The sequence below is a fragment of the Gopherus evgoodei genome, unplaced genomic scaffold (genome assembly GCF_007399415.2).
Source record: "Gopherus evgoodei ecotype Sinaloan lineage unplaced genomic scaffold, rGopEvg1_v1.p scaffold_68_arrow_ctg1, whole genome shotgun sequence".
Lineage (NCBI taxonomy): Eukaryota > Metazoa > Chordata > Testudines > Testudinidae > Gopherus > Gopherus evgoodei.
In genome coordinates, this window is record NW_022060089.1 from 514569 (window position 1) to 586657 (window position 72089).

At 45.6% G+C, this 72089-nt stretch overlaps 4 protein-coding genes across 4 annotated transcripts; 2 read left to right on the plus strand and 2 right to left on the minus strand.

Moving 5' to 3' along the window:
- The first annotated feature begins 2736 nt into the window (after positions 1-2736).
- On the plus strand, positions 2737-3675 carry LOC115643718 (olfactory receptor 52E2-like). Its single transcript, XM_030547718.1, has one exon. The coding sequence runs from the start codon at positions 2737-2739 to the stop codon at positions 3673-3675; it is 939 nt and encodes a 312-aa protein (XP_030403578.1).
- A 19706-nt stretch (positions 3676-23381) lies between these two features.
- LOC115643732 (olfactory receptor 52N4-like) lies at positions 23382-24167 on the plus strand. Its single transcript, XM_030547729.1, has one exon. The coding sequence runs from the start codon at positions 23382-23384 to the stop codon at positions 24165-24167; it is 786 nt and encodes a 261-aa protein (XP_030403589.1).
- A 6341-nt stretch (positions 24168-30508) lies between these two features.
- LOC115643719 (olfactory receptor 52N2-like) lies at positions 30509-31447 on the minus strand. Its single transcript, XM_030547719.1, has one exon. The coding sequence runs from the start codon at positions 31445-31447 to the stop codon at positions 30509-30511; it is 939 nt and encodes a 312-aa protein (XP_030403579.1).
- A 37578-nt stretch (positions 31448-69025) lies between these two features.
- Positions 69026-69964, minus strand: LOC115643701 (olfactory receptor 52N4-like). Its single transcript, XM_030547708.1, has one exon. The coding sequence runs from the start codon at positions 69962-69964 to the stop codon at positions 69026-69028; it is 939 nt and encodes a 312-aa protein (XP_030403568.1).
- Between the last annotated feature and the right edge of the window lie 2125 nt (positions 69965-72089).

Here is a 72089-nt window from a genome sequence, read left to right on the forward strand (position 1 = left end):
CAAGACCTCTGCAGTGGGTATCTGTGTTATCAATTTTGCACAAGAAGAATGTGATATTACACAGGATTCTCATAGTGGAAAGATTCTGCTCTCACATTCTGACCTCGTTGAGTCACTCCAGATTTACACTGATCTCCCTGAGAACAAAATCTGGGCCCCTGTATGTTTTGGAATCCCCATCTTTAATGCCTTGTCTCAGAACACCATATAAATTGGGGGTTTCCTTCAGACTTTTTCAGCACCATAGAGAATAGAGCTCTCTGTAGCAGGATGTGAAGCTGGGCGTGATTTTCAAAGCTGGGGGCTGAAATTAAACACTAAGGATGAAATATTGGACCATTGAGTTCAATGGCAGAACTCTCAGCATTGCCCAAGTTCGCCCTAAATCCCCAAGCAAGGACTTAAATGAATGTCCTGATTCACACCGGCCACGAACCTCCAGTGAGTTCAACTGGAGTTGTCCTGTCTCTGCTAAAGATTGGGTGAGCTCATTTGAACCAAAAAGGAGCTGACAGGAGAGTTGCTGAAATCCTTAGAAGTTCATAGAATCACAGAAGATTAGGGTTGGAAGAGACCTCAGGAGGTATCTAGTCCAACCCCCTGCTCAAGCAGGACCAACCTCACTAGAACAACCCAGCAAGGGCTCTGTCAAGCCAAGCCTTAAAACTCTAAGGATGGAGATTCCACCACCTCCCTAGGTAACCCATTCCAGTTCTTCACCACCCTCCTAGTGAAATAGCGTTAGGCGCCCTGGTCCCCTAATCATTTTCGTAACTGAACAATTAGGATAACATTTTTTTTCCAGGGAGAAAGGGAGGGTCTGCTTTCTCTGTGGCCCTGGGTCTCCGCATCTAGACAGGATGAGAAGCATCAAAAGACAGTAAAAAATAAAAGCGTGTTTCTGGCTTACAGGAAACCAGAGGTGTTGGAAAACTCACTGTAGGAAGCTCAGGGATGCACAATGTTAATGTGTGTTGGGGTGGAGGGGAGAAGGAGCGTGCAGTATGTACATCACAGTGAAACAGGGTCCTGAAACTGGACAAAACAGGGACTGGACATCCTGCCTAATGCACAGAGCAAAGAGGCATAAAGAGAATCCCTAGGATAGAGGGTGTCTCAGACTGTAACGGAATGTGGACCACACTACAGCAGATTGTTTCTGACCAATCTCCCAGCTGGACCATCCCTCCTCCCGTGAGCAGCCCCACTACAGTCTTGTGGGAACGTCAGCAACTACCAACATGGAATAGCTGCCTCACGAAGGGGTGTCTGGGTTTCTAGCAGGCTGCAATACATTAAAGCTTTGTGTCATTTTGAGAAAAAGTTACTTACACTCCGACATGCATCTGACGATGTGGATATTCCCCCATGAAAACTCATGCTCCAATACATCTGCTAGTCTATAAGGTGCCACAGGACTCTTTGCTGCTTTTACTCACACTGTCTCCTTTTAGTCTCCATGTCCTCTCTCCCTCCCACCGCATCTGTCTCTCTTTCTTCCCTGTACAGCCTGAGCTGCTGCTGCGGTTCCCTTCATTGGAATAGGTCCCTTCACTGAATAGGTTCCTTTTCCCGGATGCAGGCAGACACTGTGCTTAACCTAGTCTGAGGAGAAATTTCTATGAGCTGCCTCTCTCGGATCTGGCACTTAATTATGGTCCCGGCTGAGGGGTATCATTGTGTGGCAGGACTGGAAGTTATGGGGTGGAGAACATACATTGACAAGTGGCCAGCACTGGAGGTTTTGTGGCAGGGGACTGGGATATATACTGAGGTGGGCAGTACTGAGTGTAATGGAGGTGAGGAGAAGAATATAGATGGACAAGCAGGCAGTGCTGAGGGTTGTGGGGGTAGGTAGGGAGATCTATACAGAGAAGCAGGCAGCACTGTGGTTTGTTGGGAGAGGCTGAAGGTGTAAAGTTTCACTATCCATGTACATGTCCAAACCCTTCCTCATCCTTGCTTAGCTCATGGCCTCAAATACATCTTGTGGCAAGGAGTTCCTCAGTCTATTTAGGCATTGAGGGAAGAAAACATTCTATTTTTATCAGTTTTGAATTTACCACATTTCAGTTTAGTTGAATGTCCTCTTGATCTTGTGTTATGAGGCAGGGAGAATATATTCTCCATCTACTCTACCTGTGGGTATTTTCTCATATTTCCTCTTATTCATCTCCTCTGTAACATAACAATCCCAGTCTTTTCAACCTCTCTCTGTATGAGAGTTTCCCCAGGCCCTTGATCATTCTCCTTGCCCTGGACATAACCCCTCTAGTCTGCAATATCCTGTGTGAGAAGGGTGCACAATACTACACCGAGGAGACCAGATACGATGAAACATTGAATGATTGATCTCATGGCATTGTATTTTCTGTATGATTTCCCATCCCACTTCTCCTGGATCCCAATGTTTTGCTTAGTTTCTTTCTGCTTGCTCTATGAAAAGGGGTTCACAGAGCTGTGTACCATGACACCCAGGTCCTTGTCCTGAGTTCATATAGTTAAATCAGAACCTCGCTCTTTCAGTTCCCTTAGAAGACTTCTCTGGACTTGACCCTGAGCTAAATAATATGGTGCCACCTGTAAATGTTGGCACTGCACTGATCACTTCCAGTTCTAGATTGTTAACTATACAATATTTATCATACTATTTTCTATAACCGCTCTTCGCTATGCTTCTCTCCCTTCATAGGCACCTGGAGCATTTCTGAGCCCAATCGATGCATTGACCACCTCATGGCAGCTTTCAACATCACCTCTTCCCACCCTTCAACATTCATCCTAATAGGCATCCCAGGCCTGGAAGTTGCCCACGTCTGGATTTCCATCCCTTTCTCTACATTCTACATTATCAGCCTGTTGGGAAATTTCACAGTTCTGTTTGTTGTATACAAAGAGCAGACTCTCCGCAATCCAATGTACCTGCCGCTCTGCATGCTCGCACTCACAGACATTGCCACACCTACCTTCATTATGCCAAAGATATTGTGTATATTTTGGTTCAATTTGAAAGGCATTACTGTGGGGGGCTGCCTCACTCAGATGTTCTTCCTTCATGCTGTTTCTCTTATGCACTCTGCCGTGCTAGTGACAATGGCCTTTGATCGTTATGTTGCCATTTGCAAGCCTCTGAGATACACTATCATCCTCACTAACACAAAAATAGCTAAGCTAGGGCTAGTAGGTTTGATAAGAGCTGTTCTCTTCATTATGCCCCTGCCTCTGCTCCTGAGCCGGCAGCTATTCTGTGCCAATCGCATTATCCCCCACACGCAATGTGAGCACATGGCTGTGGTGAAGATGTCGTGTGGGGATATTACAGTGAACAGGACATACGGCTTGGTGCTATTCTTCGTAGTCATCACGTCAGACTTGACGCTCATTGCCCTGTCCTATGGTCTGATAATCAAGGCTGTTCTCAGACTTTCCTCCAAGAAAGCCCACCAAAAAGCCCTCAACACCTGCACAGTCCACATCTGTGTGATGCTAACGTATTATACTCCTGGCCTCTTTTCCAACCTGACAAGCCGGCTTGGTCAGGGCTTCGCTCCCTACATTCACATCATCTTGGCTGACCTGTATCTCCTTATCCCTCCCCTGCTCAACCCTATCATTTATGGAGTCAGAACCAAAGAGCTTCGTGACAAAGTGGGCAAATACATCTCCAGAAAGTGATCACAGGAGGTCACTGATTGAAACCTGTGTGACAAGAAGGAGAAAGTATATCCCCTCTTTAATCAAGGGTGCTTTTCCGAGTTTGGTTGAGCTCAGTGTTGTGGGAAAATTTACCTGATTTTTCTATGTCCAATACTTCAGGAATAAACCAAAGACTAACAGTAACAAACTAATTCAATACAAAATGTGGACATTGACTTGCACCATGGAATGCAATTAGAAATAATTAATATGATAATATTACTGTTTTCTCAGCATGTAAATTTGGGAATAATTTGGGGCTATATTTAATGCCTCCATTGTCATTTTTTTTGCATGAAACATCTGCAGCACTCAATCAGGATTCAAGTATCTGTACTGGTGTTTGATTTGGAATTTGATTGTCACTTTAGAGGTGTGTTGCTAATGTGGATAAACTCCTGATAGGGCTTGTAGGTTTTCCGTTTTTTTTTAAGTATAAAATCTGTACTAGGTATCTAATGAAAGCTTTCATTTGTTATTTTATGTGTAGGCCAACGTGTGAATAAAAAAAGTTTCAGGAAATAGATTGGGCTACCTTTATGTTAGTTTTTAAGTGATTTGGAGCTATTAATGCAATTCTCAGGACCTCAAGCTGGGCCAGAGGCAGTGCAACAGTGCTGAGGCGAGTCATGGATCTGGAGCTGGATCCGACCAGAGCCAGGAGATGGGGCAGCACAAACCATCTGTGACAATGGGGAGCCAAGGCTGAGATACAGTGGGGTGTTGCAGGGACATAGCCAGGACAGTGGATGCCAGCCATGCCACAAGTAACAATCAGCTAAGTGTGATGCACAACCGTGGAGAGTAAGGTGCAATCGCCATGCAGGAAACATCACCTGATCAAAGACACTTGAAGATCAGACTCAGTGGGGGGACATGGATCCAATGGGAGGGTAGATGCTGGGAAGAAGGGTTTTGCCACTAGGCTGTGGGTTCTCTTGTCCCTCTGTAGCAGTTGGTTGCCACTCCCAGTATCTTGTGAGTATTCTTCCACTGTAACTAAACAACAAGGAAACGAAGAGGCAAAAGGCATCTTTTAAAAAACGGAAAGTTAAATTCAATTGAGGAAAATAGAAAAGAGCATGAACTCTGGCAAACAAAGTGTAAAAATAGAGTTAGGAAAGCCAAAAAAGAATTTGAAGAACAGCTGGCCAAAGAGTCCAAAAGTAACAGCAAGTATTGTTTCAAGTATATCCGAAGCAGGAAACCTGCTAAACAGCAAGTGAAGCCACTGCATGATTGAGATGGTAAAGGAGCACTTAAAGACAATGACTTCATGGGCAGAGAAACTAAATTAATTCTGTGCATCAGTCTTCATGGCTGAGGATAAGAGGGAGATTCCCAAATCTGAGCCATTCTTTTTAGGTGAAAAGCTCAGGAACTGTCTCAGATTAGGGGTCATTAGAAGAGATTTTGGAGCAAATGCATAAATTAAAAAGTAATACAGTGCCAAGACCAGTTAGTGAGCTAGGAAGGATACTATTCAACATATTCATAAATGATCAAGACAAAGGGGAAACTGTGAGATGGCAAAGTTTGGAGATGATACAAAACTACTCAAGATAGTTAAGTCCAAAGCAAACTGCAAAGATTTACAAAGGGATCCCATAAAATTGAGTGACAGGGCAATAAAGTGGCAGATGAAATTCAGTGTTGAGAAATGCAAAGTAATGCACATTTGAAAACATAACCTCAACTCTACATATAACATGATAGGGTCTAAATATGGTGTTAAAACTCAAGAAAGAGATTTTGGAGTCACTGTAGATAGTTCTGTGAAAACATCCACTCAATGTGCAGCAGCAGTCATAAAAGTGAATAGTATGTTGTGAATCATTAAGAAAGGGATAAATAATGAACAGAAAATATCATATTTACTCTATGTAAACCCATCGTATGCCCATGCCTTGAATATTGCGTGCAGATCCAGTCATTCATGTCCAAATAGATATATTGGAATTGGAAAAGGTTCAGAAAAGGGCAATAAATGATTTGGGGTGTGGAACAGCTGCCATATAAGGAGAGATTGATAAGATTGGGACTTTTCACTTTGGAAAAGAGACGACTAAAGGGAAATATGACAGAGGTCTATAAAATCATGCTAGTGTGAAGAAAGTAAATAAGGAAGTGTTATTTATGCCCTCTCATAGCACAAGAACTAGGGGGGTCACCAAATGAGATTAATGAGCAGCAGTTTAAAACAAACAAAAGGAAGTATTTCTTCCCACAATGCACAGTCAACCTGTGGAAAACCCATCTCCATTTCTTTCAATCTCTATGCCCATTTGAGGAGGTCTATACTCCCCCTCAGGCTTTCTGTTTGTAACAGTTTCTGTTTCCACCACTTGTACTTAACTTAACTGACACTGCTGGGGCAAGGCCTTGGCAATCCTGTGGGACAAGTGTGCACGTCTGTATTGCATCAAAAAGGAGGGAAACTTTTATTTTACACCTATCTCTGATTTAATCCCATATCCTGCAACCTCCTTGTCTTCTGGAAGTCTCTGGGGTTCCTGCTGTTAGTGTGAGGACAATGTGTGAGTGTGACTTACAGGTTTCAGGCCCTTAAACTGGGAGGTAACTGTAGTGAGGATAGGCTCTGCCCTTTCCATCCTCCCCCACTCCCAATGCTCTAGTGGCCTATAAATAGGCTTGGAGAATTCAGTTTTTATAATTGATGGGTAATATCGAGGGTTTATCTTTTAGCTTTTTTGTATTTGTATAATTTTTAATGTTCACAGTTGTGGGAAGTATTGGGGGAGGGCAGATTATTTTCTTTAATGACAGTAGAATTTGAGATTCAAAGAGTTCAAGCTTTCAAGCTGTTAAAATACAAACATGTGACAAATGTCTTGCAACTTAGTGGTTTTTCAGATGCTTTTGATATTTCAGGAAACTTGGAAGGAAATAAAATATCACCAGTATCTAGATGTCATTTGTGCTAAACAGGAAACGAAAAGCTGAGGTAATGATTACAATCAAGAAAGATGCAGATACAATGAAAAAAACTATTTGTAGACTGTGAATGGCAACCCATGCAGTGGTAACGAGATGGTGACTGTAGAGACATCAGAGCAGAAATGCATAGGTGAGCGCTATTCAATATTCAATAAACATTGTGTGCCTCTCCCCCACCACCAAGCTAGCACTGTGGTTCTGGGGCCTGGAGCGGGGTGCACATGGGCAGACGTGGAGCACTGAGGGTTATGTGAGCAGGGAGGGACCTTCCTTGGCGCAGAGTGTGTTTGGGGGGCCAGGGGTGTCAGATTCAATTTGTCCTGCCAAACCACAGAACTGCAGTGTCGGTGTCACAACCTTTACTCAGTTGTATTTCCAGTGGTGGTTGTTGTGAATATTAATAATGTAAATTCGCCAGTAAATACTTGATCTTTGCTCATCAGTTGATTCAATTCCCCATTGGCTGCCCTGATTCCAACAGCACACTGGTGTCCAGTGTCTTCTCCATGGTCCCCCATCATCCCTGGCTCGCAAACCTCCAAGCCTCCTCGCACTCCCCACAGCTCTTCCTCTGCAGGGGTGAGGTGCCTCCCATCACACCTGCTCCCTTGGCTGGGGGGTAATCGGTGACTGTGTCTCATGGGTGAGAAATCTCACGAGTGGTAAATGCCAAGGCAGGCACCTGGGCAGCTTCTCTGTGACACACATACACTCTGCAGGGTTGCTCAAGAACTGCTACACAGGAACAACTTGGAAGCTGCAAGGCTTACACATTATATAACAAGAGCAGCAACTCTGGGAAATATGGGATCTAGAGAAGTTACAGCTGCCATGTGCAGGAATCCCTGGTAGCAGACTGAAGGAGCGCGCCACTGGGACAGAGGCGGTAAAGAACAGATGCTCTGGTACCATTTGCCAGCCAGCTCTGTCACTCAATAATGGCAAAGATTGTACACTTATTCCTCAATGCAAAAATTTGATGGCTCAAGTCATTATTTTTTTTCACCTAAAACATTCATCCATGCAGTGCCTCACAGGACCCTCAGACTTGTGAAACACACACGTAGTGTAATGCTTCAAAGGCACCATAGTCGCATGAGAATTTCTCCCTTTCAGCCTAAATTCAAAATGGTCACGAATAGAAAAAAAAAATGCCTCCAGCTGACTCCTGGAGATATGTCTGGAGATTTCAGGGCCAGAAGGGACCGTTGTGATTCTTTTGTCTGTATAACACAGGCTTGTAGAACATACCCGCAAAGTTATTCCTAAGGCAGATCTTTTATGGAAACATCCAACCTTGATTTGAACTTTCTCAATAATGAAGAATCCTCCAAGACCCTTGGTAAATTGTTCCAATGATTAATTACTCTCACTATTTAAAAACGTATACTTTATTTCGAGTCAGAATTTCTTTAACTTCAGCTTCCAGACATTGGATCATGTTACACCTCTGTATGTTAGGCTGAAAGGACTGTTAAATATTTGTTCCCCATGCAGGTACTTACAGACTGTTATCAAGTCACCATTTGACAATCTTTGTTACACTAAATAGATTGAGATCTTTGAGTCTATCACTGTAAGGCAGGTTTGTTAATCTCTTACGCATTCTTCTGATTCTTCCCTGAATTCTCGTCAGTGTATCAACATCCGTCTTTAAACCTGGACACCAGAACTGGATACAGGATTCCAGCAGCAGTTGCACCAGTGCCAAATACAGAGGTAAAATAACTGTGTTGCCTCTCCTTGAGATTCTCCTGGTTAGCATCCCAGGATCTCATTGGCTGTTTAGGCCTCAGGGTTGCATTGGGAGCTCACGTTTAGATTATTATCCCTTCAGAATCACTATGCTTCCCACAATAGTCCCCCATCAAGTAAGGATCACCTACACTCTTTGTTCCTAGTTGTATAGCTGGTCATAGTAGAACATGTATTTTTTTACTTTGACCAGTTACAAAACAGTTCAGATTTCTCTGAATCAGTGACCATCATTATTTACGATTCCCCATTTTTTTCTGTCATCAGCAAACTTCATCGATATTCAGGCATGAGAAGGGTTAGCAGCTGAATGTCTCTTCTCAATTAACCACTTGTAACTTATGTCTCAGACCAAGCTGGGTGCCTGCAAGAAATTGTCTCACCAAAAGACACAGGAAAAGTAACAGAGGTGCAGGCCTGTAGCCCTAAAAACAAAAACCCTTGTAACCCTCATGTGCCTTCCTCTGAGCACAAAGTCATAGCCCAGAACAATAACTGATTCCCTCTAGTTCTGCAGTATCCTGTGACAGGGGTACCCAGTACTACCCAGAAGAGTTTAGAGGATGGAGAAGAAACATTGACTCAGTGACCTCATGGCATTGTATTTTCTGAGGATTCTCCATCCCACTCCTCCTGTCTGTGCTTGCACTTTGAGTAGGGTTTCACAGCACTGTGTACCATGATGCCCAATTCTCTGTCCTGAGTTCTTAGTTTAATTACAACTTTTTAATATGTCTGAGGAGTAAATGTTGCATGTCACTGCTCACTCCACCTTCTGGATTTTAAATAACTATAAGATATTACTGTACCCTATTTGTTACAAAGTGTGTAATCCCCCTTGTCAAGGTTTTTTCTCCGCTTTGAACTTTAGAGTAAAAATGTGGGGGACCTGCATGGACCCTTCTAAGCTGAATTCCTAGCTTAGATTTGGTAACACTGCCACCAGCCAGAAGTCTGTGTCTGGCACACTTCTGTTCCCTCAAAACCTTCCCTGGGGTGCCCAAGACCCAAACCCCTTGGGTCTTAACAAGGACAATTTAACCATCCCCTCCTTTTCCCCCCAGATTCTCCCCTCCTTGGGTTGCCTTGGGAAGCTTCACAGATCCAAACTCCTTGGATCTTAAAACAAAGAGGAATTAACCCTCTCCCTTCCTTTTCCCCCCACCAGTCCCTGGTGAGTTTAGACTCAAGCCTTGGATTCTAAACAAGGAAAAAATCAATCAGATCTTAAAAGAAAGCTTTTAATTAAAGAAAGAAAAGGTAAAAATTATCTCTCTAAATCAGGATGGAAAATGCTTTACAGGATACTCAGATTCATATAGACTAGAGGGACTCCCCGCCCCCTAGCCTGAGATTCAAAGTTACAGCAAACAGAGGTAAAAATCCTTCCAGCAAAAGACACATTTACCAGTTGAGAAAACAACATAAGACTAATCCACCTTGCCTGGCTATACTTACAATTTTGAAACATGAAAGACTGATTCAGAAAGATTGGGAACACTGGGGTGTACGTTATGGTCCCTCTTAGCACCAAGACGCGAACAATGAACAAAACAAACAGTTCCGTCCACCAAGATTTGAAAGTATCTTGTCCCCCCATTGGTTTCTTTGGTCAGGTGTCAGCCGGATTCACTGAGCTTCTTAACCCTTTACAGGTAAAAGAGACATAACCCTAACCATCTGTTTATGACACCCCTCTCTGTGTTTCTCTCCCTTCATAGGCACCTTGAGCATTTCTGATTCCTATGAACCATCGACCATGTCATGGCAGCTTTCAATCTCTCCCCCTTTGACCCTTCAACATTCTTCCTAACAGGCATCCCTGGCCTGGAAGCTGCCCATGTCCTGATTTCCATTCTTTTCTCTATGTTCTACATTATCAGCCTATTGGGAAATTTCATGGTTCTGTTTGTTGTAGGCAAAGATCAGACCCTGCACAAGCCGATGTATCTGCTGCTCTGCATGCTGGCGCTTACAGACGTCGACATGTCGACCTCCGTTGTGCCAAAGACACTGTGTATATTTTGGTTTCAATTTGACCAGAATTACTGTGGGTGGCTGCCTACCCAGATGTTCTTCTACAACGGTTTTTGCTATACAGTCAGCCCTCCTCGTGACAATGGCCTTCGATCGCTACGTTGCCATATGTAACCCTCTGAGATACACCACCATCCTCACCAACACATGGATAGCTCAGCTAGGTTTAGTGGGTTTGGTAAGAGCTGTTCTCATTGTTCTGCCCCTGCCTCTGCTCCTGAGCAGGCAGCCATTCTGTGCCAACCACAATATCCCAAACAGGTACTGCAATCACATACCTGTTGCAACGATTTCTTGTGGGGACACCACAGTAAACAGGATGTATGTCTTAATGGTAGTGCTTGTATGAACTGGGTTAGACCTGACACTCATTGCACTGTCCTATGTCTTGATAATCAGGGCCCTCTTCAGAATATCCTCAAAGAAAACCCACCAGAAAGCCCTCAACACCTGCACAGCCCACATTTTTGTGATGTTGATATTTTATCTTCCCTTTGTCTTCTCCTCTCTGACACATTGTTATGGTCAGGGCATTGCTCCCCACATTCACATCCTGTTGGCCAACCTCTATTTGTTGCCCCCCCATGCTCACCCTATCATTTATGGGGCCAACACCAAAGAACTTCATGACAAAGTGGGAAAATACAGCTGCAGAAGGTGATTGCCTGGGGCCACTGACTTTAAACATGTATGAGAAAAGGGGGGAAAGACTACGTCCCAGTTAATCAAGGGTACTCTGTCCCAGCTTGGCTCAGCTTAGCATTGTGGAAGTTGAAAGTATGAGAAGCTCCTTAAGTCTAACATCTTATCACTCCATCACCAAGCACAGCTCTCTCTGCTGCTCACTTTCCTCTCTCGGACCATCACCTGTTCTCTTGGAGTCACCATTGCTTTGACTTCTAGACTATCAGAAGATATTGCAACTTTCTGAAACAAGGTGGCATTTGATTAGAGCCTGTGTGAACAGGGTTCTTAATGAGTTTGATGAATTGAAGCTTTGTTTTCTGATAGCCAAAGACAAAGAACACAAGTACAATGGTAAACTTTTAAATCATATGTACAGTGATCTGGTGAACAAAATGTACCTGATATTTCTACATCCAATCCATCAGAAAGCCGGGAGGATAAACCAAATGTTTCTAATGGAAGTGCTCATACAAGAAGACTGCTGCAGGAATTGAGGACATTCTACTAGAGATTATGCTGAAAGTGTGAAATTGTGTTTTTGAGAACTGGAATGTATACTCTGGATTTGAGGGTGTTTACCCCACATTGAGATGAAGCCAATTGCAACGAGGGTATGCACTCAACCACTATGAGTTAACATAGTAGAACACCACATAGTTTAGGGTTAATTGGAAAGCAGGCAGGCTTTTAGATGCAAGGTTAAAATCTTGCTGGCAGTTTCTGCTCCTCAGAATGGGGGGAGTGGACAGACAAGTAAATAAATGAGAATTGAAGAATACAAATATAAAAACCTTGAGATGTTAGATGCCTGTGATGTTAGAAGTTTATTGTAAGTTAGGAATAGTGATGGTCCAGTGGGGTCACTATGGGTTTTGTAAAAGTTATAAAAGATTAGCTAATACAGTGCACTTTGGAGCAGTCCTTTGAAGCCATCTGAGAGACCTTTTCCCTCACACCCTTTTGCCCCAGCAGCTGAGCAACTGGCCATTGCAAATCTGCTATTAATTACTCAGTACAGTTCCAGACTGTTCTAAACCAATTGCTTATGTCTGTGTGTGCTTCAGTCTAATCAGCTACACTGTTAGACAAGACAAAATTGCTGTGTTCCCATTGATTGATTCCTGACACTGCCCGGAGTGAAATCCTTAAGTTGCCCCTGCTGGGGTTTTTTCAAAAATCTGTTCAGGGGACTGCTGTATTAAACTATAACATTGCCTGAGAGTCCAATATCTTAACACTTGGCACAATTGATTTTGGATTCACTTTCAGCTGAAACTTTAAAACTACACAAACCATTCCCATTGTCCAAGATGTGAATAGTAGGTGTCAGCATTCATTTTGCGAAACAGATGATATAGAGATCACTACCAAATGTTCAAGCGACTGAGTCACTGGAAATACTAAGTCTTTGACATCCTAGATTGGCTGCTATCTTATTCCTCTCATTGTATGGTGGTGAAGAATTTTGCCTATGGCTCACTGGCCTCATACTCAGAATAGCCAAGTAGAGCAGTTTTGGGTTGAAGGTCTCGAACTCATGGATGCGGCTGTGGCCAAAGACTTTAGTGAAACTTGGCTTCTTTGTGCTTTCATTGCTATTGCTAGTGTTTAGCAAAACTGCAGGTGAAAGAATGTTTTCTCACAGGAACCTAATTAAAAAAATAGCCTACAAACGAGATGCAAGAGGAACTTTTTGAAAACATTCCTCATGTTAGGGCATACAGGCAGCAACACAAAATCTGATGTGAAGAGTTTACATCAATGCGGATATGATTGCATGGCATGAAGAGCAGCAGACGCATTGTCCTTCTGATAAAAAACAGACAAGAAGAAATGTTATCTTTTAACAAACTCATTCAACACAAATATAGTGACTTTCTACCATCACTGAATTCAATTAGAAATAAATAATATTAAATGTCATTGATGTTTTTACACTACATAAGTTTTGGGCTCATTTGGGGCTATTTTAACACTATTATTCACCAACTTTTATTTTTGAAACACCCGCCAACCATCAACTAAGATACAGCCAAGTACTGGGGTTTGACTTTGAATGTCAGTGTTATCTCATAGATTTGTTGCTAATGTGGACAAACACTGCTGGGACTGTAGCTTTAAATATATTTATGAAAGCTTTTGCTTGTTTTTTTGATGTATAGATGAATGTCTGAATTAAAAAACAAACAAACTTTGTTTCAAGACATAGATTGGGCTACCCTTCGGTTACTTTTTACTTATTTGAAGACTATAAATGCAGTAGAATTCTGGCAAACCCTCAAGCTGACCTGGATGCAGAGCAGCAGCAGCCAGAAACACAAGGGCCAGAGAGAAGGAGCCCAGAAGGAGAGCTGGGCTGAAAGCACAGTGGGGAGCTGTAACAGACCAGAACTGGGCGCTGAGACTGCAGAGACTTGCTGCTTTAGCGGGGAGCCAGGGATGAGCTACAGAGGGGAGCTGTGGGACCAGACACAGGATAGTGGATGCTGGCCGTGCCACAAGTGACATGGCAACTGAGCACAATGAGAAGTGGGAGGAGAGCAAGGTGGGGCCATGGGCAGGAAGACATCACCAGACAATATGGCCTTGAAGGCTGGACTGGGAAGTGTGGATATGAGAAGGAGTCAATAACACTTCCTTGTTTACTTTCTCTATACCACTCATTACTGTTTTGGTGGAATCATAGGATCCTGGGGTGGAACAGACGTCATAAAGTCAATCTAATCTCACCCAACCCGCTGCTCAAAGCAGGACCCATCCCCAGACAAGTTTTGGCCTTGAATCTCTGAACAGCCCCCTCAAGGATTGAATTCACGACCCTGGGTTGAGCAGGCCAATACTCGAACCACTGAGCTATCCCTCACCCTCTGTGACAGCCCCCCTTAGTCGCCTCTTTTCCAAGATGAAAAGTCCCAGTTTTATTAATCTCATACAGAAGCTGTTCCATACCCCTAATCATTTTTGTTGCCCTTTTCTGAACCTTTTCCAATTCTAATATATCTTTTTTGAGATGGGGCGACCACATCCGCACACAGTATTCAAGATGTGGGTGTACCATGGATTTATATAGAGGAAATATGCTATTTTCTGTCTTATTATCTATCCCTTTCTTGATGATTCCCAATATTGTGTTCACTTTTTTGGCTGCTGCTGCACAGTGATTTCAGAGAACTATCGACAATGACTCCAAGATCTCTTTCTTGAGTGTTAACAGCTAATTTAGACCCCAGCATTGTATATGTATAGCAAGGATTATGTTTTCCAATGTGCATTACTTTGCATTTATCAAGATTAATTTTATCTGCCATTTTTGTGCCCAGTTACCCAGTTTTGTGAGATCCTTTGTAGCTCTTTGCAGTCTGCCTGGGACTTAACTATCTTGAGTACTTTTGTATCATCTGCAAATTTGCATCCTCACTGTTTTAGCCCTTTTTACACGTAGTTTATGAATATTTTAAATAGGACAGGGCCCAGTATAGACCCCGGTAGACACCAGTATTTACCTCTCCATTCTGAAAACTGACCATTTATTCCTACCTTTTGTTTCCTATCTCTTAACCAGTTACCAATGCATGAGAGAACCTTCTCTCCTTTCCCATGACTGCTTATTTTGCTTAAGAACTTAATTGCCAGGGTCACTTCTGGAGCCCTTTTTAAAAATTAGCATCACATTAGCTGTCCTCCAGTCATTTGGTACAGAAGTTGATTTACAGATGACTGTTAGTAGTTCTGCAATTTCACATTTGAGTTCTTCAGAACTCTTGGGTGAATCCCATCTGGTCCTGGAGACTTATACTGTTTAGTTTATCAATTTGTTCTAAAATCTCCTCTACTGACACCTCAGTTTGGGACAGTTCCTCAGATCTGTCACCAAAAAGAAAGGCTCAGGATGGGAATCTCCCTCACATCCTCAACAGTGAAGGACCGATGCAAAGAATTCATTTAGTTTCTCTGCAATGGCCTTATCGTCTCTGAGTGCTCCTTTAGCATCTTGATCATCCAGAGACCTCACTGGTTATTAGCAGGCTTTCTGCTTCTGATGTATTTTAAAAAAATGCTATTACTCTTGGAGTCTTTGGCTAGCTGTTCTTCAGATTCTTTTTTGGTCTTTCTAATTATATTTTTACACTTCTTTGCCAGAGATTATACTCTTTTCTCTTTTCTCATTAGGATTTATCTTCCACTTTTTAAAGGATGCCCTTTTCCCTCTTATTGCTTCTTTTACTTTGTGTTTAACCTCAGCAGCTCTTTCTTGGTTCTATGACTATTTTTTTTTAAAATTGGGGTATACATTTAAGTTGAGCCTCTATTATCAGGACTGGCTCTAGGCACTGGCAAACCAAGCACATGCTTGGGGCGGCACAATTTCAGGGGCGGCATTCCGTTTTTGGGTTTTTTTTCCCTTCGGCAGTTGTGCTCTTGGAGGTGTTTTGCTTTTTTTTGTGCTTTTGGGAGTTTTTGCTTACTTGGGGCAGCAAAAAAACCTAGAGTCAGTCCTGTCTATGATGGTGTCTTTCAAAAGTTTCCACAGAGGTTGCAGTGATTTTACTTTTGGGACTGTACCTTTTTAATTTCTGTTTCACTAACCTTCTCATTTCTGTGTAGTTCTCCTTTCTGAAACGAAATGCTAGAGTTTTGGGCTGCTGTGGAGTTTTCTCCACCACAGGGATGTTAAATTTAATTATATTATGGTCAATATTGCCAAGTGGTCCAGCTATATTCACCTCTTGAAGCTGATCCTGTGCTCCACTTAAGACTAAATCAAGAATTGCCTCTCCTCTTATGGGAAGCAGGAATTTAAGATGTCAAGAAACTTTATCTCAGTATCCCTTCCCTGTACTGTTTTGTTATAGGGTTAGAGCAGTAGATCTGAGAGTTTATATTTGACCTCTAGAACATATTTCATAAATGAAAGCTTGGTCAAGGAATTGACTAGACAATTTATCAGCAACCAGCATGAGTCACTCCTTCCTTTCCGATTTCCGTATTTAGACACAATGGAGACAGCCACAGAAGTAATTCGCCTGAGAAAAAATGCTTTTAAAATTAACAAGCCTACAGCATTAAATAAATTAATGAAAAATATTAGTTCTGTTTGTCTCATTCTGCTCTGAAGGAAGATTCTGGAAATGGTAAAGGCTGTTTCAAAACTGTTACAATCCAGAGACACAGACCTATTCAAAGCAGCAGTATGACTTCCGAAAGCCACCGAACTTTTGGCTACATTTCAAAATGAGTACTTAGTGTAATGTAACTAATGTAAAGTAACACACCCATCTTTGCATGTGTATAAATGTCTGCCCATTAAGTTTCCATTTCATGTGTTTGACGAAGTGGGTTCCAGCCCGTGAAAGCTTATGCGCAAATAAATTTGTTAGTCTTCAAGGTGCCTGTAGTGGGCTGGCGTGGCTCCCCTCTTCCCCAGACAGGGTCTAGCCCCGCCGGAGGCCAGAGTGGGCGCAGCTACGAAGCTCTGAGCCTGCTCCTCAAAGGGTCATGTGGCGACCCGGAACTACAAAAGCCGGGCCTCAGAGCTCAGTCAGGCTCCAGCAGCCAGAGGGAACAGACGTCCCTCCAGGAGCTCAAAACCGGGAGACTCCGGTGACCCAGGGGAGCCACCCAGGGTGGCCAGAGCTTCAACACGCTCGCTACCAGGAGGAGCTGCCAGAGCTTCCCCGCCCTCGCTACCAGGAGGAGCTGCTGGAGCTTCCCTGCACTCGCTACCAGGAGGAGCTGCTGGAGCTTCCCTGCACTCGCTACCAGGAGGAGCTGCTGGAGCTTCCCCGCACTCGCTACCCAGAGGAGCTGCCAGAGCTTCCCGCCCTCGCTACCAGGAGGAGCTGCTGGAGCTTCCCCACGCCTGATGCTACCTGGAGGAGCCGCCGGTGCTACCGTGGCCCGAGTATCCCAAGGAACTCCCACACCTACCACCCAGCCCCGATCGTGATGAGCAGATGCTCCTGGACCCCACTGAGGCCAACGTTAGGACCCAGGTATGTCCTGAGCGGGGGTACGGAAGCAGCCCGGGGGCAGCCGACCCCAGTCTGGCTGCAGCCTTGCTGGAGGCTGTCAGTGTGTTGCGGCCAGGATCCCCACTGACTGACCAGCGGAGTGACAGCCACTGCTAGGGCCCCGGGCTGGGACGCAGTGGAGTGGGAGGCCCTACGTCTCCCCTTGCCACCTCATTCCGGGGTGGCAGACTCTCCCTCTCCCTGGCCTGACGAGACCGATAAACTGTTACTGTTGCTCAGTCCTGCCCCAAGGCCTGAGCTTACTGACTCAGTGTTTGGTGCCCCGCCCTGCCCAAGGGCTGGGCCTGAAAACTATTACCGTTGATCAGCCCTGACCCAGGCCTGAGCTTACTGACTCTGTGTTTGCTATCCGTCCTGACGTAGGAGCCGGCACCTCGTGGTCATTACGGCTCAGCCCTGCTGGAGGGCCTGAGCCCGTCGCCCGCCGGGTGGACCAGTACCGCAGGGACTTCCGGGCTAGATTCCCGGGCCAACCAGAGTAGAGTGGGCCAGCGTGGCTCCTCTCCTCCCCAGAGACGGTCGAGCCCCTGCACCACTCGTTTACACTGCCATAGGATTCCTCATTGTTTTGCCAAAACAAACTTGAAACTATTCTAGGAGCGTGCTTACAATGAGAAACAGCTTACTGAGAAATGGATCGTTTTGTGACAAAGGAGAAAAGCACATAACACAAATTGAACTGAGGACAGCAGTGGAAATTTAAGCAAAACACAGAAGCTGAAAATATGACAATTGTATGGCTTTAGATGGAGTGAGCCTCAACATGTTGTAGTGAAGTACTGGAAAACAACATTATGCCATCCTGCAACCTACACCAGCCTCTGAAAACAAGGCATCCTACATTGGTATCTAAGCCTGGAGAGATTTTTCAGAGGAAGCTCAATGAGTTAACAGGACAAAAAAGTCTTTGAAGTGTAACGTTCTTAACACTAAGGCTACTGAGAGTTCTTACTGTGTGGATTTGAGCAAGGCAAAAACTGGTGAACCACACAACATAGGTGAGAAACTGCTACTTCTAGCTGCAAAGGGTACGTCCTGGTGACAATAGGATTCAGGAACAAAGAGCAGACCAGCTGATCAGTCATTCCTAAAGTTAAGATTTTCAGTCAAATTACGGACATATTATGGGCAGTAAACAAAAATTTACAGAAGCCCGTGGCCTGTCTGTGATTTTACTGGAAATGGTGGTGGTGGGGTAGGGTGTGTGTGTGGGGGGACTAATTGGGGGGAGAATTAAAGCTGAATCAGGAAGGTGCCTCAAGACCCGAAGGTTTCTCCCATTGAACTGATGTCTGGGAAGCAGCCTCAAGGTTTTCTAGACGTGCTTAGAGAAACATGGAAGAGCAAAGTCCCCAGATAATGAAGATAATCCAATACATTCTTCAATTAAGAAATAGCCCCAGATCTTTGTTAGTGTTTGCTAGAAGAATTTTGCTAAATGCATAACAGGAACAAGAGAAGGCCTATATTCAGTGGTTCTCAAACTTTTGTACTGGTGACTCCTTTCTTGTATCAAACCTCTAAGTGCAATCCCCTTATAAATTAAAAGCACTTTTAAAATATATTTAACACTATTATAAATGCTGGAGGTAAAATGGGGTTTGGGGCGGAGGCTGACAGCTCGCGACTCCCCATGTAATAACTTTGTGACCCCTCAAGGGGTCCCGACCTCCATTTTGAGAACCGCTGGCCTATAACGAAGGGGTCCATCTCGGAGTATTCAGAATGAGTGATTGAGTGTTATGGTTAATACCAAGATTGCAGTTCAAATTTCTGGTTCAATGGCAGGGACTCCTTGAGGTAGTGAGGCATGTGGGCCCTATCAACTATGAGGAGCAGCACCAAGAGAAGAAAAAGGAGACACAATTAAAAACATAAACACAGAAGTGCTGGGTCAGATCAATGTTCCATCTAGTCCAGTATCCTGACAGGGGCCAATGGCAGGTGCTTCAAAGGAAAAGAACAGAACAGGGCTATTACCGAGGTATCCATCTCCTATTTTCCAGTCCAAGCATCTGACAGTCAGAGGCAAGGGACACCTATAATATGCGGTTGTGTCCCTGAACATCTTGGCTAACAGCCATTGGTGGTCTCCATCTCCCTTGAACATTTCTAGTTATTTTTGCACCCCACTGTATTTTTGGCCTTCAAACATCCCTTGGCAATTAGTTCCACAGGTTGACAGTGTATTGTATATAGTACTAGCTTTTCTTTGTTTTAAACCTGCTGCCTTGGATGACCCCTGGACCTTATGTTATAAAAAGGAGTAAACAGGACTCTATTCACTCTCTCCTCACCATTCATGATTTTATAGATCTCTATCATATCCCATATTTGTCATCTCTTTTCCAGTCTGAAAATCCCAACATTTTTAATCTCTGCCCAAGTGGAAGCTGTTCCATAACCCTAAACGTTTTTGTTGCCCTTCTCTGGACCTTTTCCATTTCTAATATATCTGTTTGGAAAGGAGGTGACCAGCACTGTGGTGGGGGATTAAATAGTGACATTTTTTACATTTTGTCTTCTTATCTCTCTTTCCTAATGGTTTCTAACATTCTGGTAGCTTTTTTGACTGCTACTGCACACTAAGCAGATGTTTTCAGAGAATTGTCTGTGATGACTCCAAGATCTCTTTCTTGAGTGCTAACAGCTAATTTAGACCCCTCCATTTTATATACTGTATATGTAGTTGGGAATATGTTTTCTAATGTGCTTTACTTCTATCATTTGAATCTTCCAAAAGCCTAGGAGGGGATCCTTCTAATACACTCATTGTGACGCTGCACCCCATATTCTTCAGAGTTATAGAATTATGACATAATTGTAATATAGTTTATACGAGACATGTCTGCTCATGTGTCATTGGAAAACTGATGATTTGGTGAAAAGGATTATCCTATTTGTGTGCATGTGTCATTTTTGTATGTGAAGTTATGGATACTGACTATGTATCTGTATTTCAAGTTCTGGCCCCAGCAGGGCACACTTACCTAAAATGCTATCATACTGAAATGGCCCTCGGGCAACAAATCAGGCAAACTCCATGGCCATTCCCTCATAAAATGTGGGATACCATGTGAGATGAACTCCAGGTCATTTTGGCCTGGGGACTGGTGAACGAATCACACAAGGAGTGGACAAATTCCATTGTACTACTTCTGATGCAGAATAGCACAACCCTAATCTGCCTCCATTGCTGACATTTCACAGTATTCAAATTTGATGCTTCCCCAATGCAGAGAGTTGATGAACTATTAGAACAATTTGAGCTGCCACTTTAGACCTCACAAATGGAAACTGGCAAATACCTTTGATGCCAGAATGCTGGGAGAAGAAAGCACTTTGCATTGCATCAATTCAAGATCACATCATTTGGATTCCACAGGGTGGTAGTGACTTTTCAAGGGCTAATGGACTGGATATTACAACTGCATGGGGCATATGCATCCTTACACTGCTCCAATTAATTAAAATGGGTTTCGGCACGTAACTTGTGGTGGCATTCCCACACATAGTGCATTACGCACAGAAAAGAAAGTCATCCCCAATTTCTAGTCTGCACAATCAGCAAGACTCCATGGTATTTGTGAATCATTTCTTCGCTCCCACGTGAGACTCTCAAGCTGCAGTTCTCTGGGGTCTATTTTCTGCTCTTCCTACTGCTCACAGAGCCGAGGGTATTGTCTGGGAGTCCTGCCAACCTGAGAGTCCACAGGGACTGCAGAGGGAAATCATAAAGGTCACTGTCCAGCACGCTGAGTGTCAGACACATGAGATTCATACGCTGATACTGCAACAGGAAAGAAGAGCCCTGAGTAAGGAGATTTCCTCTCTGCTGAGTGGTATTTTGGTGAGTCGCTTGTTTCTGCACTGTTTGTACTACGGGCTCAGGAAAGGTTCCAAGGTTCAGTTCAAGAGCTATCTGGGCAGGAATTCACCAGCATGGACATTTGAACTGTTTTATTGTCAGACATACCCAGGGATTTGCCTGGCATAATTGGAACAATAAATGTATTGGAAATAGATTAGACTTTTTTTTTTAAGATCAGTTCCTTGTGTCTGACTGTGTCCTTCTATCTGTCTCAGCAACTCTCTTTGGATAGAATCATTTTTCCTCTGGATTGCTCAAGTTTTCCAATTCAGCAACTTCACTGTGTTGCTGGGTAATACGACCAAAACCTCTGCAGTGGATCTCTGTGCTAGCAGAGAGTTCACAACACGAATCGCATACACGGGAGTTCACACAATGGTCAGATTCTGCTGTCACTTTCTGCCATCAGTGGATCTCTTCTTCAGACTCATTCAGCACCCTAACACAATAGTGCTTTCTGTAGCAGGACCTGAAGGCATGATTATCGCAGCTCAGAGCCAAAAGTTAAATAGATTAAAGGGAGAAATCTTGGCTCCATTGAGATCACCCTAAATCCACATCTAGGAACGTAAATAAATGATCTGTTTACACTAATCATAAGCTTTCAGTGACTTCAACTGGAGTCGTCCCATGGCTTCTAAGGATGAGTGAACTCATTTGGACAAAAGAAGAACTGACAGGACAAAAGAGTTGCTAAAATCTCAAACTCACAGGCTTAGAGGTTCAAACCAATTAGGATAAACAATATTTTCAGGGATAAAGAGAGATCTGCTCTCTCCGTGCTCCTGCATCTCTGGTTTTGGAGAGGACAAGAAGCACCAAATGGGTGTAAAAATAGAAGCATTTTTCTGGCTTAGAGGAAACAAGGCAGTGCTGGGAATGTCACCGAGGGAGGTCCAGGAAGGCAGTCTGTCGGTATGTGTGCGCCTGATGGAGTGGGAGGAGGAGAGTGTGACAGTGAGATATGCTGTCTCTATATCACAGTGGTACGGAGTCCTGAAACCAGGCAAAATATAGAATTCACATCCTTCCTAATGCACAGACCAAAGAGGCGTTGAACTCTGTGGAGCACAAAGTGATAGCCCAGCATGATAATATCTGTTTCCATAGGAGACACTTGGCTCCTTCCAACATAGGAATGGCCTTGGGGATCAGACCTATGGTAGATCTAGTCCATTTTCCTCTCTCCGACGGTGACAGCCCCAGCTGCTGCAGAAGGTGTAAGAAACCCAGTAGCAGCGGATGGGGACGGTGACTTGACCATCGTGAGGCATCACCCTAACACCTAACCGCTAGAGATTGGCTTGTGCCCTGAAGCACATGGGCGTAGAGACATTCCAAAATATGTATTTAGCTGTAAGTAATGTAACTGGATACTCACTATCCATGTAAATGTCCAAATCCTTCCTGATTCTTGCTTATCTCGTGATCTTAACTTCCACTTGTGGTAAGGAGTTCCTCAGTCTCTTCAGGCATTGAGTGACGCAAGCATTCTTTATTTATCTGTTCTGATTTTGCCATGTTTCAGTGTAACTAAACGACCACTTGAGCTTGTGTTACGAGATATGGAGAACACAGTCTCAATCTCCCTCTAACAGTCAGTATTTTACAGACTTTTCTTGTGTTCCTTCTTATTCGTCTCCTTTGTAAAGGCAACAACCCCAGTCTTTTCAACCTCTCTCCATATCAGTTTCCCAAGGCCCTTGATCATTCTTACTGCCCTTCCCTGAATCCCTCTAGTTCTGCAATATCCTGGGTGAGAAGGGTGCCCAGTACTACACAGAGGAGACCACAGGAGGGTGAAGCATTGACTGACTGATCTCGTGACACTGTATTTGCTGTATGATTTCCCATCCCACTCCTCCTAGAGCTCAGTGTTTTTCTGAGTTTCTGTCCATGCTTGCACGGTGAGCAGGGTTTCACTGAGCTGTGTACCATGATGCCCAGATCCCTGTCATGAGCTCATACAGTTAAATTAGAATCTTGTGAGGTGTTAGGCAAATACATTGGCATAAACACTGCAGTTATTAACATCAACATTTATCTGCCATCATGTTGCCCATTGACCTGGCTTGATTAGCTCTCTCTGAGGACTTCTCTGGGCTTGACTACAACTGAAATAATCTCTATAAATGTTCCCATCTACTTCTCGACCCCTTTCTAGACTCTTAATATACTAAATATTTTATATTTCAATTTATTATTTGCTATAAAGTGTGTAATCCCCCTTGCTGTGCTTCACTCTCTTCACAGGCACATTGAACATTTCTGAGCTCAAGCAACACATTGAGAACTTCTTGGCAGCTTTCAACCTTACCCTCTCTGACCCTTCAACATTCATCTTAATGGGCATCCCTGGCCTGGAAGCTGCCCACATCTGGATTTCCATCCCTTTCGCTATGTTCTACATTATCGGCCTGTTGGGAAATTTCATGGTTCTGTTTGTTGTAGACAAAGAGCAGACCCTGCACAAGCCAATGTACCTGCTGCTCTGCATGCTGGCACTCACAGATATCGCCATACCTACTTCTGTCGTGCCAAAGGCACTGTGTATATTTTGGTTCAATTTGAAAGGCATTACTATGGGGGGCTGCCTTACCCAGATGTTCTTCCTTCACACAGTTGCTGTTATGCACTCAACCATCCTCGTGACAATGGCCTTTAATCGCTACATTGCCATATGTGACCCTCTGAGATATGCCACCATCCTCACCAAAGGACAAATAGCTAAGCTAGGGTTTCTAGGTGTGATCAAAGCTGTTCTCTTCATTCTGCCTATATCCCTTCTCGTGAACACATTGCCATTCTGTTCCAACCGCGTTATCCCCCACACGCACTGCGAACCTATAGCTGTGGCGAAGATATCATGTGGAGATATTACAATCAACAGGATGTATGGCTTAGCGATAGTGTTTGTAATTGTTGGGTTAGACCTGATGTTCATTGCCCTGTCCTATGGTTTAATCATCAGGGCCCTCCTCAGAATATCCTCCAAGAAAGCCCACCAGAAAGCCCTCAATACCTGCACAGCCCACATCTGTGTGATGATTACGTATTATACTTCTGGCTTCTTCTCTCCTCTCATACAACGGTTCGGCCAGGGCATTGTTCCCCATGTTCACATCCTCTAGGCTGACCTCTATTTCCTCATCCCCCCCATGCTCAACCCTATTATTTATGGGGTCAAAACCAAAGAGCTTCGTGACAAAGTGGGAAAATACACCTGCACAATGTGATCACTGGGGACGTTGAATTTAGCCTGTGTTATGAGAGGGGGAATGGCTATGTCCTTGATAATCAAGGGTGCTCTGTCCCAGTTTGACTGAACTCAGCATTGTGTGGGGTTCACAGTCTGAGAAGCTCCTCATACCTAATCTCTCATCACTTCATCACCCAGCACTGCTCTCTCCATTTCTGAGTTCCCTCTCTCCGACCATCGCCTGACTTCTTTCAGCATGATCCATCAGCCCCCACGTCCTATCCCCCTTCCACATGGCTTTTCTGTAACTCTTACATTACCAACTCAGCTGCTACTGCAGTTTTCTGATGCAAAGTGGATCTCCATTAGTCCTTGCGTGAACACGGTTCTTCATCAGTTAGATGAACAGAAGCTGCAGTTTGAGAAAGGGGACGATAACTTTAAGAAACTATCATTTGTATAGAGTTATGATGAGTGAAATGTACCTGATTTTTTTTCCCGTCCAATCCTTAAAGAACCCTGGAGGATAAACCAAATAAAGGCTGACTGTAGCAAACTAACTCAACACAAAATGTGGACACTGACTACCATCACTGAATGCTATTAGAAGTAAATACTATAATAATGCTAAAGTTGTTTTTTCATTATAAATGTTTTGGGCTACTTTGGGGCTTTTTTTCACGCGATGTTTTGATTGAAACACCTGCCAACCCTGAGTCGGGATACCGGTACCAGTATTTTGAATTTGATTGTCATCTCACAAGTGTGTTGCTAATGTGAACAAAAGCCTGTTGTGGCTTGTAGCTTTTTTGTTTTTTTAAAATTAAATCTGTAGTAGGTGTGTAACAAAAGCTTTCATCTGTTATTTTATGTATAGACAAATTTGTTAATAAAAAAATCTTTCTTTGAAGAAAGCGATGGGGCTACTTTCAAGTGAGTTGTTAAATGACTTTGGGCTTCTAATGCAGTGGAAATCTGGCAACCCCAGCCAGATCCTGCAGCACTGCAGAGCTGAGGCAGAGCAGAGCAGCTGGGGAGAGCAAGGTAGGGCCATGGGATGAGGGCCCAGCAAAGGGAGATGTCACCTGACAGAAGGGCCTTCAAGGTCTGACTCAGGGGTGGGGACGGGACTTGAACACAGTGTGAGGGCAGGTGCTGGGAAGAAGGGCCCTGCCACCTAAAATCTGTAGGTTCTGCTGGCCTTCTGTACCCATGGGTGCCACTCACAGTATCTTGTGGATATCTTCATTATACAAACTCCCTCTCACTCCCCCACCCCTCAGCCATCTTTAGCAGTGAAATAGCTCACATGGTTACTCTTTCAATTGTCTTTGCTGGGCTTCTGTGGCAACACCCTGATAGGATGTACAGGGGCACAGCAATCCTCACAGGCTGTCTGCAAACGACCGAAGGCCAAAGGCAGAAATGATATGAATAGTGGAAAGTGTATTTGGTATGTGTGATAGGTGCTGCTCAATCAAGGTAAAATGCTGCATCTGTTGTACTTAGCTCATGATAGGAGAAATTCCCTTGCAAATAGAATCTCTAAAAACTTTAGAAGTTTTTCTTTTTTTAAATGATAGCTGGCATTGTGGTGCCTTGCAGCAGAGTCCTGGGCTAAAATAATCAAAACTTTGCAGCTATAAAGCAAAGTTAAGTGTGAGCAAGAGGCAGGCTCACAGAATCTGTCAAGAACAGAGCTGATATTGCAGAAACACACACTGCTAAGCAGTGTTAGGTTTAAGAATACAGACACAAACACATTCCAGAAAGGTGGCACTAGAACACCTCTACAGCAAACACACTCCTCAATGAGCATAGGAACACGCTGATCCATCTGAAAGATAAGGTCAGGGATAACAGCATAATGGATGGAGATGTCCAAGGTACTGTGCAGTCCCTGGATACGTCAATGGTAGACACCCTAATACTTCAAAGGGTGCCATCCTGATACACCAGGAGAAATATGGGACTTGTTCAAACTGGTGTATAAAAATGTATCTCAGAGGACGTGTCTTTCTCTGGTGTAGGTGATAGTGGAAAGTCCTGCCACTAACTGAGCTCGTCCATTGCAACAGGCCTACACGTATTAGTGTCTCTATAACACCTGAGCAGGGCATTAGGACCACACTTCATTGTCAATAAACCTGACCAAATCCCTTCTCTACGAACTGAGTCCATGGATTTATTGGGAAGATCAGTCGGCGCTGGCTGTAGGGGCTATGTGGCCAGAGTCAGTCCAGCACACAGCAAGAACATACACACACAGCCAAACATCTGTAAACAGTGCACAATGTGTAACTGGCAGAGAACTGGTCCAACTCATTGAGGCACATCAAATGGGCTCAGCTGAAATTTTAGTCTTCAGCCCTTGGAATCAGTGTCCAGGGTGAGCCTGGCTCAGAACCTCATCGAAGCATCAGAACCTCAACAAGACGTCAAATCCCTCCCCAGCTGCCACCTGTGCACCCGGGTGTGTTGTCCCCAGCACTGGAAACCTAACAATAAACCCCAGCCAAACCCACAATTCCCGCACGCAGCAGCTGCACACATGCTGAGCCGGCAGAGGAAACTGTTCCAAAAGGGGCTGCGGCAGGCTGGAATTGGGGGAATCCTCATTTCCACATCATACCTAAAACCCTGCTAGCAACAAAGCATTCATTTGTAGAATACATGGGGCTGGAGTGGGTTCATGAAGGAGGCAGCCAGGCATCTCACTGATGACCAGCATGGGCAATTCACCTTGTGTAGTTTAGGCTGTGGAGCGTGCCCAAACATCTGGTCCCTATTTTACTCCTCACAAGTAAAGAAACATCTGTTAAAGCATCACAGAGACTTGAAAAAGTACCAAAGCTCTCAGATTCTAGCAGAGACTTTAAGCTTCTGAGGTGGATCCTGCATTGGAAGAACAGAGCTGGGTGATTTTTCATAACACATGGATGATCCAGTTCCCATCTCAGGAGGACACAGAGACTATTAGATGGGGGATTCTGAGACAATAGTCTATATAACTCTCTTGCATTACCCCCATGTCCTGCACCTCAGCTTCGCTTTCTTGCTGGAGCCCAGGCCAGTGCTCTGTCTTGTCAGGATTTTTCAGAAAGTGTTTCACAGAGTGAAATTTTGGGGCTATTTTATGTAAAACCTTGACAAAGAGATGTTAATTGTTCCTGGTCAGTTTCAAGGAGAGAGAACCATACATCTTAATGGAGATTCCCTACATCCTAGGAAGGAAGGAAGGTTGGATGATGGTAAAGTACAAGTAGGATCTGATGAGAAACAGTCAAAGGGAAAAGATTCCCATAGTGAATGGCAATGAACATAGGGTAGGTTCAGAAATTAAAATAGTGAAAGAACAAGCTAAAATTTACTTAGCAAGTTAGATACATTCAGCAAACCAGTGGTTTTCAAACTGTTGTACTGGTGACCCCTTGCACAAGCAAGCCTCTGATTGAGACCCCCCCTTATAAACTTCCTAAAATATTTAACACAATTATAAATGCTAGAGGCAAAGTGAGGTTTGGGGTGGAGGCTGACAGTTGTGATCCCCCATGTAATAACCTCATTACCTCCTGTGGGGTCCTGACCCCCAGTTTGAGAACCCCTGCAGTAAACATATACAGTTCTTTGTCTGGCTTGCTATTTAGTTCCTTACCCTCAGAAGGGGGATCTGATACGCCATTTATCTATGCCAAATTTTCCAAACAGTAGTACTAACTTGTGCTAGCGAATCATACAGGATACAGACCTGTAGGTCCCTTGCAATATAGCCAAATATTACAAATAATTATTGTTTTGAATAGCATATACTGGAATTCAGCATAAACAAAACCCAAGAAAATAAAATAATCAATTAAACCAATTAAAAAAAAACAATAAAAAAAACTGATAGCAAGCTAGCAAACTGGCCTTATGGGCAGAGTTCCCCACTAATTTTAGGCATCTGGGACAAAACTTCATATAAATGATAAAAGCTAAAATATGTAGCTTTGGGGAGTGCACTTTCTGTGTAAAGTGAATGTAACATTACTGCACAAGATGGTTTTCCACAGCCTGGTATCCTATATAACCTTCTTTCCTATACATTTTATTATGGGATTATACACTTTTACCCCGATATAATGAAACCCGATATAACACAAATTCAGATCTAATGCAGTAAAGCAGTGCTCCGGGGTGGCGGGGGGGGGGAACTGCGCACTCCGGCAGATTGAAGCAAAGTTCCATCTGTTCCGGTGACCCCTACCACCTTCCCTGGCCTCCTCGCCTCCTATGTTCCAACCCCTTTCTCGAGCGCCAGCAGGCACAGCAGCCGCAGGTGTCCCACAGCTGGTGTAGGAGCCATCAAACAAAGAGCAGAGGCGTGCAAATGCCAGAGATGATTAATTGACGTAAAGTCCAAAGAAGGAGAGAAAGTGAACTAGGGAGATTAGAATAAGCAAAGTTGTGTCTCAATCTTGCTCATTTACATTGGAATATGACAAGAGATTTTCATTCTCAGAGTAGTGAGCAGGCAGATGCAGTTTTCTGCTTTCCTTGCAGGCAGTTTTCCAGTGGTTTGAGAGACCTTGCTGTGATGCGTTGGACACCCTGGGATGTCACCTGGTGTTCTGGGACACCACTGAGTCAGAGTCTTCTACTAGCCTGGGATGCCCCTTAGCCCTATCTTGCTGAGCCAGGCACTAAAGCTTCTTCTAGCAGAGTTCACAGGCAGGGCCACCCCCGGCTTCAGTTATAGACACTGAGGTCAGTTCTTGAAAGATTCTGTTTAAGGGATTTGTCACAGCACCCAGATGTCCACTCCCCTTTGGAGAACAAACCCAAAATTATACGAAATCTGCCTCTTCCCTTAGTGTGGAAGAGAATATGCACAGTTTCTCACCGCTGTAGTTTGAAAGCTCATAATCTGGGTTATATTATAAACAGGGGCAGCTCTGGGTTATATTATAAATCATGGGCCTTCAGCGGCGCTCCTGTGGGTGGTCCACTGGTCATGCAGATTCAGTGGCATGGCTGCGGGAGGCCCACCAGTCCTGTGTCTTGGGCTTCCCCGCAGCCGAATTAGAGACGAAACTGCAGGACCAGCAGACCTCCCACAGGCGCAGCCTGACTGCTGCCCTCACAACGACTGGCAGGCCGCCCCCCGTGGCTTGCCACTCCAGGCACATGCTTGCTGTGCTGGTGTTTGGAGCCGCCGCAGATTATAAACCAGAAATAAATTTATTAACTATGGAAAGGCGTATTTTAGGTGGACAAAGAGATAGCAACTAGAACAAAGCAGGTCACTAAGGAAATAATGCAAGCAAGCGATCTAAACTAGATTCCCTAAAGAACTGGCTCCAAATAATAATTTCTCACTCTAGTTTCTGTTTCAGGAAGAGTCCACTGCCAGATTTCCACTGCGTTACTTTAACAAAGTCACTTAAAAACTCACCTGAAAGTAGCTCAATCTATTTCTTGAAACAAAGTTATTTTTATTCACACATTTCTCTATACATAAAATAAGAAATGAAAGCTTTTGTTACATACGTTCTACAGATTTGACTACAAGCCTAAGCAGGATTTTGTTCACATTAGCAACACCTCGATGAGATAACAATTAAGTTAGACTCAAAAACCCCAGTACTGATGCTTGCATCCCGATTGACAGATGGCAGGTGATTCTAACCAAAAATGGCAAATGGCAGCATTAAAAATGACCTCAAAGTAGCCCAAATCATTTGTAATGAAAAAACAATAGCATTATTATATTATTTATTTCTATTTCCATTCATTGATGGTAGTCAATGTCCACGTTTTGTGTTGAATTAGTTTGGTACAGTCAGCTTTTTTGGTTTATCCTATAGGTTTCCTCTAGGATAAAATAAAGAAAACCAGATACATTTCATTCACCGGACAACTGTAAAATTGATAAAGAAGCTGAGCATTTTAGTTTCTTACTTTTCTCTTCAAATTGCAGCTTCTGTTCATCAAACTGATAAAGAACTTTGTTCACATAGAGACTAAGGGAAAACTACCTGATTATGTCAGCGCCATGGAAAGGCTGATGCGTGACAATGAAAGAAGTCAGGTGATGTTCAGAGAGTGGGAACTCAGCAAAGAAAAGAAAGCAGTGCTTGATGATGGATTGATAAGACATTTGGTGTGAGGAACTTCTCAGACTGAACTTCCACAATGCTGAGCTCAGCCAAATTGAGGCAGTGCACCCTTGATTAATGAGGAGATAGCTTTTCCCCTCTTGTTACAATGGTTTGAAATCAGTGGCCCAGGTGATCACCATCTGCAGGTGTATTTGCACAATTTTTCCCGAAGCTCTTTGGTTTTGACTCCATAAATGATAGGGTTGAGCATGGGGGGGATGAGGAGATAGAGGTCAGCAAAGATGACGCGGCCGTGCAGAGCAATGTCCTGAACAAAACGCTGTGTTAGGTGGTAGAAGAGGCTGGGAGTATAATACGTCAGCATCACACAGATGTGCGCTGTGCAGGTGTTGAGGGCTTTATGATAGGCTTCATTGGAGGACATTCTGAGGATGGCCTTGATGATCAGACCATAAGACAGGGCAATGAACATCAGGTCTAAACCAGTGACTAGAAACAGCATCACCAAGCCATATATACTGTTAACTGTGATGTCCCCACATGAGATCTTTGCCACAGCTATAGGTTCACAATGTGTGTGGGGGATGATGCGGTTTGCACAGAACGGCAGCCTGGTTAGGAGCAAGGGCAGAGGCAGAACGAAGAGAACGGATTTGATCAAATCTAAAAGCCCTAGCTTAGCTATTCGTGCATTGGTGAGGATGGTGGCATATCTCAGAGGGTTACATATGGCAACGTAGCGATCGAAGGCCATTGTCATGAGGATGGTTGAGTGCATAACAGTAAACATGGGAAGGAAAAATGACTGGGTGAGGCAGCCATGCACAGTAATGGTTTTCAAATTGAACCAAAATATGCACAGTGCTTTTGGCACAACAGAAGTAGAGCTGGTGACCTCTGTGAGCGCCAGCATGCAGAGCAGCAGGTACATTGGCTTGTGCAGGGTCTGCTCTTTGTTTACAACAAACAGAAGCATTAAATTTTCCAACAGGCCGATAATGTAGAACATTGCAAAAGGGATGGAAATCAAGACATGAGCAGCTTCCAGGCCAGGGATGCCCATTAAGATGAATGATGAAGGGTCAGAGAGGGTGAGGTTGGAAGCTGCCATGAAGTTCTCACTGTGTCAATCGAGCTCAGAAATGTTCAAACTTTCTGTGAAGAGAGAGAAGCACAGTGAGGGGGGCAATACACTTTAAAAGAAATAGTAGGGTAAATATTTTATAGTTATTAATAGTCAAGAAAGGGGGGTGAGTATTGAGGTGCGAACATTTATATATGACATGAGATTATTTTGGCTATATTCAAGTCTAGAGAAGTCCTCAGATGGAGCAAACTATGCCTTGTGAAACCCTGCTCCCAGTGCAAGCATGGAGAGAAACTCAACAAAATGTTGGATCCAGGAGTGGAATTGGGAAACCATACACAGCATACAATGCCATGAGATCAGCCAGTCAAGTTTCACCCTCCTCTGGACTCCTCTGAGTTATACTGTTACCGGGGGTTCTTTCAACCCAAAGCTCTTGGTAACTTTTACTCTGTGCGAGGTGGTGTCAGGAAATAAATCAGGGGAGACACGGCTGTCCGACCAATAGATGTGGCACAAACAGGACAACACAAGCATGCTTTCACTTAAAGCTAAACTTTACTTAAGTTTAGTCTACGCTAGGGGGGCAGATCGATCTAAGTTATCCAACTTCAGCTACCTGAGTAACATAGCTGACGTTGACATATTTAGATCGATTTACCGTGGTGTCTTCACTATGATGAGTCGACTGCTGCCACTCCCCCGTTGACTCTGCCTGCGCCTCTCGTGGCACTGGAGTACAGGAGTTGATGGAAGAGCGCTCGGGAATCGATTGATTGCACCTAGGCTAGACGTGATCACTCAATCCCCACTGGATTTATCGCTGCCTGTCGTTCCGGCTGGTAGTGAAGACATACCCTTAGTTTCAAGCACTTACGCAGGTCCGCAACAGGTTAGTAAAACACCCTCAGTCCTTGATAATTGCCAGAGCTGAGTGTGGATCTTGAGTGACACAGCGGCAGGTTTCCGGTGGCCAAATCGTCCGTCTGCTGGTGGGGACTGCAAGATGTATCCAGAAGGAGAGTCCAAGCAAGTCTGAAGGAGTCCCACTACCTCAAACTTTTTTCCCTTATTTACATATTAGTAATACAAACTTGTTAAGCAAGTAGTTCCAATGGGCAAGCAAGAGGCTCCTTCTGATTATTGATTAACCAGGTGTGGGTTTTTCCAGAGTCTGCAGGCTTGAGGCCCCAATAGACATTCCTGGGGCACATCCTGCTCTTCTAAAATTCACATATCAGCAACTTCAACATAATTCTTATCAGGAAGGACGCGGAGTCAAGCTGCCCTTTCTGTGGCACCCCAAACCCAGTCCCCTCCTGCCTTGGTCAAGCTGATATTGCTGAGTGGCCAATTTACAGCTTGCCGACTAGGCCGCCTTTAACAATAAGCCATAGTGGTTTCAAGCACTTTACTGGTTTGCCAAAATCTCTCCATATAGTACTGTGCACCCTTCTCACACAGGATATTGTTTTGAGAAGGACAATGAGAATAATGAAAGGCCCAGGGAAACTGTCGTATGGAGAGAGGCTGTAAAGACTGGGATTGTTGACTTACAAAAGAGTTCAATAATAATATATGGAGATATACTTATCTCCTAGAACTGGAGGGGTCACTGAAAGGTCATCGAGTCCAGCTCCTTGTCTTTACTAGCAGGACAAAGTACTGATTTTGCCCCAGATCCCTAAGTGGCCCCTTCAAGGACTGAACTCACAACCCTGGATTTCATAGATTCATAGACTGTAGGACTGGAAGGGACCTCAAGAGGTCATCGAGTCCAGTTCCTTGCAGGATTTAGCAGGCCAATGCTCAAAACATTGAGCTATCCCTCTCCACAAGGGAGGGGACATAAGAAGTCTAAGATGGGACATGAGAAAGGTCTATAAAATACTGACTAGTAGAGATCTGATTGAGAATGTGGTCTCCCTGTCTCATAAAACAAGATCAAGCGGACATTCAATTAAACTGAAATGTGGCGAAAACAGAATTCTTTACTTAAATATTTGTTCTTCACTCATCGCCTAAACAGACTGAGGAACTCCTTACAACAAGAGGGGGTTGAGGCCATGAGATAAGCAAGAATCATGAAGAGTTTGGACATTTCCATGAATAATGAGACTTTCCAGTGACCTAAATATTTTTGAAAGCCTCTACACACATATGTTTCAGAGCACAAGCCAATCTTTAGTTTTTAGGCATTAAGGTCACAGCCTCTTGATGGTCAAGTCATCCCACCACATTCACCTATTACTGGGTTTTTTACACCTTCTTCAGCAGCACCTGGGGCTGTCACTGTTGGAGAGAAGAAACTGGACTTGATTGACCATAGGTGTGATTCACAGGACCATTTCTATGATGCATAGGAGCCAAGTGTCCACCATGGAAACAGACATTATCATGCTAGGCTATGACCTCATGCACAACAGAATGGACATGAAAGGTACAAGGGTATTGGTATTTAGGGCTACACATGTACATGTGTCTTTTGGTGAGACACTTTCTTGCAGACAGCCAGGTTCACCTGAGACATAAGTTACAGGTGTTAACTAACAAGTGTAAGCAGAGACTTTTATCTGCTTACCCTTCTCATGCCAGAATATTGATGAGATGTTACAATGACAAAAAAAATTGGAGGATGGTAAATAATAAGAGGAGAGTTCAGTTTTTCAGAGCAATCTGAATTGGTTTCTAAACTGGGTCGAAGCAAACAATACATGTTCTAATATAGCTATGTCGATATATAAATCTGGGAACAAAGAATTTAGGTGACGCTAACGTGATGGGGGACTATCTTGGGAAACACAATGATTCTGAAGATTTGGGGGTGAGAAGGGATAATTAGCTAAGCATGACCTCTCAGTGTGACCCTGTGGCCAAAACAGCCAATATGATCCTGGGATGATAAACTCATAGACTTTAAAGTCAGAAGGGACCATTATGATCATCTAGTCTGACCTCCTGCACAATGCAGGCCACAGAATCTCAAACACCCGTCCTGTAAAAAAAAACCTAACCTATATCTAAGTTACTGAAGTCCTCAAATCGTGTTTTAAAGACCTCAAGGTGCAGAGAATCCTCAAGAAAGTGACCCGTGCCCCATGCTGCAGAGGAAGGCAAAAAACCTCCATGACCCCAAATATGGCAAGCCTGATCATGTTGGGGATATCAAGGTGAGGGAACAAAGTTATTTTACCTCTGTGTTTGGCATTGGTGCAACTGCTACTGGAACCCTCTGTCCAGTTCTGGTGTCCGCTTTTAATGATGGAGATTGATACACTCTAGAGTATTCAGAGAAGAATCATGAGAACTAGTAAAAGATTAGAAAACCTGTCTTATAGTGATAGACTCAAAGATCTTAATCTATTTAGTGCAACAAAGATGGTTTGGGGGTAATTTCATAACAGTCTTTAAGTACCAGGACAGGGAACAAATATTTAATAACACAAAGGTGTAACACGATCCAGTGACTGGAACTTGAAGTTAAAGAAATTCTGACTGCAAATAAGGCACATATGTATTACACAGTGAGAGTAATTAACCACTGGAACAATTTACCAAGGGTCTCAGAGGATTCTTCATCACTGAGAAAGTTTAATTCTAATTTGGATGTTTCTCTAAAAGATCTTTTCTAAGACTAATTTTTGGGAAAATCTGAGGCCTGTGTTATACAGGCAAGAGCAAAATAGTCCCTTCTCACCTTGGAATCTACGAACATGTCCCTATGGGGCAGCTGATCGCATTTTGTCTGCAAGTTAGTTCCTGAAATTACTGAAGGCATTTTTTCTATTCAAGATCATGTTGAATTTAGCCCCATGTGGAGAAATTCTCTTGGAAGTGTTATGCTGGTTGTGTATTTCATGAGCCGGAGGAATCCCGTGAGGCACGGCATGGATGAATGTTTTAGATGAGAAAAATAATGACTTGAGCCATGAAACCTCTGCACTGTGGAGTAAATGTACAACCCTTGCTATTAATGACTAAGAGGGGTGGTTGGCAAATGGTCCCAGAGCATCCTTTCTTTACCGTCTCTGTCCAAGTGGTGCACGTATTCGGTCAGCTACCTGGGGGTTCCTGCACATGGGAGTTGTATTTATCTAGGCCCTCACATTTCCCATCGTTCTGCTCTCATCATGTAATGTGCCTACTTCCCAAATTGAAGTTGTTCCTGTGTAGCAGTTCTTGAGGCACCCTGCAGTGAGTGTGGGTGTCACAAGAGAAGCTTCACAGGTGCCTACCTTGGAATTTACCACTCGTGAGATTTCTCAGCAGTGAGACACAGTCACTGATGAACCCCAGTCAATGGACCCCCAGTCTGATTGGAGGCACCTCACCCCCTGCAGGGGAAGAATTGTGGGGAGTGTGACCTGGCTCAGAGGTTGGGGGAGCCAGGGATGACTGGGAAGCATGGAGAAGACACTGGTGACCAGTGTGCTGTTGGAATTAGGGCAGTCTGGAATGGGGAAGCAGACTGCAAACAGGGGGGTCAGAGTATGACAGGAGATTGAGCCAACTGAGGAGCACAGATCAGGCATTTCACCAGTGGGAAGATGAACTGAAGTAACGTAATTAACATTCAACAACCACCATTGGAAACAAAACTGAGTAAACTTTCTGACATTCATGCTGCAGTTCTGTGGTTTGGCAAGACAAAGAGACTCTGACATTCACCCCCAAAACATACTCCAGGCCAAGAAATGTCCTGCCCTGTCCCCACAAACCCCAGTGCTGCCTGCTCATCCATGTAAACCCTGCTCCTTGCCCCCACCCCCAGAACTTTCAGCCCTGCCACACCATGATACCCCTCACCTAGGACCAAAACCAAGTGCCAGACCCCATAATGAGAGAAACACCTCCTCAGACAAGGTTAAACTCGGTGTCTGCCTGCCCCGGGGAAAAGGGGGAGATCAGCCTGAACAGCCTTTCTTTGGGCAAAAGAAACCCCAGCAACAGCTCAGCCTGTGCAGGGATGGAGAGAGGGACAGAACTGGCAGGATGGAGAGAGGATGTGGAGATTAAAAGGCAGCAGCATGAGTATCTCTTCCTCAAATCAACACAAAGCTTTAAGGTATTGCAGCCCCTTTGAAACCGAGACACCCCTTCCTGAAGCTGCTTTTCCATGTTGGCAATTGCTGATGTCACTACCACACTGTAGTGAGGTTGCTCATGGAAGGAGGGATGGTTGGGTTATGGGATGGTGTCAGAGACCATCTGCTACAGTGTGGTCCACATGCTGTTACAGTCTGAGACACCCTCTATCCCAGAAGGCCTTGTTATGCCTTTCTGGTCTGTTCATTAGGCGGGATGTGCATCCTCTATTTCACCCTGCATCCAGACTCCATGCCACTGTGACCTGGTTACTGCACATCTCTTCCTCTCCCCACAACACACACACACACTCTGCATTCCTGGAACTCCACGAGTGAGATTTCCAACCCCAAATGGTTTGCTCTAAACCAGAAACATGCTTTTCTTTTTACTGCCTTTTGTTCTTCTCATCCTTTCCAGAGGCAGAGATGCCAGGGAACTGTGAGCAGAGCCCTCCTTCTGCCACACAAAATAATTGATCTTCTAATTGTTTTAAACCTCTGAGCCTGTGGGTTTGAGATTTCAGCAACTCTCTTGTCAGTTCTTCTTTGGGTCAAATGAGCTCACCCATCGTTAGAGGCCACAGGGTAACTTAAGTTTAAGTCACTGGATGCTCATGGCTGGTGTAATTCAGGCCATTTATTTAAGTCCCTACATGTGGATTTATGGTGATCTCATTGGGGCCAATATTTCACCCTTTAATCTGTTTAACTTTCGGCTCTGAGCTGCAAAAATGACAGCTTCTGTTCCTCTTACAGAGGGCCTAGTCTGTGAAAGTGCTGCAAGTCCAAAGGAAATTCCCAGTTTATGGGGTGTTCTAAACCCTCCTAGTGAAATAGTGTTTCTTAATATCCAATCAAAACCTCCCCCACTGCAACTTGAGACCATTGCTCCTTGTTCTGTCATCTGCCACCACTGAGAACAGCCTAGATCCATCCTCTTTGGAACCCCCTTTCAGGTAGTTGAAAGCAGCTATCAAATTCCCCCTCATTCTTCTCTTCTGCAGACTAAACAATCCCAGTTCCCTCAGCATCTCCTCATAAGTCATGTGCTCCAGCACCCTAATCATTTTTGTTGCCCTCCGCTGGACTCTTTCAAATTTTTCAACATCCTTCTTTTAGTGTGGGACCCAAAACTGGACACAGTACTCCAGATGAGGCCTCACCAATGTTGAATAGAGGGGAACAATCATGTTCTTCAATTTGTGGCAATGCCCTACTTATACAGCCCAAAATGCCTTTAGCCTTTGTCATAAACAGATAAGTAAGAGTTTATAGAACAGAAGTACTTCATGTCTCTTTTGCCTGTAAAGGGTTAACAAGATCAGTGAGCCTGGCTGTCACCTGACCAGAGGACCAATCAGGGGACAGGATACTTTCAAATCTTGAGGGAGGGAAGTTTTTGTGTGTTAGATTTTGGTTGTTGTTCACTCTGGGGGCTCAGAGGGATCAGACGTGCAACCAGGTTTCTCTCCAATCTCTCCGATACAGTCTCTTATAAGTTCAGAATAGTAAGTATTAGGTAGATAAGGCGAGCTAGGCTTATGTTTGTTTTCTTTATTTGCAAATGTGTATTTGGCTGCGAGGAGTTCAAATGTGTATTTGGCTGGAAGGAGTTCAAATTTGTATTTTGCTGAAAGGATTTTAATTTGTACTTGTATACTTAGGCTGGGAGGCTATTCCCAGTGTCTATAGCTGAAAGACCCTGTAACATATTCCATTTTAAATTTACAAAGATAATTTTTACTGTTTTTCTCTCTTTAATTAAAAGCTTTTCTTGTTTAAGAACCTGATTGTTTTTTAATTCTGGTGTGAGACCACAAGGGACGGGGTCTGGATTCACCAGGGACTTGGTGGGGAGAAAGGAGGGAAGGGGGAGAGAAAGGTTTATTTCTCTCTGTGTTAGGATTACTTTCTCTCTCAAGGAGAGTCTGGGAGGGGGAGAGAGAAGGAGGGGGGTAGGTGAATTTTCCTCTCTGTTTTAAGATTCAAGGAATTTGAATCACAGTGATCTTCCAGGGTAACCCAGGGAGAGGAAGCCTGGGAGAGGCAACGGTGAGGGAAAGGGTTTACTTTCCTTAAGATCCAGAGGGACTGGGTCTTGGGGGTCCCCGGGCAAGGTTTTGGGGGGACTAGAGTGTACCAGGCACTGGAATTCCTGGTTGGTGGCAGCATTACAAGTACTAAGCTGGTAATTGAGCATAGAGGAATTCATGCTGGTACCCCATCTTTTGTACGCTAAGGTTCAGAGTGGGGAATTATACCATGACAGCCTTCTTGGCAACAAGGGCACACTGTTGACTCATATCCAGCTTCTCATTCACTGTAACCCCTAGTTCCTTTTCTGCAGAACTGCTGCCTAGCCATGCGGTCCCTAATCTGTAGCAGTGCATGGGATTCTTCTGTCCTAAGTGCAGGATTCTGCACTTGTCTTTGTTGAATTTCGTCAGATTTCTTTATGCCCAATCCTCTAATTTGTCTAGGTCCCTCTGTATGCTATCCCTTCCCTCCAGCATATCTCCCACTCCTCTCAGTTTAGTGTCATCTGCATACTTGCGGAGGGTGCCGTCCACGCCATCCTCCAGATCATTAATGAAGGTATTGAACAAAACCTGGCCAAGGACTGACCCTCGGGGCACTCCGCTTGATACCGGCTGCCAACTAGACATGGAAGAATGGGATTACATGAGATAGAAGAAATAATTCACTGATAAAAGTGGCTCACATTTTCAGAGCCAACTGAGTTTTGCAAACATTTCTAGAACTCATTTTCTATTGATCGTAGCAGCATACCACCCAAGCAGTTGTAATATCCAATCCATTAGCCTCTGAAATTCATTGCCACCCGATGGAGGCCAAATGACATGATATTGAATTGATGCAAGTCGAAGGGCATGGAAAAAGGCTTTCTTCTCTCAGGATTCTGACATAAAAGGTCCTTGCCAGTATTCCTTCGTGAGATCTAAAGCAGATAAGTATCAATAAGCATGACATTTCAATACTGTGTTGATCTTTCCAAAATCAATGCAGAAATGGGTTTTTCTATCCTAAGTAAGAACTAGCACCATGGGTTTCTCCGCTCACTCTTTGATTCCTTCACTCCCAAATACAAAATGACCTGGAATTCATCTCACAAGGTATGCCATATTTTATGGGTGACGAAGCCATGGAGTTTGCCTAATGTGTTACACTTAGCCATTTACGTTTGGTGGTACTTTCAATAGGTATGCTCTGCTGTGGTGTGTCATGAGCGGATGGTTGGGGGTTGATGTCTCTTTTACCTGTAAAGGGTTACAAGCAGTGAGCCTGGACCACCTGACCAGAGGACCAATCAGAAAACAGGATGCTTTCGGGTCTCAGTGGAGGGAAGTCTGTTGTTCTCTCTGGGTTCTGAGAGTAACCAGACATACCTACAGGCTCTCTAATTTTCTATTCAAATAGTAAGTACCAGTAGAAGGTGGTTTAGTCTTTTTGATTGTTTTCTTTATTTGCAAATGCGTATTTTGCTGGAAGGATTTTTATTTGTATTTGTGCTGGGGGGAAGGCTTCTCTCTAGTGTCTATAAACTGAAAGACTCTGTAACCCTTACCATCTTAATTAGAGAGACAACTTTTACTTTTTCTTTCTTTTATTAAAAACTTTTCTTTTTTAAGACCTGTTTGATTTTTTTCCCTTGTTGCGGCTCAAGGGAATTGAGTCTGTAAGCACCAGGGAATTGGTTGGAGACAGGGAGAGAAAGAGGAGGGGGGAAGGTACATTTCCCTTTGTTGTAAGATTTAAGGAGTTTGAATCACAGTGATCTTCCAGGGTAACCCAGGGAGGGAAAGCCTGGGAGAGGCAACGGTGGGGGAAAGGGTTTACTTTCCTTGTGTTAAGATCCAGGGGTTCTGGGTCTTAGGATCCCCAGGGAAGATTTTTGGGGGACCAGAGTGTACCAGGCACTCCAAGTCCTAGTTGGTGGCAGCACTACAGGATCTAAGCTGGTAGTTAAGCTTAGAGGAATTCATGCTGGTACCCCATCTTTTGGACTCTAAGGTTCAGAGTGGGGATTTATACCATGACAGGGTTAGAATACAGTGGTAAAGGAAAGAAACAACTGCTATATCTGCATCTTTTGTTTGGTTTACAGTCTCTCCCTGGTGCTTGCATAACAAGTATGAGTGTGATGGGTTGTCACCCCCAGGGTGCAGTCTGGGGGCCATGAGGATCTAATCACCCAGTAGAGCTGGCCCTTTTCCACACCACTTTGCTGGTGATTCAGCCTCTCCAGACCCTGTTATCACGGAAAACAACAGCAGATGGTGCCACACACCAGTGGCATAGCCAGGTTATCAGTGTAGGAGGAGCAAACATAAAAAAGACGTCCTCCCTTGGCTCCTCCTCTGGCCAAGGCCCCCAACCGTCCCTCCCCCCGCCTCGCTCACCTTCCGTCCTGCACCACTGCCTGTCCCCGGCCTGCTCCCAGCACTTGACGTGCTCCACACGGGACTCGCCAGCCAGGCGGCCTTAAAGGCACAGGGGCCCTTTTGCCTCCCCTTGCCCACTGCATTAGCAAGGGAGGGGGGCTGGGGAGCGCTTAGCTGCTGAGCTCTGAGCCGAAGAGCCGGCCCCCTCGTTCCTCCGGCCGCATCTGCCGCCCCTTCATGGCTCCTCTGGTTGTGTTGTTGGTAGCGCCAGCCGGCAGGCGCCGCTTCCGCACCTGCTGCCCTGAGGGGAAGCGGCTGCTTCCACTGAACCCCACTAGCTACGCTTCTGCCACACACCCAAATTGAGCTACCTGAGGGCCTGCCTAAGCCACGCAAGTACAAACAGCAGACACTAGGCATTAGAGGGCTTTCCTTTCACCCTCTCACCTGATTCTTGTCACACAGACAGAAAGCAAAAAACCAGAAGTCCCAAGTGCAGGCAATGTGATGTTTATTCACATTAGTGTCCAGCAAGCACATGTATCAGAAATCTGAGACCGCAGAACCTTGTTTCCCAGTGTCCCTTCTCAGCTCTGATGCCACAGAGCCTTTACTTGTATCCCCCCTTCCCAGATCTGAAGCCATAGACCCTTGTTTCTCAGTGTCCCAACCTCCACTCTCCTTAGCAGGCATAATTATCTTATCTGTTCCATTATACTAACAAATCCATATGGCCAGACAGAAATAACACACACGGTGTTTTTTCTTTTTGTCACATGCATTGGCATAAGATATAAGAATATAAAGATATAAGAGTATTGTTACTGAAATGTCGGGTCCGCCTAGCTGAGAGCCAATGACAGCTAGACAGGGATAAGGAAAGGTTGCTTTGTGTTGCAGAAGAAAGGAGAGTTTTATACCTAAGTACAAAAAACTTTACTTTATATAAAATCCAAGAATCTTTTATACACACTCTTACACAGGCTTCGGTCGTGTTAGCATTTGATTGGTGGTTAGCAAACCCTGCACTTCTGCAATCTGCTCAGCAAAAACCAGCTTAGGACCAGCTCCAACTGCCTCAAGACTGATAAGGAAAGACAGTTCAAAAGTTCAGGCTACTGTGTCCATGAGATAGCCAATTTCTCCTAATGGTTGCCAGCTATTATAAGGCTACTAACTGTTAGGGGGTCGCTGCTAATTGTCACAGTATCAAAAATCAAACAGGCAAACAAGACCCAGAATTCTACCTCAGGTGAAGATACAGGCCTGAATCTTACATAGTCACTAGCACGTCTAACACTCCACCTGATTTTTTTTCTCTTTTCTTCTGGTACCCTCCTGCCCAGGTGTCCTGGGAAGAGCATAGGGCGTAGGGTGGCACATTTCCTGAAAGGGCCAGGTATCAAGTTGGAATGTGTTGGTGCTCCATTTTCCCCACTACCCCCTGTGCAGTATGATGTCCTGCACCTTCCCTCATACGGGCAGACTGCAAGTTTCAAATTAGAGTTCCAGACTTCCCGCAGCAATGGACCTGAGAAAGTTGGGTCTGGGCTATCTGTTATACTGTGTTGGAGGACCTACATCGCTGTGTTACAATAAGCAGTTGTGCTTCATGGATCTGTGCCCTCCTTAAACACCACAGTACACATTGCACAATTAGTATACGTACTAATAGGCCAATAGCCATAATAAGCCACAGTAACTCTGAGAGCCCTGACCGTTGTAAAATTGTCCATCACCGGGGCCACCACCAGAAGCTCTGCTTCTCCTCTTTGGACACAGTTAAGATTCTTTTAACACCATTCTGGAGAATATACTGTAAATGTGTCCAATTGTTGACTGCTCTATCAAGCTGTTCCTGCAAGTTTTGTGTTTTTCCTTTAGAAAGGCTACAAAGAAACCAAGAATTTTCTTCTATAACACTTTTAAAAACATTTTTACAACTTTTAACTGCTTAATTCTTTCCAGTCTCTGCAGAGTTAACTTTTTACTCTTTTTTTAATTACTTGCTTATTTCCCAAAATGACACCTTCATTTACTCAGATTTTAGCATTCCAAGTATTGTTCCAGGGATCTGAATTCCCCATGGCTGAACTTACTGCTTCCCTTACTCCTGCCAGTATTCCCCTTAGGCTCCCAACCTGTTTTCCGATTTTTTTATCTGTTGCCTGCCTGCTTGTGTAGGCCTGATTCCGCTTTCCTCGCTGAACCCTGAAACCATTCCTGAGCCCTTAGCACTAACTTTAATGCAGAAACAGGCAACTCACCAAAATCCCGCTCAGCAGAGAGAGGAAATCTTCTTACTGAGACAGCAAAGCAGAGCCCTGAGAATGAGTGTATGAATCTCATGTCTCACAATTGGTGTTCTGGAGAACAATCTTTATGATTTCCCTTTACACTCCCAGCGGACTTTCAGGTTGGCCAGGACTCCCAGACAATTCCCTTGGATCCATGAGCAGAGGGAAGAGCAGAAAATAGATCCTGGAGAACTTTAGCCTGAGAGCCTCCCTAGGGAATGAAAAAATGATTCAGCAAAACCAGGAGCTCAGATTGTCAGGGCAAACTGAGTCTTGCAGACTGTTCAGCCTGGCAATTGATGATGGCTTTTTTTCTCTGTATAACGAACCACCATCTGCTCTATGTGTGGGAATGGTGCCACAAATATGGGACCAAAAACCATTTTCAACTGATGATAGCAGCATACCATTGCATGCTTCCCATGCAGTTGTAATATCCAGTCCATTAGCCTCTAATTCACTGCCACCCTGTGGAGACCAAATGACGTGATCCTGAATTGATGCAGGCCAAAGGGCATGGAAAATGCTTTCTTCTGCCAGGATTCTGGCATCAAAGGTATTTGCCAGTATCCTTTTTTAACTCAAAAGTGGATATATATCTGGCTGCTCCTAACTGTTATAATAGTTCATCTACTGTCTGCATCAGGTAAGCATCAAATTTCAATACTGTTTTGGTCTCTCAGAAATTGATGCAGAAATGGGTTGTGCTATCCTGCATTAGAACTAGTACCATGGGGCTTCTCCACTCATTGTGTGATTCCTTCACCACTCCCAGGGCCAAAATGACCTGGAGTTCATCTCACATGAAATCCTCCATTTTTATGAGGGAACAGCCATGCAGTTTACCTAATCTGTTGCCTGAGGGCCATTTCACTATGGTCGTATTTTAGGTATGTGTGTCCTATTTGGGTGAGAAAACAGCGGTAAAGCAAATAACCACAGAGGGACAGAGAGACCTAGACAAATTAGAGGACTGGGCCAAAAGAAACCTGATGAGGTTCAACAAGGACAAGTGCAGAGTCCTGCCCTTAGGATGGAAGAATCCCATTCACTGTTACAAACTAGGGACCTAATGGCTAGGAAGCAGTTCTACAGAAAAAGACCTAGGGGTTATAGTGGACGAGAAGCTGGATATGACTCAACAGTGTGCCCTTGTTGCCAAGAAGGCTAACGACATTTTGGGCTGTATAAGTAGGGGCATTGCCAGCAGATCAAGGGATGTGATCATTCCCCTCTATTCGACATTGGGGAGGCCTCATCTGGAGTACTGTGTCCAGTTTTGGGCCCCACACTACAAGAGGGATGTGGAAAACTTGGAAAGAGTCCAGCGGAGGGCAACAAAAATGATTAGGGGTCTGGAGCACATGACTTATGAGGAGAGGCTGAGGGAACTGGGATTGTTTAGGCTGCAGAAGAGAAAAATGAAGGGGAATTTGTTAGCTGCTTTCAACTACCTGAAAGAGGGTTCCAAAGAGGATGAATCTAGATGGTTCTCAGTGGTACCTGATGACAGAACAAGGAATAATGGTCTCAAGTTGCAGTGGGGGAGGTTTAGGTTGAATATTAGGTGTCATAAACAGATAGTTAATGGTTAATAGAACAGAAGTACTTCATGTCTCTTTTGCCTGCAAAGGGTTAACAAGTTCAGTGAGCCTGGCTGTCACTTGACCAAAGAACCAATCAGGTGACAGGACATTTTCAAATCTTGAGGGAGGGAAGTTTTGTGTGTGCTGTTAGTTTTTGGTTGTTGTTCTCGCTGGGTTCTGAGAGTGACCAGATGTGCAATCAGGTTTCTCTCCAATCTCTTTGATACAGGCTCTTATATGTCCAGAATAGTGAGTACTAGGTAGATAAGGTGAGTTAGGCTTATGTTTGTTTTCTTTATTTGCAAATGTGTATTTGGCTGCGGGGAGTTCAAATGTGTATTTGGCTGGAAGGAGTTCAAATTTGTATTTTGCTGAAAGGATTTTAATTTGTACTTGTATGCTTAGGCTGGGAGGCTATTCCCAGTGTCTACAGCTGAAAGACCCTGTAACATATTCCATCTTAAATTTACAAAGATAATTTTTACTGTTTTTTCTTTCTTTAATTAAAAGCTTTTCTTGTTTAAGAACCTGATTGTTTTTTTTAATCTGGTGAGACCCCAGGGGACTGGGTCTAGATTCACCAGGGAAGAGGGAGAGAAAGGTTAATTTTCTCTCTGTGTTAGGATTACTTTGTCTCTCAGGAGAGTCTGGGAGGGGGAGAGAGAAGGAGGGGGGAAGGTGAATTTTCCTCTCTGTTTTAAGATTCAAGGAGTTTGAATCACACAGTGATCTTCCAGGGTAACCCAGAGAGGGGAAGCCTGGGAGAGGCAACGGTGAGGGAAAGGGTTTACTTTCCTTGTGTTAAGATCCAGAGGGACTGGTTCTTGGGGGTCTCGGGGCAAGGTTTTGGGGGGACCAGAGTGTACCAGGCACTGGAATTCCTGGTTGGTGGCAGCGCTACAGGTTCTAAGCTGGTAATTGAGCTTAGAGGAATTCATGCTGGTACCCCATCTTTTGGATGCTAAGGTTCAGAGTGGGGGTTGATACCATGACAGGTGTATCACAAAATACTTTGCTAGTGACAAGCAGCAAACCCCACCAGACCCTGTTATCACTCAGCACAACAGCATGTGAAGCCCCACAACCACCTAGATTGCATGAGTGTTCACAGAGCCACTCATGTATCACACAAAAGAAGGCACTAGCCAAATCCCCCCAGCTCCCAGCACTGTCCCTCAGGAATATATTGTCTTGCAAAGTTCAAGGTGGGCAGTGCAGGTTTATTGATTGGTTCCCCACTTCATCAATGGAAAGTGGACATACCCCAGCGTTTGTAAACCTGAGCGGATTTACCACACACTTCAGGGAAACTGACTGGTTCAGATAAACAGTTAAATTTAATGAGCACAAAAGATAGATTTTAAGTGATTATATCGGGGTCGGCAACCGACAGCCTGCAGCTGCCTGCCACGGTCCCGGGCCCCAGACTAACCCAGCCTCCCCCCACTCTCCCCTGTGGGGGCAGGAGGCAGAAGGTTGGTCCTGCCTCAGCCAAGCGTCCCCCCGCCCCCACTTCTTCCCCCAGTGCGGTGCTGTCCTGCCCCTCCCCCTCTCCGTCCCTGCGCCAATCAGCTGATGCCCTAGTGAGGGGGAGGGGGAAGAGAGAGGTGGGGACTGAGCCTCGGGGAAGGGGGTGGAACAGGGCACATCCCTTCCAGGCCCCTGCTGTGAGCCACCCAACACACACCCAGCCTTCTGCCCTGCACCCCCACATACCCCCAGCCCTCTGCCCTGAACCCCCTCACCCCAACACATATCCAGCCTTCTGCCCTGCACCCCCACAGCCCCATCCCTCTGCCATGAACCCCCCCACCCCAACACACACCCAGTCTTCTGCCCTGCAACCCACATACCTCCAGCCCTCTGCCCTGAACCCTCTCACCCCAACATATATCCAGCCTTCTGCCCTGCACCCCCACAGCCCCATCCCTCTGCCATGAACCCCCCACGCACACCCAGCCTTCTGCCCTGCACCCTCACAGCCCCATCCCTCTGCCATGAACCAACCCACCCCAACACACACCCAGCCTTCTGTCCTGCACCCCCACAGCCCCATCCCTCTGCCCCAACCCCCCCCACCCCAACACACACCCAGCCTTCTGCCCTGCACCCCACATACCCCCAGGCCTCTGCCCCGAACCCCTCCACCCCAACACACACCCAGTCTTCTGTCCTGCACCCCCACAGCCCCATCCCTCTGCCATGAACCCCCCCACCCCAACACACACCCAGCCTTCTGTCCTGCACCCCCACAGCCCCATCCCTCTGCCCCAAACCCCCCCACCCGAACACACACCCAGCCTTCTGCCCTGCACCCCACATACCCCCAGCCCTCTGCCCCGAACCCTCCCACCCCAACACACACCGAGTCTTCTGTCCTGCACCCCCACAGCCCCATCCCTCTGCCCCAACCCCCCCACTCCAACACACACCCAGCCTTCTGTCCTGCACCCCACATACCCCCAGCCATCTGCACTGAACCCCCCACCCCAACACACACCCAGCCTTCTGCCCTGCACCCCCACAGCCCCATCCCTCTGCCATGAACCCCCTCACCCCAACACATATCCAGCCTTCTGCCCTGCACCCCCACAGCCCCATCCCTCTGCCATGATCCCCCCCCACCCCAACACACACCCAGCGTTCTGCCCTGCACCCCCACAGCCCCATTTCTCTGCCATGAACCCCCCCACCCCAACACACACCCAGCGTTCTGCCCTGCACCCCACATACCCCCAGCCCTCTGCCCCGAACCCCCCACCCCAACACACACCCAGCCTTCTGTCCTGCACCCCACATACCCCCAGCCATCTGCACTGAACCCTCCCACTCCAACACACACCCAGCCTTCTGCCCTGCACCCCACATACCCCCAGCCCTCTGCCCTGAACCCCCTCACCTCAACACATATCCAGCCTTCTGCCCTGCACCCCCACAGCCCCATCCCTCTGCCATGAACCCCCCCACCCCAACACACCCCCAGCCTTCTGCCCTGCACCCCCACAGCCCCATCCCTCTGCTATGAACCCCCCACGCACCCCCAGCCTTCTGCCCTGCACCCCACATACCCCCAGCCCTCTGCCCCGAACCCCCCCACTCCAACACACACCCAGCCTTCTGCCCTGCACCCCACATACCCCCAGCCCTCTGCCCTGAACCCCCTCACCCCAACACATATCCAGCCTTCTGCCCTGCACCCCCACAGCCCCATCCCTCTGCCATGAACCCCCCCACCCCAACACACACCCAGCCTTCTGCCCTGCACCCCCAAAGCCCCATCCCTCTGCCATGAACCCCCCACGCACCCCCAGCCTTCTGCCCTACACCCCACATACCCCCAGCCCTCTGCCCCGAACCCCCCCACTCCAACACACACCCAGCCTTCTGCCCTGCACCCCTCATACCCCCAGCCCTCTGCCCTTAACACCCCCACCCCAACACACACCCAGCCCTCTGCCCTGCACCCCACATACCCCCAGCCCTCTGCCCTTAACACCCCCACCCCAACACACACCCAGCCTTCTGTCCTGCACCCCACTTATCCCGAGCCCTCTGCACTGAACCCACCCACCCCAACACACCCCCAGCCTTCTGCCCTGCACCCCCACCACACACTCAGCCTTCTGCTCTGCACCCCTCTGCACTCCCAGGCCCTCTGCCATGAACGCCTCTACCCCAACACACACCCAGCCTTCTGCCCTGCAACCCCACAGCCCAATCTCTCTGCCATGAATCCTCCACGCACACAAGCTTTCTGCCCTGCACCCCACATACCCCCAGCCCTCTGCCCCGAACACCCCCACCCCAACACACACCCAGCCTTCTGCCCTGCACCCCCACCACACACTCAGCCTTCTGCTCTGCACCCCTCTGCACTCCCAGACCCTCTGCCATGAACCTCTCTACCCCAACACACACCCAGCCTTCTGCCCTGCACCCCCACAGCCCCATCCCTCTGCCATGAACCCCCCATGCACATCCAGCCTTCTATCCTGCACCCCCACAGCCCCATCCCTCTGCCATGAACCCCCCACGCACCCCCAGCCTTCTGCCCTGCACCCCACATACCCCCAGCCCTCTGCCCCGAACCCCCCAACTCCAACACACACCCAGCCTTCTGCCCTGCACCCCACATACCCCCAGCCCTCTGCCCTGAACCCCCTCACCCCAACACATATCCAGCCTTCTGCCCTGCACCCCCACAACCCCATCCCTCTGCCATGATCCCCCCCCACCCCAACACACACCCAGCCTTCTGCCCTGCACCCCCACAGCCCCATCCCTCTGCCATGAACCCCCCACGCACCCCCAGCCTTCTGCCCTACACCCCACATACCCCCAGCCCTCTGCCCCGAACCCCCCCACTCCAACACACACCCAGCCTTCTGCCCTGCACCCCACATACCCCCAGCCCTCTGCCCTTAACACCCCCACCCCAACACACACCCAGCCCTCTGCCCTGCACCCCACATACCCCCAGCCCTCTGCCCTTAACACCCCCACCCCAACACACACCCAGCCTTCTGTCCTGCACCCCACTTATCCCGAGCCCTCTGCACTGAACCCCCCCACCCCAACACACCCCCAGCCTTCTGCCCTGCACCCCCACCACACACTCAGCCTTCTGCTCTGCACCCCTCTGCACTCCCAGGCCCTCTGCCATGAACCCCTCTACCCCAACACACACCCAGCCTTCTGCCCTGCACCCCCACAGCCCCATCTCTCTGCCATGAATCCTCCACGCACACCCAGCTTTCTGCCCTGCACCCCACATACCCCCAGCCCTCTGCCCCGAACACCCCCACCCCAACACACACCCAGCCTTCTGCCCTGAAACCCCACCACACACTCAGCCTTCTGCTCTGCACCCCTCTGCACTCCTAGACCCTCTGCCATGAACCTCTCTACCCCAACACACACCCAGCCTTCTATCCTGCACCCCCACAGCCCCATCCCTCTGCCATGAACCCCCCATGCACATCCAGCCTTCTATCCTGCACTCCACATACCCCCAGCCCTCTACCCTGAACCCCCCCACCCCAACACACACCCAGCCTTCTGTCCCATCCCTCTGTCCTGATCCCCCCACACATCCAGCCATCCGCCCTGCACCCTCACAGCTCCATCCCTCTGCCCTGACTCCCCCACACACTCAGCCTTCTGCCCTGCACCCTCCCACCCCTCTGCCCTGACCCTTGAACCCCCTCAAACTCTCAGCCTTCTGCCCTACACCCCCACACCCCCAGCCCTGTTTCCTAACCTTTGACCCCCCCCACAGCCTTCTGCCCTACACCCCAGCCCTCTGCCCTGATCCCTGAAGCGCCTCCCCCAGCCTTCTGCCCTGACCCCTGAACCCCACCCCCAGGTCTGGGGTCCCAGCCACACGCCCTGCTCAGCCCGCTGCTGGCCTAGGTGAACAGAACCCCAGGCTGGCAGCGAGCTGAGCAGGCTGGCAGCATAAGACCATCATTTTAATTTAATTTTAAATGATGCTTCTTAAACATTTTGAAAACCTTGTTTACTTTACATCTGTAATCCTTCTGCCAGGCCGGATTGATAGCAGCAGGGCCGGGTTCCATACATAGGGGTCCCTTCCCTACAACGTAATGCAAAACCAGCTCGAGCCCCCACCCCGTGACCTGGGAAAATATTACACACACCCCTGGGCGCCTTGAAGTGGCAATGCTTCCCCTCTCGCAAGCACAGAGCCTCGGTGTAGCAGAAAAGGTTTAATTACATGAGATAAACAACAAGCATTAAATTGGGAAAACACCTCAACTAGAGTTCATAGAACAAACCGTGAGCAAAGACCCACCCCAGGAAATTAGGCCGTGTCCTTTTCCCTGGGCTCTTGAGTCAAGCAACCCCCAAATCACCCCAAGACTCCAAAGTCCAATACCCCAAATATCCCTAGAGTCCAGCAATTTTGAAAGATCATCCACAGTCCCAAAAGTCCCATAATCCAAAAGTCTCTGTCGCGGGTCAGTGCAGCCCCAGAGTTCGAGAGTCTATCTGCAGAGGTCCCCCCCGCCAGCCTGGGTAGAAAGGGGCACCTTACGTGGTCCGGGACCAACTGCCCTGCCTCTCCGTGGGTTCTGCTCCCGCCTTCTCCACGAACTGCTCCGCTCTACCAGCCACTCCACTCTGCTCCTCCAGCCTTTCTCACAAACTGCTCCGCTCCCCTCAGCTCCGCTCCGCCAGCTGCTCTGCTCCACCAGCCGTCCCGTGATCCACTCCAGCCGTCCCCGCAAACTGCTCAGCTTCGCTCACTCTGTGGGCCGCTCCACCCGTCCCACAGCTGCTTCGCTCTGCCAGCTGCTCTGCTCCACCAGCCGTCCCGTGATCCGCTCCAGCTGTCCCCACAAACTGCTCAGCTCCACTCTGCTCTGCCAGCTGCTCTGTTCCACAGTATAGCTTCACACTCCCCCATTACTTAGCACAGTGCTCTCAGCTCAGCAATTCCAGCTCTTTAGTGATTTCAGCTCACAGTTAGGGGAGCCCCAGTGCTAGCGAACCATTAGCCCATGGTGAGTTCAGCTCAGTAACCTGTATCTAGATTCTTAAGGGAATTAAAAATCAACTTTGATATTTCACAGTGGAGAGAGGAATAGGTGGAATTGGTGCTTCCAGCTCACACAAGGCACCTATCCCACCAGATACAGATATCTATCCCCAGCCTCTCTCAATTCACTGGGTTTTGGAACCCATGTCCCTTGTCTAGCAAGTGCAATTTAGTTGATAGTGAAGCCCTTTATCATGAAACAGTTTCATAGTTCCTCATTTACTTAATCAGGGTGACAACACTTTATTCCTCCTGCCCTAATAGCAAAGAAATTGAGGATCCCACAGCTGTGAAAGTAACCATTTTAGGCTGTTGTGGGCTATGCTAGGCAGAGTGGATGTGCCTATGCAAACACGATCAGCCTGTGAAATTCTTTTCCACAATCGCCATAATTCACCACCAGATGTTAGAGTGGAGCTCATCCTGACTCTGCTTACACATACAATAGTTTAGATATATAATATAGACTTATAGAAAGAGACCTTCTAAATATGTTAAAATGTATTGCCAGCAAGCAAAACCTTAAATTAGAGTGAATAAACGAAGACTTGATGCAGCACTTCTGAAAGGTTGCTGAGTCCTGGATTATATTATTATGTGGCTATTCATAGAATCATGGAATATTAGGGTTGGAAGGGACCTCAGGAGGTCATCTAGTCCAGCCCTCTGCTCAAAGCAGGACCAAACCCCAGATTTTTACCCCAGTGCCCCCAAATGACCCCCCCAAAGATTGAATTCACAATCCTGGGTTTAGCAGGACAATGATCAAACCACTGAGCTAGCCCTCATGATATGAGCAAAAGCATGCAAAGCCTGCAGGAGCAGCTGGATGGACCAGCCAACAATTGGACACATTAATAATTTATTCTCCAGAATAGTGTTAAAAGAATCTTAACCTTGTCCAAAGAGGAGAAGCAGTGCTTCTGGTGGTGGCCCAGCTGATGGACAATTTTACAACGGTCAGGGCTCTCAGCATTACTGTGGGTTATTATAGCTATTGGCCTATTAGTACGTATACTAATTGTGCAATGTGTACTGTGCTGTTTATGGAGGGCACAGATCCAAGAAGCACAACTGCTAATTGCAACACATAAAGAGATATAGGCCCTCCAGCATAGTGTAACAGATAGCCCAGACCCAATCATCTCAGGTCCATTGCTGCAGGAAGTCTGGAACTCTAATTTCAAAACTTGCAGTATGTGTGTATGAGGGAAGATGCAGGACATCATACTGCACAGGGGGTAGTGGGGCAAATGGAGCACCAACACATTCCACCTTGATACCTGGCCCTTTCAGGAAATGTGCCACCCTATGCCCTATGCTCTTCCCGGGACACCTGGGCAGCAGGGTCCCAGAGGAAAAGAGAAACAAAAATCAGGTGGAGTGTTAGACATGCTAGTGACTATGTAAGATTCAGGCCTGTATCTTCATCTGAGATAGAATTCTGGGTCTTGTTTGACCATTTGAATTTTGATACTCTTATATCTATATATTCTAATAACTTTTGCCAATGCATGTGACAAAAGGACAAAGACACTGCGTGTGTTGTTTCTGCCTGGTCACATGGATTTGTTGGTATAATGGAACAGATAAGATCATTATGCGTGCCAAGGAGGGGGGAGGTCGGGACACTGGGAAACAAGGCTCTATGGCATCAGGGTTGAGAAGGGAGGATACAGATAGACGCTCTGTGGCATCAGAGCTGAGAAGGGACACTGGGAAACAAGGTTCTGCGGTCTCAGATTTCTGGTACATGTGCTTGCTGGACATTGACGTGAATAAACATCACATTGCCTGCACTTGGGACTTCTGGTCTTCTGCTTTCTGTGTGTGTGTGACAAGAATCAGGTGAGAGAGTGAAGGGAAAGTCCTCTAATGCCTGGTGTCAGCTGTTTATACTTGTGTGGCTTAGGTAAGCCCTTAGGTAGTTCAATAAGACTTGTTTGATCTCTTACCACAGTGTACTCGCCCCAGCAAGGCATTCCTATTTCAAATAACACCACACTCAAATGGCCCAGGGCAAAACATCAGGCAAACTTCGTGGCTGTATCTCCCATAAAATGTGGGATACCTTGTGAGATGAACTCCAGGTCATTTTGGCCTTGGGAGTAGTGAAGGAATTACACAGTGAGTGGAGAAATCCCATGGTACCAGTTCTACAGCAAGATAGAAAAACCCATTTCTGAATCCCTTTTGGAAAGATCAACACAGTATTGAAATAAATCATCCCACCTAGTCAAGCTAGACCTTAAAAACCTCTAAGGAAGGAGATTCCATCACTCCCTAGGTAACCCATTCCAGAGCTTCACCACCCTCCTAGTAAGCCCTTAGGTAGTTCAATAAGACTTGTTTGATCTCTTACCACAGTGTACTCGCCCCAGCAAGGCATTCCTATTTCAAATAACACCACACTCAAATGGCCCAGGGCAAAACATCAGGCAAACTTCGTGGCTGTATCTCCCATAAAATGTGGGATACCTTGTGAGATGAACTCCAGGTCATTTTGGCCTTGGGAGTAGTGAAGGAATTACACAGTGAGTGGAGAAATCCCATGGTACCAGTTCTACAGCAAGATAGAAAAACCCATTTCTGAATCCCTTTTGGAAAGATCAACACAGTATTGAAATGTGATGCTTATTGGTGCACAGAGCAGATGAGTGGTTAGAACAGTACAGAGCTGATAGATATGCATCCTTGTTAGATCTCACAAATGGATCCTGGGAAGTACCTTTGATGTCAGAGTCCTGAGAAAAGAAAACCTTTTCCATGCCCTCCGGCCTGCATCAATACAAGATCCTGTTCTTTGGCCTCTAGAGGGTGGCAATGAATTTCAGAGGCTAATGGACTGGATATTACAACTGCCTGAGCGATATACAGCGGTATGCTGCTATGATCAATTGAAAAGAGGTTTCGGTCCCATATCTTGTGGCTGCATTCCCACATATAGTGCAAATGGTAGTACACTGAAGAACCATAGTAATTGCTAGGCTGAAATGTCTTCAAGACTCAGTTTGCCCTGACAATCTGAGCCTCTTTCATCAGCAAATTATTTCATCACTCCTAGGGGAAGCTGTCAGGCTGAAGCTCTCTGGGGTCTATTTTTTTAACTCTCCCGCTGCTAATGGAGCTGAGGGAATTCTTTGGGAGTCCTGGCCAATCTGAGTATCTGCAGGGACTGTACAGGGAAATGATAAAGGTCGCTGCCCAGCACGCTGAGTGTCAGACATGAGATTCATACACTGATTCTCAGGGCTCTGCATTCTTGTCACTGAAAGTTTATTTCCTCTCTCTGCTGAGCAGGATTTTGGTGAGTTGCCTGTTTCTGCTTTAAAGTTAGTGGTGAGGGCTAAGGAACTGTTTAGGAGTTCAAATCAAGAACCATTGGGCAGGGATTCAGCAGGACAGCTACTTGGACTGTTTAATATTATGAGAAACATTAAGGGATTTACTTGGTAAAATTGGAGCTACAAATGTTAGAAATAGTTCAGACAAATATTTTTTTAAGATCAATTCCTTGTCTCTTACTTTGCCCTTCTATCTGTTTGAGTAGCTTTCCATAGGTTTTTTCTGATTCGCTCAACTTTTCCAATTCAGCAACTTCACTGTCCTTTTAGGAGGTTCAGCCAAAGCCTTTGCAGTGGGTATCGGTGTTACCGCAAGAATGGGTCACACACTGGCCAGATTCTGCTCTCACATTCTGCCTTCAGTCAGTCACTCCAAATGACAATGGCATCCCTCAAAGCAAAATCAGGTCCATTCTGTTTTGGAATCCACATCTTTCATATCTGGTCTCAGAATTTCACATAACCTAATGTGGGGGTTACTTCAGACTCTTTCAGCACCCTAACAGAATAGGACTTTCTGTAGCAGGACCAGTGTCTGCAATTTCCACAGCTCAGAGCTGAAAGATAAACAGGTTAAAGGGTGAAATTTTGGCCCACTGAGAGGACCCTACATTCACATGTAGGGGTTTAGATAAATGATCAGATTTACAACCACCATGATCCTCCAGTGACTTCAACTGGAGGCGTCCCGTGGCCTCTAAGGATGGGTGAGCTCATTTGGACAGAAGAACTGACAGGAGAGTTGCTCAGATCTCAAACCCACAGGCTTAGAGGTTCAGAACAATTAGAAGAACAATTCTTTTTGTGGGGGAGAGATAAGTCTGCTCTTTTCGTACCACTACATCTCTGGTTCTGAAGAGGATGAGAATAACCGAAAAGCAGTAAAAATAAAACCATGTTTCTGGCTCAGAGGAAACCAGACAGGGTTGGAAATCTCACCAGAGGAGATACAGGTCTGTGTGTGTGTATGGAGGGGATGGAGACGTGCAGCATCTAGATCACAGTGGCATGGTAGCAGATTGTCTCTGACACCACCCCACATCTGGACCATCCATCTCCCACTAATGCCTCATAGTAAGATCAGCAATTGCTCGTATGGAAAAGCAGCCTCAGGAAGGGTGTCTGGGTTTCTAATGGGCTGCAATACATTTATGCTTTGTGTCCTTTTGAAGAGCCATTACTCACACTGGCTCCTTTTAATCTTCCTGTACTCTCTGCCTTCTGCCAGGTCTGTTCCTCTCTCCGTTGCACAGGCTGAGCTGCTGCTGTGGTTTCTTTTGCTCCCAGAAAGGCTGTTGCGGCCGATCTCCCTCTTTTCCCTAGTGTCACTGTGGGGTCTAGCACCTGGTTTTGGTCTTGGATGAGGGGTTGTGTGACAGGGCTGAAAGCTGTGAGGGTGGGGAACCTGCATGGACAAGGAGCCAGCACTGGAGGTTCTGGGGCATGGAGCGAGGGGTACATGGGCAGGCGGAGAGCACTGACGGTTATGGGGGCAAGGAGCAGGGTTTACATGGATGAGCAGGCAGCACTGGGGTTTGTGGGGGCAGGGCAGGACATTTCTTGGCCTGGAGTATGTTTTGGGGGTGAATGTCAGAGTCTCTTTTTCTTGCCAAACCACAGAACTGCAGCATGGGTGTCAGAAAGTTTACTCAGTTTTGTTTCCAGTGGTTGTTGTTGAATGTTAGTTACGTAACTTCAGTTCATCTTCCCACTGGTGAAATGCCTGACCTGTGCTCCTCCGTTGGCTCAATCTCCTGTCATACTCTGACCCCCCTGTTTGCAGTCTGCTTCCCCATTCCAGACTGCCCTAATTCCAACAGCACACTGGTCACCAGTGCCTTCTCCATGCTTCCCAGTCATCCCTGGCTCCCCCAACCTCTGAGCCAGGTCACACTCCCCACAATTCTTCCCCTGCAGGGGGTGAGGTGCCTCCAATCAGACTGGGGGTCCATTGGCCGGGGGTCATCAGTGACTGTGTCTCACTGCTGAGAAATCTCACGAGTGGTAAATTCCAAGGTAGGCATCTGTGGAGCTTCTCTTGTGACACCCACACTCACTGCAGGGTGCTTCAAGAACTGCTACACAGGAACAACTTCAATTTGGGGAGGTAGGCACATTACATAATGAGAGCAGAACGATGGGAAATGCAAGGGCCTAGATAAATACAACTCCCATGTGCAGGAACCCCCAGGTAGCTGACCAAACACGTGCACCACTTGGACAGGGACGGTAAAGAAAGGATGCTCTGGGACCATTTGCCAACCACTCCTCTTAGTCATTAATAGCAAAGGTTGTACATTTACTCCACAGAGCAGAGATTTCATGGCCCAAGTCATTATTTTTCTCACCTAAAACATTCATCCATGCAGTGCCTCACGGGATCCCTCCGGCTCATGAAATATACAACCAGCATAACACTTCCAAGAGAATTTCTCCGCATGGGGCTAAATTCAACATGGTCTTGAATAGAAAAAATGCCTTCAGTTATTTCAGGAACTAACTTGCAGCCAAAATGCCATCAGCTGACCCATAGGGACATGTTCGTAGATTCGAAGGTGAGAAGGGACTATTGTGCTCTTGCCTGTATAACACAGGCCTCAGAACTTCCCAGAAATTATTCTTAGAGAAGATCTTTTAGAGAAACATCCAAATTAGAATTAAACTTTCTCAGTGATGAAGAATCCTCTGAGACCTTTGGTAAATTGTTCCAGTGGTTAATTACTCTTACCATGTAATACATATGTGCCTTATTTCCAGTCAGAATTTCTTTAACTTCAGGTTCCAGCCACTATATCATGTTACACCTTTGTGTTATTAAATATTTGTTCCCTGTCCTGGTACTTAAAGACTGTTATGAAATTACCCCCAAACCAGCTTTGTTACACTAAATAGATTGAGATGTTTGAGTCTATCACTATAAGACAGGTTTTCTAATCTTTTACTAGTTCTCGTGACTCTTCTTTGAATACTCTAGAGTGTATCAATCTCCATCATTAAAAGCGGACACCAGAACTGGACAGAGGGTTCCAGTAGCAGTTGCACCAATGCCAAACACAGAGGTAAAATAACTTCGCTCCCTCACCTTGATATCCCCTACATGATCAGGGTTTAGCTGGTTGCCATATTTGGGGTCACAGAGGTTTTTAGCCCCCCTCTGCAGCATGGGGCACGGGTCAATTTCTTGAGGATTCTCTGCACCTTGAGGTCTTCAAAACATGATTTGAGGACTTCAGTAACTCAGATATAAGTTAGGTATTTTTTTACAGGACGGGTCTTTGAGATTCTGTGGCCTGCATTGTGCAGGAGGTCAGACTAGATTATCTTAATGGTCCCTTCTGACCTTAAAATCTATGAGTCTATGAGTTTATCATCCCAGGATCATATTGGCTGTTTTGGCCACAGGGTCACACTGGGAGGTCATGCTTAGCTAATTATCCCTTCTCACCCCCAAATCTTCAGAATCATTGTGTTTCCCAAGATTGTCCCTGTCAAAACCTAGTCCCAGATTTGGACCTTAGCGTCCAAAATATGGGGGTTAGCATGAAAACCTCCAAGCTTAGTTACCAGCTTGGACCTGGTACTGCTGCCAGCACCCAAAAAATTAGAGTGTTTTGGGGCACTCTGGTCCCCCCAAAAAACTTCCCTGGGGACCCCAAGACCCAAATCCCTTGAGTCTCACAACAAAGGGAAATAAACCTTTTCCCTTCCCCCCTCCAAGTGTTCCTGGAGAGATACACAGAAGCAAACTCTGTGAATCTAAACAGAGGGAGTCCACCCTCTCTGTTTCCAGTCCTGGAAAACAGAAGTACTTCCCTCTTCACCCAGAGGGAATGCAAAGTCAGGCTAGTAAATCTAACTCACACAGATCTCCCCCTGACTTCTTCCTCCCACCAATTCCCTGGTGAGCTGCAGACTCAATTCCCTGGAGTTCCTCACTAAAGAAAAACTCCAACAGGTCTTAAAAGAAAGCTTTATATAAAAAAGAAAGAAAAATACATACAAATGGTCTCTCTGTATTAAGGTGACAAATACAGGGTCAATTGCTTAAAAGAAATATTAATAAACAGCCTTATTCAAAAAGAATACAATTCAAAGCACTCCAGCAACTATATCCATGTAAATATAAAGAAAACAATAGAAACCTTTCTGTCTTACTATATTTGTATTCAAAACTTGGAAACAGAAGATTAGAAAGCAGGAAACAGAAATCCTCCCATAGCCGAGAGAGATAGATATAAGACAAAGGACTCACACCCAAAACTTCCCTCCACCCAGATCTGAAAAAAGTCTGGTTTCCTGATTGGTCCTCTGGTCAGGTGTTTCAGGAACTTCTTTCCAGGTGTAAGAACATTAACCCTTAGCTATCTGTTTATGACAGTCCCCCATCACGTTAGCGTCACCTAAATTCTTTGTTCCTAGATTTATATATCGACATAGCTATAATAGAACATGTATTGTTTGCTTCGACCCCGTTTAGAAACCAGTCCAGATTGCTCTGAAACACTGAACTCTCCTCTTATTATTTACTATCCTCCAATTTCTTTTGTCATCGTAACATCTCATCAATATTCTTGCATGAGAAGGGTAAGCAGATAAAAGTCTCTGCTTACACTTGTCAGTTAACACCTGTAACTTATGTCTCAGGTGAACATGGCTGTCTGCAAGGAAGTGTCTCACCAAAAGATACATGTACATGTGTAGCCCTAAATACCGATACCCTTATACCTTTCATGTCCTTTCTGTTGTGCATGAGGTCATAGCCTAGCATGATAATGTCTGTTTCCATGGTGGACACTTGGCTCCTATGCATCATAGAAATGGTCCTGTGAATCACACCTATGGTCAATCAAGTCCAGTTTCTTCTTTCTGACAGTGACAGCCCCAGGTGCTGCAGAAGAAGGTGTAAAACACCCAGTAATAGGTGGATGTGGTGGGATGACTTGACCATCAAGAGGCTTTGACCTTAATGCCTAACAACTAAAGATTGGCTTGTGCTCTGAAACAAATGTGTGCAGAGGCTTTCAAAAATATTTAGGTCACTGGAAAGTCTCACTATTCATGGAAATGTCCAAACTCTTCATGATTTTGCTTATCTCATGGCCTTAACCCCCTCTTGTTGTAAGGAGTTCCTCAGTCTGTTTAGGCAGTGAGTGAAGAACAAATATTTAAGTAAAGAATTCCGTTATTGCCACATTTCAGTTTAATTGAATGTCCGCTTGATCTCGTTTTATGAGACAGGGAGACCACATTCTCAATCAGACCTGTACTAGTCAGTATTTTATAGACCTTTCTCATGTTCCCTCTCAGACTTTCATATGTCCCTTCCTTTGTGGGGAAGGATAGCTCAGTATTTTGAGCCTTGGCCTGCTAAATCCAAGGTTGTGAGTTCAGTCCTTGAAGGGGCTACTTAGGGATCTAGGGCAAAATCAGTACTTTGTCCTGCTAGTGAAGACAAGGGGCTGGACCTGATGACCTTTCAGGGTCCCTTCCAGTTCTAGGAGATAAGTATATCTCCATATATTTTATTATTATTGATCTCCTTTTTAAGGCAACAATCTCAGTCTTTACAACCTCTCTCCATAGGACATTTTCCCCAGGCCCTTCATTATTCTCATTGCCCTTCTCAGAACCCCCCTATTTCTGCAATATCCTGTGTGAGAAGAGTGCACAGTACTATACGGGGAGATTCTGGCAAAACAGTAAAGTGCTTGAAATCACTATGGCTTATTGTTAAAGGTGGCCTAGTCAACAAGCTGTAAATTGGCCATTCAGCAATATCAGCTTGACCAAGGCAGGAGGGGAGGGGGGTTGGGGTGTCACAGAAAGGGCAGCTTGACTCCGCGTCCTTCCTGATAAGAATTGTGTTGAAGTTGCTGATATGTGAATTTTAGAAGAGCAGGATGTGCCCCAGGAATGTCTATTGGTGTCTCAAAACTGCAGACTCTGGAAAAACCCACACCTGGTTAATCAATAATCAGAAGGAGCCTCTTGCTTGCCCATTGGAACTACCTGCTTAACTAATATATAAATAAGGGGGAAAAGTTTGAGGTAGTGGGACTCCTTCGGACTTGTTTGGACTCTCCTTCTAGATACATCTTGCAGTCCCCACCAGCAGACGGAAGATTTGGCCACCGGAAACCTGCCGCTGTGTCACTCGAGAGCCACACTCAGCTCTGGCAATTATCAAGGGCTGAGGGTGTTTTACTAACCTGTGGCGGACGTGTGTAAGTGCTTGAAACTAAGGGTATGTCTTCACTACCAGCCAGACCTACAGGCAGCGATCAATCCAGCGGGGATTGAGTGATCACGTCTAGTCTAGGTGCAATCAATCGATTCCCGAACGCTCTTCCATCAACTCCTGTACTCCAGTGCCACGAGAGGCGCAGGCAGAGTCAACGGGGGAGTGGCAGCAGTCGACTCATCATAGTGAAGACACCACGGTAAATCGATCTAAATATGTCAACTTCAGCTATATTACTCGGGTAGCTGAAGTTGGATAACTTACATCGATCTGCCCCCTAGTGTAGACTAGACCTAAGTAAAGTTTAGTTTTAAGTGAAAGCACGCTTGTGTTGTCCTGTTTGTGCCACATCTATTGGTCGAACAGCCATGTCTCCCCTGATTTATTTCCTGACACTACCTTGCACAGAGTAAAAGTTACCAAGAGCTTTGGGTTGAAAGAACCCCCGGTAACAGTATAACTCAGAGGAGTCCAGAGGAGGGTGAAACTTGACTGGCTGATCTCATGGCATTGTATGCTGTGTATGGTTTCCCAATTCCACTCCTGGATCCAACATTTTGTTGAGTTTCTCTCCATGCTTGCACTGGGAGCAGGGTTTCACAAGGCATAGTTTGCTCCATCTGAGGACTTCTCTAGACTTGAATATAGCCAAAATAATCTCATGTCATATATAAATATTGGCACTTCACTACTCGCCCCCCTTTCTTGACTGTTAATAACTATAAAATATTTACCCTACTATTTCTTTTAAAGTGTGTAGCCCCCCCTCACTGTGCTTCTCTCTCTTCACAGGAAGTTTGAACATTTCTGAGCTCAACTGACACAGTGAGAACTTCATGGCAGCTTCCAACCTCACCCTCTCTGACCCTTCATCATTCATCTTAATGGGCATCCCTGGCCTAGAAGCTGCACATGTCTGGATTTCCATCCCTTTCACAATGTTCTACATTATCGGCCTGTTGGAAAATTTAATGCTTCTGTTTGTTGTAAACAAAGAGCAGACCCTGCACAAGCCAATGTATCTGCTGCTCTGCATGCTGGCGCTCACAGAGATCACCAGCTCTACTTCCGTTGTGCCAAAAGCACTGTGCATATTTTGGTTCAATTTGAAAACCATTACTGTGCATGGCTGCCTCACTCAGTCATTTTTCCTTCCCATGTTTACTGTTATGCACTCAACCATCCTCATGACAATGGCCTTCGATCGCTACATTGCCATATGTAACCCTCTGAGATATGCCACCATCCTCACCAATGCACGAATAGCTAAGCTGGGGCTTTTAGGTTTGATCAGATCTGTTCTCTTCATTCTCCCTCTGCCCTTGCTCCTAACCAGGCTGCCGTTCTGTGCAAACCGCATCATCCCCCACACACATTGCGACCCTATAACTGTGGCAAAGATCTCATGTGGGAACATCACAGTTAACAGCATATATGGTTTGGTGATACTGTTTCTAGTCACTGGTTTAGACCTGATGTTCATTGCCCTGTCTTATGGTTTGATCATCAAAGCCGTCCTCAGAATGTCCTCCAATGAAGCCTACCATAAAGCCCTCAACACCTGCACAGCCCACATCTGTGTGATGCTGACGTATTATACTCCCAGCCTCTTCTACCACCTAACACAGCGTTTTGTTCAGGACATTGCTCTGCATGGCCACGTCATCTTTGCTGACCTCCATCTCCTCATCCCCCCCATGCTCAACCCTATCATTTATGGAGTCAAAACCAAAGAGCTTCGGGAGAAATTGTGCAAATACACCTGCAGATGGTGATCACCTGAGCCACTGATTTCAAACCATTGTGACAAGAGGGGAAAAGCTATCTTCTCATTAATCAAGGGTGCACTGCCCCAGTTTGACTGAGTTCAGCATAGTGGAAGTTCAGTCTGAGAAGTTCCTCACACCTAATGTCTTATCACTCCATCATCAAGACCTGCTTTCTTTCCTTTGCTGAGTTCCCACTCTCTGACTATCACCTGACTTCTTTCATTGCCACCCTTCAGCACCTAACCCCCACACACCCTGCTACTCAGCCTTTCCATGGCGCTGACACAACCAGGTAGTTTTCCCTTAGTCTCCATGTGAACAAAGTTCTTTATCAGTTTGATTAACAGAAGCTGCAATTTGAAGAGAAAAGTAAGAAACTAAAATGCTCAGCTTCTTTATCAATTTTACAGTTGTCCGGTGAATGAAATGTACCTGGTTTTCTTCACTTTATCTATAAACCAAAAAAGGCTGACTGTACCTAACTAATTCAACACAAAATGTGGACATTGACTACCATCACTGAATGGAATTAGAAATAAATAATATAATAATGCTATTGTTTTTTCATTACAAATGATTTGGGCTACTTTGGAGTCATTTTTAATGCTGCCATTTGCCATTTTTGGTTGAAATCACCTGCCATCTGTCAATCGGGATGCAAGCATCAGTACTGGGGTTTTTGAGTCTAACTTAATTGTTATCTCATCGAGGTGTTGCTAATGTGGACAAAATCCTGCTTAGGCTTGTAGTCAAATCTGTAGAATGTATGTAACAAAAGTTTTCATTTCTTATTTTATGTATAGAGAAAAGTATGTATTAAAATAACTTTGTTTCAAGAAATAGATTGAACTACTTTCAGGTGAGTATTTAAGTGACTTTGATCGAGTAATGCAGTGGAAATCTGGCAGTGGACTCTACCTGAAACAGAAACTAGAGTGAGAAATTATTATTTGGAGTCAGTTCTTTAGGGAATCTAGTTTAGATCGCTTGCTTGCATTATTTTCTTAGTGACCTGCTTTGTTCTAGTTGCTATCTCTCTGTCCACCTAAAATACGCCTTTCCACAGTTTATAAATTTATTTCTCATTTATAATCTGGGGCGGCTCCAGACACCAGCACAGCAAGCATGTGCCTGGAGTGGCAAGCCATGGGGGGCAGCCTGCCAGTCGTTGTGAGGGCGGCAGTCAGGCTGCCTTTGGCAGCATGCTTGTGAAAGGTCCACTGGTCCTGCAGCTTCGACTCTAATTCGGCGGCGGGGACACCCAAGAGACAGGACTGATGGACCTCCCACGGCCATGCCACTGAATCTGCATGACCAGTGGACCACCCACAGGAGCGCCGCTGAAGGCCCATGATTTATAATATAACCCAGAGCAGCCCCTGTTTATAATATAACCCAGATTATGAGCTTTCAAACTACGGCGGTGAGAAACTGTGCATATTCTCTTCCACACTAAGGGAAGAGGCAGATTTCGTATAATTTTGGGTTTGTTCCTCAAAGGGGACTGGACATCTGGGTGCTGTGGCAAATCCCTTAAACAGAATCTTTCAAGAACTGACCTCAGTGTCTATAACTGAAGTCGGGGGTGGCCCTGGCTGTAAACTCTGCTAGAAGAAGCTTTAGTGCCTGGCTCAGCAAGATAGGGCTAAAGGGCATCCCAGACTGGTAGAAGACTCTGACTCAGTGGTGTCCCAGAACACCAGGTGACATCCCAGGTGTCCAACCCATCACAGCAAGGTCTCTGAAACCACTGGAAAACTGTCTGCAAGGAAAGCAGAAAACGGCATCTGCCTGCTCACTACTCTGAGAATGAAAATCTCCTGTCATATTCCAATGTAAATGAGCAAGATTGAGACACAACTTTGCTTATTCTAATCTCCCTAGTTCACTTTCTCTCCTTCTTTGGACTTTACGTCAATTAATCATCTCTGGCATTTGCACACCTCTGCTCTTTGTTTGATGGCTCCTACACCAGCTGTGGGACTCCTGTGGCTGCTGTGCCTGCTGGCGCTCGAGAAACCCAGCTAAGGGGGCTGGAACACAGGAGGGGAGGAGGCCAGGGAAGTTGGTAGGGGCCACCGGAACAGATGGAACTTTGCTTCGATCTGGCGGAGTGCGCAGTTCCCCCCCGCCGCCCCGGAGCACTGCATTACTGCTTTACTGCGTTAGATGTGAATTTGTGTTATACCGGGTCGCGTTATATCGGGGTAGAGCTGTATAATCCCATAATAAAATGTACAGGAAAAAAGGTCATATAGGATACCAGGCTATGGAAAACCATCTTCTGCAGTGATGTTACGTTCACTTTACACAGAAAGTGCACTCCCCAAAGCTACACATTTCAGCTTTTATCATTTATATGAAATTTTGTCCCAGATGCCTAAAATTAGTGGGGAACTTCGCCCATAAGGCCGGTTTACTAGCTTGCAATCAGTTATTTTTATTGTTTTTTTTTTAAATTGGTTTAATTGATTATTTTATTTTCTTGGGTTTTGTTTATGCTGAATCCAGTATATGCTATTCATAATAATAATTATTTGTAATATTTGGCTATATTGCAAGGGACCTACAGGTCTTTGTCCTGTATGATTCGCTAGAGCAAGTTAGTATGAGTGTTTGGAAAATTTGGCATAGATAAATGGCATATCAGTTCCCCCTTCTGAGGGTAAGGAACTAAATAGCAAGCCAGACAGAGAACTGTATATGTTTACTGCAGGGGTTCTCAAACTGGGGATCAGGACCCTGCAGGAGGTCATGAGGTTATTACATGGGGGGATCACAAACTGTCAGCCTCCACCCCAAACCCCACTTTGCCTCTAGCATTTGTAATTGTGTTAAATATTTCTGTTAGTTTATAAGGGGAGGTCACAATCGGAGGCTTGCTTGTGCAAGGGGTCACCAGTACAACAGTCTGAAAACCACTGGTTTGCTAAATGTATCTAACTTGTTAAGTAAATTTTAACTTGTTCTTTCACTATTTTAATTTCTGAACCTACCCTATGTTCATTGCCATTCACTATGGGAATCTTTTCCCTTTGACTGTTTCTCATCAGATCCTACTTGTGCTTTACCATAATCCAGCCTTCCTTCCTTCCTTCCTAGGATGTAGGGAATCTTCATTAACAGATGTATGGTTCTCTCTCCTGAAACTGACCAGGAACAATTAAAATCTCTTTCTCAGGGTTTTACATATAATAGCCCCTAAATTTCACTCTGTGAAACACTTTCTGAAAAATCCTGACAAGATAGAGCACTGACATGGGCTCCAGCAAGAAAGCGAAGCTGAGGTTCAGGACATGGGGGTAATGCAAGAGAGTTATATAGACTATTGTCTCAGAACCCCCCCCCATCCAATAGTCTCTGTGTCCTCCTGAGATGGGAGGATCATCCAAGTGTTATGAAAAATCACCCACCTCTGTTCTTCCAATGCAGGATCCACCTCAGAAGCTTAAAGTCTCTGCTAGAATCTGAGAGCTTTGGTACTTTTGCAAGTCTCTGTGATGCTTTAACAGATGTTTCTTTACTTGTGAGGAGTAAAATATGGACCAGATGTTTGGGCACGCTCCACAGCAGCTCTGCCTAAACTACACAAGGTGAATTGCCCATGCTGGTCATCAGTGAGATGCCTGGCTGCCTCCTTCATGAACCTGCTCCAGCCCCATGTATTCTACAGATGAATGCTTTGTTGCCAGCAGGATTTTAGGTATGATGTGGAAATGAGGCTTCCCCCAATTCCAGCCTGCTGCAGCTCCTGTTGGAACAGTTTCCTCTGCCCGCTCAGCATGTGTGCAGCTGCTGCGTGGGGGAATTGTGGGTTTGGTTGGGGTTTATTGTTAGGTTTCCAGTGATGGGGACAACACACCCGGGTGCACAGGTGGCAGTTGGGGAGGGATTTGATGTCTTGTTGAGGTTCTGATGCTTCGATGAGGTTCTGAGCCAGGCTCACCCTGGACACTGATTCCAAGGGCTGAAGACCAAAACTTCAGCTGAGCCCATTTGATGTGCCTCAATGAGTTGGACCAATTCTCTGCTAGTTACATACTGTGCACTGTTTGCAGATGTTTGGCTGTGTGTTTATGTTCTTGCTGTGTGCTGGACTGACTCTGGCCACATAGCCCCTACAGCCAGCGCCGACTGATCTTCCCAATAAATCCACGGACTCAGTTCGTAGAGAAGGGATTTGGTCAGGTTTATTGACAATGAAGTGTGGTCCTAATGCCCTGCTCAGTTGTTACAGATACACTAATACGTGTAGGCCTGTTGCAATGGACTAGCTCAGTTAGTGGCAGGACTTTCCACTATCACCTACACCAGAGAAAGACACGTCCTCTGAGATACATTTTTATACACCAATTTGAACAAGTCCCATATTGCTCCTGGTGTATCAGGATGGCATCCTTTGAAGTATTAGGGTGTCTACCATTGACGTATCCAGGGACTGCACAGTACCTTGGACATCTCCATCCATTATGCTGTTATCCCTGACCTTACCTTTAAGATGGATCAGTGTGTTCCTATGCTCATTGAGGAGTGTGTTTGCTGTAGAGGTGTTCTAGTGCCACCTTTCTGGAATGTGTTTGTGCCTGTATTCTTATACCTAACACTGCTTAGCAGTGTGTGTTTCTGCAATATCAGCTCTGTTCTTGACAGATTCTGTGAGCCTGCCTCTTGCTCACACTTAACTTTGCTTTATAGCTGCAAAGTTTTGATTATTTTAGCCCAGGACTCTGCTGCAAGGCGCCACAATGCCAGCTATCATTTAAAAAAAGAAAAACCTCTAAAGTTTTTAGAGAGTCTATGTGCAAAGGAATTTCTCCCATCATGAGCTAAGTACAACAGGTGCAGCACTATACCTTGACTGACCAGCACCTATCACACATACCAAATACACTTTCCACTATTTGTATCATTTCTGCCATTGGCGTTCGATCATTTGCAGACAGCCTGTGAGGATTGCTGTGCCCCTGTACATCCTATCAGGGTGTTGCCACAGAAGCCCAGCAAAGATAATTGAAAGAGTAACCATGTGAGCTATTTCACTGCTAAAGATGGCAGGGGGGTTAGGGGGTGAGAGGGAGTTTGTATAATGAAGATATCCTCAAGATACTGCTAGTGGCACCCACGGGCACAGAAAGCCAGCAGAATCTACAGATTTTAGGTGGCAGGGCCCTTCTTCCCAGCACCTGCCCTCACACTGGGTTAAAGTCCCGTCCCCACCCCTGAGTCAGACCTTGAAGGCCCTCCTGTCGGGCGACATCTCCCTTTTTCTGGGCCCTCATCCCATGGCCCTACCTTGCTCTCCCCAGCTGCTCTGCTCTGCCTCAGCTCTGCAGTGCTGCAGGATCTGGCTGGGGCTGCCAGATTTCCACTGTATTAGAAGCCCAAAGTCATTTAACAACTCACCTGAAAGTAGCCCCATCGCTTTCTTAAAAGAAAGGTTTTTTTATTAACAAATTTGTCTATACATAAAATAACAGATGAAAGCTTTTGTTACACACCTACTACAGATTTGATTAAAAAAACCCAAAAAACTACAAGCCCCAGCAGAATTTTGTTCACATTAGCAACACACCTGTGAGATGACAATCAAATTCAAAATATTGGTGCTTGTATCCCGAATGAGGGTTGGCAGGCATTTCAATCAAAAAATGGCATTAAAAAAAGCTCCAAAGTAGCCCAAAACATTTATAATGAAAAAACAACTTTAGCATTATTGTAGTATTTACTTCTAATAGCATTCAGTGATGGTAGTCAGTGTCCACATTTTGTGTTGAATTAGTTTGCTACAGTCAGACTTTATTTGGTTTATCCTCCAGGTTTCTGTAAGGATTGGACGTAAAAACAAAACAAAAAAAAATCAGGTAAATTTCACTCATCATAACACCGTACAAATGATAGTTTCTTAATGTTGTCGTCACCTATCTCAAACTGCAGCTTCTGTTCATCAAACTGATGAAGAACCCTGTACACTCAAGGACTAATGGAGATCCACCTTGCATTAGAAAACTGCAGTAGCAGCTAAGAGTTGGTAATGTAAGAGTTATAGAAAAGCCATGTGGCAGGGGGATAGGAGGTGGGGACTGATGGGTCATGCTGAAAGAAGTTAGGTGATGGTCAGAGAGAGAGAGAACTCAGAAATGGAGAGAGCAGTGTTGGGTGATGGAGTGATGAGAGATTAGGTGTGAGGAACTTCTCAGACTGTGAACCCCACACAATGCTGAGTTCAGTCAAACTGGGACAGAGCACCCTTGATTATCAAGGACTTAGCCATTCCCTTTCTCCATACACAGGATAAATTCAATGTCCCCGGTGATCACATTCTGCAGGTGTATTTTCCCACTTTGTCACGAAGCTCTTTGGTTTTGACCCCATAAATAATAGGGTTGAGCATGGGGGGAATGAGGAAATAGAGGTCAGCCAAGAGGCTGTGAACATGGGGAGCAATGCCCTGACCGAACCGATGTATGAGAGGGGAGAAGAAGCCAGAAGTATAACACGTAATCATCACACAGATGTGGGCTGTGCAGGTATTGAGGGCTTTCTGGTAGGCTTTCTTGGAGGATATTCTGAGGAGGGCCCTGATGATTAGACCATAGGACAGGGCAATGAACATCAGGTCTAACCCAACAATTACAAACACTATCACTAAGCCATACATCCTGTTGATTGTAATATCTCCACATGATATCTTCGCCACAGCTATAGGTTCACAGTGTGTGTGGGGAATAATGCGGTTGGAACAGAATGGCAATGTGTTCAGGACAAGGGGTATAGGCAGAATGAAGAGAACAGCTTTGATCAAACCTAGAAACCCTAGCTTAGCTATTCGTGCATTGGTGAGGATGGTGGCATATCTCAGAGGGTTACATATGGCAATGTAGCGATCAAAGGCCATTGTCACGAGGATGGTTGAGTGCATAACAGCAACTGTGTGAAGGAAGAACATCTGGGTAAGGCAGCCCCCCATAGTAATGCCTTTCAAATTGAACCAAAATATACACAGTGCCTTTGGCATGACAGAAGTAGGTGTGGCAATGTCTGTGAGTGCCAGCATGCAGAGCAGCAGGTACATTGGCTTGTGCAGGGTCTGCTCTTTGCTTACAACAAACAGAAGGGTAACATTTTCCAACAGGCCGACAATGTAGAACATAGCGAAAGGGATGGAAATCCAGATGTGGGCAGCTTCCAGGCCAGGGATGCCCATTAAGATGAATGTTGAAGGGTCAGAGGGGGTGAGGTTGAAAGCTACCATGAAGTTCTCAATGTGTTGATTGAGCTCAGAAATGTTCAATGTGCCTGTGAAGAGAGTGAAGCACAGCAAGGGGGATTACACACTTTATAGCAAATAATAAAATTTAATATAAAATATTTACTCTATTAACAGTCTAGAAAGGGGTCAAGAAGTAGATGGGAACATTTATAGAGATTATTTCAGTTATAGTCAAATCCAGAGAAGTCCTCAGAGGGAGCTAACCAAGCCAGGTGAATGGGCAACAGGATGGCAGATAAATGTTGATGTTAATAACTGCAGTGTTTATGCCAATGTATTTGCCTAACACCTCACAAGATTCTAATTTAACTGTATGAGCTCATGACAGGGATCTGGGCATCATGGTACACAGCTCAGTGAAACCCTGCTCACTGTGCAAGCATGGACAGAAACTCAGAAAAACACTGAGCTCTAGGAGGAGTGGGATGGGAAATCATACAGCAAATACAGTGTCACGAGATCAGTCAGTCAATGCTTCACCCTCCTGTGGTCTCCTCTGTGTAGTACTGGGCACCCTTCTCACCCAGGATATTGCAGAACTAGAGGGATTCAGGGAAGGGCAGTAAGAATGATCAAGGGCCTTGGGAAACTGATATGGAGAGAGGCTGAAAAGACTGGGGTTGTTGCCTTTACAAAGGAGACAAATAAGAAGGGAGACAAGAAAAGCCTGTAAAATACTGACTGTTAGAGGGAGATTGAGACTGTGTTCTCCATATCTCGTAACACAAGATCAAGTGGTCGTTCAGTTATACTGAAACATGGCAAAATCAAAACAGATAAATAAAGAATGCTTGCGTCACTCAATGCCTGAAGAGACTGAGGAACTCTTTACCACAAGTGGAAGTTAAAGTCACGAGATAAGCAAGAATCAGGAAGGATTTGGACATTTACATGGATAGTGAGTATCCAGTTACATTACTTACAGCTAAATAAATATTTTGGAAAGCCTCTACGCCCATGTGTTTAAGGCACAAGCCAATCTCTAGCGGTTAGGTGTTAGGGTGACGCCTCATGATGCTCAAGTCACCATCCCCATCCGCTGCTACTGAGTTTCTTACAGCTTCTGCAGCAGCTGGGGCTGTCACTGTCGGAGAGAGGAAAATGGACTAGATCTACCATAGGTCTGACCCCCAAGGCCATTCCTATGTTGGAAGGAGCCAAGTGTCTCCTATGGAAGCAGATATTATCATGCTGGGCTATCACTTTCTGCTCAACAGAGTTCAACGCCTCTTTGGTCTGTGCATTAGGAAGGATGTGAATTCTATATTTTGCCTGGTTTCAGGACTCCGTACCACTGTGCTATAGAGACAGCATATCTCATTGTCACTACCTCCTCCCCCACACTCCCTCAGGCGCATACACACACAGACTGTGCACTCCTGGACCTCCCTCAGTGAGATTCCCAGCACTGCCTTGTTTCCGCTAAGCCAGAAACATGCTTCTATTTTTAAACCCTTTTGGTGCTTCTCATCCTCCCTAGAACCAGAGATGCGGGGGCACAGAGAGAGCAGATCCCTCTCTATCCCTGAAAATATTGTTTATCCTAATTGGTTTGAACTTCTAAGCCTGAGAGTTTGAGATTTTAGCAACTCTCCTCTCCTGTCAGTTCTTCTTTCGTCCAAATGAGCTCACTCATCCTTAGAAGCCATGGGACGACTCCAGTTGAAGTCACTGAAAGTTTATGATTGGTGTAAACTGGTCAATTATTTAAGTTCCTAGATGTGGATTTAGGGTGATCTCAATGGAGCCAAGATTTCTCCCTTTAACCTATTTAACTTTTGGATCTGAGCTGCGATAATCATGGCTTCAGCTCCTGCTACAGAGAGCACCGTTGTGTTAGGGTGCTGATGAGTCTGAAGGAGAGATCCACTGATGGCAGAAAGTGACAGCAGAACCTGACCATTGTGTGAACTCCCGTTTACGCGATTCGTGTTGTGAACTCTCTGCTAGCACAGAGATCCACTGCAGAGGCTTTGGCCGTATTACCCAGCAACACAGTGAAGTTGCTGAATTGGAAAACTTGAGTGATCCAGAGGAAAAATGATTCCATCCAAAGAAAGAGAGTTAATGAGACAGATAGAAGGACACAGTCAGACACAAGCAACTG

Bases quoted from the DNA above. Each gene is read 5' to 3' on its own strand.
- LOC115643718 (XM_030547718.1), top strand. From the start codon at position 2,737: ATGGCAGCTTTCAACATCACCTCTTCCCACCCTTCAACATTCATCCTA.
- LOC115643732 (XM_030547729.1), top strand. From the start codon at position 23,382: ATGGGCATCCCTGGCCTGGAAGCTGCCCACATCTGGATTTCCATCCCT.
- LOC115643719 (XM_030547719.1), bottom strand. From the start codon at position 31,447: ATGGCAGCTTCCAACCTCACCCTCTCTGACCCTTCATCATTCATCTTA.
- LOC115643701 (XM_030547708.1), bottom strand. From the start codon at position 69,964: ATGGTAGCTTTCAACCTCACCCCCTCTGACCCTTCAACATTCATCTTA.